Raw genomic sequence first — 72089 nt, 5'->3', positions numbered from 1 at the left:
ATTCATGGACGTCCGTTAAGACCTTAGCTATGGAGCCAGTTGGTCCCCAAGGGTAAAATGACCCATTTTCAAGGTCAAACGAGCCTTAGAGCAGGTAAACCCCCCATTTTGCTCATTTTCATGTGCTATAGTCTATGAATTTTTTGTGATCCGGAATTCCGACGTGATTTTTGCCAATTTTTTTCATGGACGTCCATTAAGACCTTAGCTATGGAGAAATAAAGTAAATTGATTTGTTTAGAAGGGTTCTCCCCTTATTTTTGGTTAATTTAAATTTCAGCCAATTAAAGGTTGTCACGTCATTAATGAAAGGATTAATTATTACTCTTAAAAAAATTAAGTGAAAGGGTAATATAGGTCATATAAGTGGATGGAAGGGTATTTTGGAGCCCAAAGGTGGAAGAAGGGTATTTTTGTTCCATTTCCTATATACTTGAAGGGTATTGTAGGCCCTTCTCCGTTGTTTTTTTTTTACAAAATTGTTGGCTCAAATTATTAAATTATTATAACGTGTACCCAAATAGAGATGTAAATAATAAAACGTGAGATAAATAATATAACTAAACATATGCATATTTTAAGTAAAAATAAATATATTACTCTAATATAAGAATTTTGAAGTCCACATTCATTTATAATATCGAAACATTATATAATGACTAAAAATTTATCCCGTTTTAATTCATGTAAACATAAAAAATTAAATGTGGTAATTTTTTTATCACAACATTATCAATTTTTGGGTGTTGAAGCCACTTCAAACTTTGGCTTGGCCCAAACAACCACAACTATTAAGAAAACAAACACCATAGAATCCTTGCAACCCACAAAATAAAGAACAATCATAATTCTTCTCACAAGAGAACCCTGCCCACACGCTGGATGAAAAATCTGCAGCTAAAATATTTTAAAAAATCAAATTAACTATCATCTGACAAAAATCTATCGCTAATTTTATTTAGCGATGAATAATAATAAAATTATATTAATAATCAATTATTATATAGAGAGAAATAATAATAGAGATAGTTACCCATGACTACTAGCAACAACAACAAATGTTGAAAACTGGATAAGTGCCTTCCCCATATTTTTATTTTATTTTGCTTTGCAATTTCTTTTTAATTGATTTTGATTTGGAGTAAAGTATTATACAACATTATATAGGGGTAAAAGAGAATCTCTTGTAATTAATATATTCTCATGAAGGGGTCTTAAAAGGTGAGTTAATAAATGACTTGTCAATAGTTATTTGGATTAAAATAAATTTAAAAACTGGGTCAATTCAAATCTACTAAAAAGAATAAGAATCATATTTAGGATTTCTCTTACTAATTTTGGTCAAAATAATTAATTCTCTCTCCCTTATTGACCAGTATTTTTATATATATTATATTACTTATCATGGCGAATCAAGAATTTTAAAATCATAGATACTCACTCTTTAATATAAATGCATAATTATTTTAATTAATGTGAAAATAAAAAAAGCTTATTATTACAAATAAGACTTCCAGTCACAAGTTACCGAGCAAAACTATGATTAACTAATATTAATATATATTTTGAGAAAAATATTTTAATTTAGACAAAAAAATTGATAATTTTTTTTTCTAGCAATACGATTTTCAACGACTTCTCATATTTTAAAGATATTGGATAATTGTATCATACTTGCATGCTTACAATTACAAATATTTACATATGATAAGTTTTGAGTTTTCTAAAAGCTTAAAAAAAATTTATCGTGATAAATGAGATATAGAAAATTGAAAAAGTGAAAAAATAAATAAAAGAAAAAGTTAAAATTAAAATGTTACCGAAAAAGAGGGCGAAGATGAAAAGAAAGAAAAAATGTTTAGAACTATAAATGAAGCACTTAAGTAATGTCTTAAATAATGCTGACTTCAGAACCAAAGCACCTATCAAACATTATTGTTTGTGGGTGCTCAACTGTTCTTTATATTGATTTCTAATTATTTTGTGTATAACTTTACACGATACGTGTCGAGATTAATGAATGCTCGAGCATCCGGAACCTATAACGTTGGTCCGTCTTTGACTATGATGAGACCTTCTTGCTTTCGAAGGTCTCCAATTTTTCTTGAGTATTAGTAGTTTATTTATGTTGTTAGTAGAATATTTAAGTAGCCTAGGATCTTGCTCCACAGAGGCTTTATAGACGAGTTAGTTGAATACAATCATAGTTATTTTTATACGCATATACATATTATACAAATTTCAGTCTCACATAATGCCAGACTAAGGGTTCACTGGGCAGCAACGGTTCCAAGTGTCGATCACCTCTAGGGTGTGACATCATATTAATTTAGCTTTTGTTCAAATTCAACCAAGAACATTCATTATAGAGTACAAATTTTATAACTATTTGTTCAGTACGTTGAAGCGTGATTTGATTGCGTTAAACAAATAAATTTAGGTGAGTTTAAGCAATATTGAAAATGTGTTTGGTTGTGATTCTTGATCAAAACATTAACTAATTAATAAGTTATGTGTGTGAATACACTTTTTGACTCATAAAAAATAATTGTTTTTTGACCACATGTTTAATTACTTCCCTTGGCTAAGTACGAACCAAAAATTTCCAAAAACAAGATCGTGTGGGATTATGTTTTTAGGCTAGAAATGTAAGTCACATTTCTAAGCAAATCATTTAGATAAATTAAGTGATTAAGTCAAAAGTGATTTATTATAAATTATTTAAAATGAGTATAAATCAATAAAATTGATCGTACTAAAATCACAAGATTCGAAAGATATTTCACACATTTTCTCCGGTAAATATAATTTCTTATTCTATCTTTATTTTGACAAATCAAATTAAAAGTTCATTTCTTTTATTAAAGATCCATGAGGTGTCTTAAAAAATAAATTAATCCAAAAAAAAAGGTGCAACAATTCTTCATATCTCATAATGTGTCTTGTTTTCCAAACTTTCCAACAAATATTAGAGGAAAGACATTGAATCATAAATAAATATCCTTTATACTTTGCTTTACGCACTTATCAATACATATATAATTTGCCTTTCTCCAGATGTGTATGGTATTTATGAATGCATACACAAATATGAAAAACACAAAGGGGTTTCTGATCACGACAAACTACTTCACAATCATGGGCTGAACCACAGTGGTGTAGAGCAGTCACCTTGATAAATGAATTATTTGCAACTGCATATAAGAAAACAAATTATCATTTATATATAAATAATTAATTATATAGCAAGATAATCATACATATATTTATTTATATATAAAATGATAAGAAAACTCCTCATTTTTAGAATTGAACTTTCGAATCAAAATTTGACAGATCTACAAATGAGAAGTTATTACCAAACCACAGACTAACACATGAATCCATTATGAACCAAATCGCTCAAATTCAATAAGGTTAATAATTTCAAAGAAAAATACATATTTTAGCGACGAATTATTAGATTATCATTGCACATATACAACACAAAATTATCATTAGATCTATTTTTCGGTAAGTTATAAGAAATTAATAATTAAATAATGAGTTAAGAGTAAGAATTGAAAGAGGGACAAACCATTGATGATATATCAACATTTAGCAACATGGAAATTATTTAAAATGATTAAGAATTAATGACAGATAAATTTTATATTAAAATAACAAAATTTTATCATTGATCTATTAAGCGATAACTTATTTAAAAAATTCTGTCAAACAACAAATTATTTGGCAAAAGATTAGAGCTAGAGAGAAATAATTTTTTTTAAAGAAAAAAAGAAGGGACAATTACCCATGATGATTAGCAAGAGAGCTGCAAAAAATGTTGAAAACTTCATAATAGTACACTGCAATTTCTACTAATTATAATTATAATTTTTAATTGATTTTGATTTGGAGCAATGTATTATACAGCATTATATAGGGGTAAAAGAAAATCTCTTGTAATTAATATAATCTCATGAAGGGGTTTTAAAATGTGAGTTAATAATGATTTGCCAATAATTATTTGGATTAAAATAAATTTAAAAAAGGGGTCAAACCAAATCTAGTAAAAAAGAATAAGAATCATATTTAGAATTTCTCTAATTAATGTTGGTCAAAAGAATTTATTCTCTAACTTATTAGCCATTATTTTTATACATATTATTACTCTCTCCATTTTAAAATAAGTGAATTGTTAAATTTTTTTTTCATAATTCAAAATAAGTGAATTGTTCAAAGTTCAAGAGAGTAAATCCCATTTTGCCCCTTATTTGAATTTTCTAGGTGATAATTTCAAGAGAGTTAATTGCTCATATTTAAGATTTTACTTTGAATTATTTATATTTTGAAGAATAGGTTGAAAATATCTAAAAGCGCAAAAGTGGAAAATGGTATTTATTTTATGTCCTAATTTTTTTTTCTTAATAGGTGTGCATTGACTCAACAATTCAATTATTTTGAAATGAAGGGAGTATATTACTTGAGTAATGCTAAATGGCCAGAAATTTAAAAAATCTATAATATCTTTTTTATTTTAAAATAAACTAATATTTTTTACATTTTTTAGTTAAAAGGTATTAAAGTTAAAATGGTAAAAATGTTTAAACAAGTAAAATAACATAGGTAAAATACCATTCTGGCCAAACTTTCTGGCCAAAAAGATTTTTCCTATTTAATAATCATCATTTGCTACAAATGTACAGTTAATGACATTAATTATCATTTAATTGTGAACGAAAGATGATTATTTCTTGTATTTCAAAATAAGTGAATTATTATGACAATGCATATCCATTAAGTAAAAATGTTTAAGACATAAATTGAACACAACTTTTCACTTTTGTCCTTTCAATTATTCTCAAACAATTCTTGAAAATATAAATAATTCAAAGTAAAATCATAAATTTGAATAATTAGCACTTTTGAAATTATCACCTAAAAATGTAAATGAGGGGCACAAGCATAAGAAGCACCAAATAATATATAAAATGACCAAGTTAGCCTCACTCAAAGTGGAATCACATGTAGCATATATGTTGATGGAGAGGAGCTTTAACTCTCACTTAGGGATGACATAATGAGTAATTTGTATGGGTACCAATTCATATTTATCCATTTAAAATGGGTTGGGCACCCGACTTTCGCCGCTCATGGATCTGGCGTCTTTGGGGCACCTGAAATTTTTCTCTAAAAAAATTATATGAGGACCTTCTTAATGAATTGGGGAAGCATTGCATATAGTCCCACCATTTTTTACAAGCATATTCTTGCATTTATAAATCAATGTTTAGAAATTACTCAACTTATACCGTTTTTCGTGTATATTAGCCCATGGATCTGACGCCTTTACGCACAATTTGTGCATAACCCTTAACACAGTGGATAAATTATTTGTCCCAATTTTAACAGAGAATAATTGTTTCAAGTATAAAGCTCTAGCAAGAGCGCACATAACATATCGTATTAATTAAGGCCATAATATTGCGCCTTAGATAAAGAGAATTAATAAAATGGCGAGGTTGTGTTTGCGCGTCTTGATCCAAGTTTCTTTTAAAAATATAAATCTTTAATCCTATAGACAAATAGGCTCAAAATTAAGGTACAATACATAAGCAGAGGTTGTGTTTATACGTCTTGATAGGTGTATGTCGAAATTAAAGTTGTAATTTTATGTCTTAGTTATGACTATTGAAATTTAACAATTTAAGCGAACACTAGGCAAACTATTTATCCAAGATCAATTTAAAGTTATTTTCTTTTAATTAGGAATTCAAAAAAATGACTTAAAACACTATACCTCAATTTTAAATGATAACTCTATAAATAAAATAATTTGTATTCAATATCGCCACTTTAATTGAAAAAACTTTTTCTCTCCTCTTTTTCTAACAATGAAAAAAGGAATGTGACACTATGGGAACAAATCTGACCATCTAACCAAAATTTAAAGATAATAATGATATTATTCAAAACTTTTGTTATACACAATTACATGTTCCTATATAAATATATATGTCTTGTTCAATTCATACAAGTTTGACCAGATTAATGATTTATTCATTTATTAATTCAGTTAATTTTAACCAGCTAAATTAAATTCATCTTTTACACTAAGTATGTAGCTAAAACTGACCAATAAAAAATCTTTAGATACTTTTCTATTTAATATTTATAACCACCCATGAATGTATACGAGTTTGTCTTTCCTTATTTAATCAAAGATTTCATAGTTGAGGCCCCGTGAATGGAATAAATTTTCCTTAAATGGAGTACTCTATACGACACAAATCAAAATTAGTTGAACAACTGAGTTTTAAATATTGATTTATTGTTTTATTTATTTATTTTGACAAAAGAGCAGTAATAAATCTTTTTTGGGTAGCATAAATTTGATGTTGTGAAAAAAAAAATAGTACTAAAGCATCAATTCATTTGCAAATAGCATAATAATGGCAACATGTGCTCCCGTTTTAAATTATTTGTCATGTTTTTTCTTTTACACACCCTTAAAAATATTAAGTAGGAGGAATTTTAACTATTTTACTCTTATCTATTTTTTAAGATATATTCTCACTTTATTGATTATTTACTTTATTTATATATCATCCTAAGATGTTTATAGTCTTCAAGAACAATTATTACTAAAAAAAAACTAAAAAAAAAAAACTGATTTGTTCTTGACTTTTTCAAATGACAAATAATCCGAGAGAACTATAAGAGTCTCGAAGTCCACATTTATTAAGGAAATCAAAACATACACCAACAAGAGTCGATACATAGACAATAAAAACTTATCCTGCACATGATACATATAAATATAAATATCAAGCGCGAATAAATTTTTATCCCGACATCATCAATTCTTGACTACTAAAGCCACTTTAGTCTTCAAACTCTGACTTGGCAATGCAAAGGCATTTATGAAAAATACAAAGAGGAATAGGAAGATTTGGAGACTCAAAACAGTTACAATCTTTTTTGAAATCACAATGGGTAGCATCCACCTTGTTGGATGGAAAATCTGCAACTGAAAATATTTAAACAAATTATTCTGTCATTATTTTAAAAAATAATATTATAATGATAATTAAGCATAAACTAAAATTTAATGATGGAAAATTACCCATGATGATTAGCAATAGGGCAACAACAAATGTTGCAAAGTTCATAAGAGCCTTCCCCATTTTTCACAAAAGATACCAATTAATATAAATTTTACTTGATTTAATTTGAGGCAACGTATTCTACAATATTATATAGGGGTAAAAAAGCAAATCCTATTTCATTAATGTCATCTCATTAATTAATTAAAATGTAAAACCAAGTTGACTATTAATTACCATATAAATTATAAGCCTAATTGAATATTTGGGGCTTTTTTCATTGTTCAAAATAATTGAATTGTTCAAAATTCAAGATGGATGTTTAATTTTTTTTCCATATTTGTCATTTCCTTTAATAATGTTTGTTACTTTTTAGGGTATAACTTGCATTACCTACAAAGTTACATTTATGATTTCACAACGGACGTGGAAAGTATATTTTAAAGTATGTCAATGTGTTTCTTAGTAAATGTAATAAACAAACAGGTTTGAGACCCACAACACAAAAACAATGGAAAATCTGCAACTGAAAATATTTTTAAAAATAAAAATAATCAGCTTTTCATTGTGAAATCGGTTATTAATTATATTTAATGATGAATATTTGACAATAAATTATCAAAAAATTCTAGTAAAAATAAATTATTAGTGCTAGTGAGAATTAGAAATAGGGACAATTACCCAGGATAATTGGCCAGTATTGAACAACAACAAATGTTGCAAACTTCACAGGAGCCTTCCTTATTATTATTTTTTGGCACTGAACTTTATATCCTAGACGAGTAAAGTAAGGATGACAAGTAAAATGAAATGACGATCATATAACTTTTACTTGATTTGATTTGGAGCAAGGTATTTTGAAGCATTATATAGGGTAAAAGCAAATAACATACTGATTAATTTAATCTCAAGATAATACATGATAACAAGTTCATAATTACCACATTAATTATAAACCTAATAGATCAGTATGTCTTGATGATTTGTTACCGTGCACATAAATCGAGATGAGTTTCAAATGACCGAGTTGGGCTGAAAATATTGAACATGTCAAAATAGGCCGAGTAATCAAAAGTTACTTGGATTGTTTCGAATTAGACTGAGTTGAGCTAAGAATCGGATCATAAGCCAACTTGTCCAATTTTTACTAATTTTAAATGGTTTGCCCGTTTTCTTATAACTTATTTCTTGACACGTGCGTTGCATATCGTTATCGAGTCATGTAATTAAGATAATTGAATATCACTTGACGTGTGATAAAACATATTATGGTAGATATAATCAAACGTTTGAGAGTATTTTGACCTTATGCTTTATTTATTGTTATTTTTAATAAATGTGTGGAAAATCACTTTTAGACGAATTTGAAAGTATATACCTCATTTTCAGTTAGAAAAAGTGAATTCTTGATGTATAAATATGTTTGGCAGCATATCAACCCGTTGTAATTTTATATGTATACCATTGTTGATTTATTCCAATTGCATATTTATTATGTTTATAAAAAGAAAATCATGTACATTCAGATGTTTTTATTCCTCTCATGTTGGCTTTGCTTAACTTTGTTTTTAGTTTCTTCTATATGTTTTATATATTGTTTTCTTCTTTATACTTGAATTTGATGCTCTTGAATTGAAGATTTTTTATTACAGTATATATCTATCTTCACGAGATAATGATTCAATTTTTGTAACTCTACCCTTCCAGATTATTATTGTTATAACTTTGTGAGATTAATCAAATATACTCGTACATTATTTTTATTTTAATAAAAAAAAAAGTGATTATTTCACTTCGGTTAGCCAAAAATGGCATATCTACGTCATTTATATAATAAAAATAATGAGGATATAAATAGAAAATACCGACAGTAAAAAATACACAAATGACAACTTTACATAAATGATAAATTTATGCTACAAGATTAATTATATATCCCAGAATTTGTGGAAAGAGACATAAATGGATCTTTTTAACCACCAACCACTCCACAAACACAAAATAATTCAAAATTTTATTTAATCTACGTATAATAATATACACAAACACATAACTAGATCTAAAAGAATAATTAAAATAAAAACAAAAATATTAATAAATAATCATTTATCCGAAAGATTAGTTCAACACGTCCCAGTAGTTATGGAAAAAAATAATCACATTCAAAGCAATATAAATCTAAATCTTCACAACTCTTACAACTAAATTAAATCTACAAAAATAATTATAATTGAAGTTTAAAGACAGAAAATGTGGAGAAGTATTTTCATTTTCATCTTCAATTTGTGTCTTCTAGTTAGTGCAAATCCAAATAATGACAATCAAAGAAAGGTAATTTATTTTTGTAAAATTCTTCTATTAATGTTATTTTTCGGTGTGTTTAGCATGTCTACTTCATTGTTGTATCCTCGATCCACTTTCATACTTGTTTATTATGATTTATTTAAATGGATGTTCTATTGGAAACTACTTTTATCTTCACGAGGTAGGGGTAAGCTATGTACGCACCACCCTCCTTAGATTCAATTTGTGGAATTACATTGAATATATTGTTGGTTATTGTTGATGTTGTTTCATTATATTTTCCATTTTTTAAAGTTTTTTTTTGTTTTAGTTTTTTTTTTAATGATCATGTTATTATAATTAATGTGTAATTTGCAGTCATATATTGTGTATATGGGAGAACTTCCAAAGGACACAAGGTCCTTGTTTAGCAATCACAACAACATCCTCAAACAAGCATTTGGATCAAAGTAAATATATTTCTACCTCTATATATATATATATATATATATGTGTGTGTGTGTGTGTGTGTGTGTGTGTGTGTGAATTTATTATTATTGTTGATTGTTGATATAGTTGTTAATCATCGAAAGTTTGTTGAGTACGATTGATTGCCAGTATACATATTATTTTGATTTTCACCTGGTTTCAGATACTTGTTTTAGGCTGGATTAAGTTGCTACTCAAGACAACCCTAGTAACAAAAATAAGACATTTTGCTTCAATTATTATTTGATTCAAAATGAATGCACTAATGGAGTATTTAATTAGTTATATTTCTTATGAAAAACTATTATTATTATTATTATTATTATTATTATTATTATTATTATTATTATTATTATTATTATTATTATTATTATTATTATTATTATTATTATTATTATTATTATTATTATTATTATTATTATTATTATTATTATTATTATTATTATTATTATTATTATTATTATTATTATTATTATTATTATTATTATTATTATTATTATTATTATTATTATTATTATTATTATTATTATTATTATTATTATATTTCAAAATATAAATACTAGTCAGAGTTATAGTAAATACCATTTGAATAGTGTTTTTTTTGTTCATGTGTTCACTTTGTAAAATGTCAATACCCCTATGAAAAATTATGTGTACGTCAGTAATCTTCTGAAAGAAAATTTTAATTAGTTATTCGAGTCTTAAAATATTTGTTTGTTTTATTTAATTTTTCTCAATGATTTTTTTCGATTTTCAGTTTAGCAGTAGCACAACTACCGAGGGTACTACACAGTTACGAAAAAAGTTTTAACGGGTTCGTGACAAAATTATTGCCAGAAGAAGCAGACCTTCTATCTCGTATGAAATAATATCGAATATCAATTAATTTTAATTTTTTTTAAAACAAAATCGTCATTTTTTAATTTAATTTAGTATGATATTGTTATTTTTTTCAGATAGAGAAGATGTTATTTCAGTGTTTCCAAGCACAATTCGACAACTTCGTACTACAAGATCATGGGATTTTATTGGCATGCCATTGAATGTTGAAAGAAATCAAGTTGAAAGTGATATTATTGTTGGTGTTATTGATACAGGTTAGTATCCATTGTTTAACAAATTACCAAAAATTATTTGATACGGTATTTGTACGGGTGGGAGATAGTAGGTATCTGATGATAGAGATTAGAGGCGGGGCTAGAGTTCTAGCTACATATTCTGGAAAATTGTATTTGTTAAGAAATATCATACTTCAACAAGTTTCTTTCTAGAATCCAAAACTCATATACAAAATTATGAATCCGCTTATGCGAGATAGAATTATTAATGCACATTTGAACTAGCGTTAACACCATCGTCATGATATGTGTATATGCTTTTAGGAATACAGGTCAGCATCCATTATAAACAATTAAGAAAAAAATTTATGTAGTATTTGTATTGGTGGGAGATAGTAATATTTGGTGGTGGCAGAGGCAGAGCTAGAGTTACGGTTACGTATTTAACGAATTCTATTAGTTTTGGCTAAAACCTTATATTTATTATGTTTAGAAATCTATGGATATGTATACATAATTTATTCCGAATACATATCTTTTTTAAAATTTAGAACTTATTAATATAAAATTCTTATTAATCTATCTCATTTCACTAGGTGTGTGCAAACTGACTCACACTATAAAATAATAAAATATAATGGATTTCATTCAATCACTTGATCAACATATTATTGGTACGTCACCAATACTTGCATTTATTTATTTGCAATTTACATATTTTAGGAATATGGATTCAATCAGAAAGTTTCAATGATAAAGGCTTTGGGCCTCCACCTTCAAAATGGAAAGGCAAATGTGGCCAAGGTGCCAACTTCACTAAATGCAACAAGTAAGTCGATATTTTCCTCAATTTAATGAATACAAGTTATTGCTTAATTTTAGTTATGTGATACAAAGTTTTACTTCAATTTGTAACTACTAATATTAAATTGTTTGATTTGACGTAAATATTGAATACGACCAATAATTCATGATTTTTATAGTGATTCTTTTATGTTAGTGTATAGAAGTTAAACTCGTATTAACATTTCTATAAATGAACAGCAAAGTGATCGGAGCACAATTTTTCAATCTCGAAGGCGCGGGAAATGATGGCGAGCTCTCCCCGGCTGATTTCGAAGGCCACGGGACCCACGTGGCGTCCACGGTCGGTGGAGTTCCCGTCCCAGGCGCTAGCTTGTACGGTATAGCAGAAGGCACTGCACGCGGAGGGGTCCCATCCGCACGCATTGCCACCTACAAAGCGTGTTGGTCCATGGGGTGCACGGACAGCGACCTTTTAGCCGCGTTCGACGCTGCCATCTCCGACGGGGTGGACATAATTTCCCTCTCCGTCGGAGGCGGAGGGCGCAATTTTTTCGAGGATTCGATTGCTATTGGAGCATTTCATGCCCTAAAAAAGGGGATTTTGACATGTTGTGCTGCTGGAAATAGTGGGCCTGATTTGGGAACTATTGAAAATGTAGCACCATGGATTTTCACAGTGGCTGCTACTAGCTCTGATAGAAAATTTGAGACTGATGCTATGTTGGGTAATGGAGTGGCTATTTCTGTAAGTTACACAAACTCTTTTATTTCACTTATATATATGCTTGTGTTACATAATCGGCCTCTGTCATTGAAAAATAGTCATTGTTCTATAGTAGTAATAAATTTCACTACCAACATGAGTTGTGGTGTAGGGGCGAGATTGTTTCACCCTTATCCAGAGATCTCGAGTTCGAGTCCTGGATATGGAGAAAATCATGTTGGGAGCATCACCCTCGAGTGAGTCATGCAGTGCGCGATCCAAATTTAGTCGGAGATTGAATATGAGCTTCGAATACTTGATGGAAAACCAAAAAAACTCCACGAAAAATAATTTCATCAAGAACAATGACTAACTCTTTCAAATTTAACTGAATTTGTCGATTTAACACCTCTACACATAATAAGTAAAGAACAATTGTTGTAATTACAAGTTCTATATGATAAATTAATAGATATTTCCTTTTATAGGGAATTTCAGTCAACACATTTGAACCAACGAAAAAATGGTTTCCATTAACCTCTGGAACTCTTGCACAAGCAAAGAATGCATCTTATTATGGAAATTCCAGGTATGTCTCAATTTATGTGACATTATTTTTTTTATGAATTTGTTTCAAGTCAAACGTACATTTTTATATTTAGAGAGTAAAATAGAGAATGTGCTCTCCAACCCCCCTCCATACTACTATCTATCCTCCATTTATAGAGAGGTGAATAGTAGTTCTCCAAATATGGAGAACTACTATTCACCTCTCTATTTCACTTTTTGATTATTTTAATATTATTTCTATTGTATCATTAATTAAGTCTTTATTATTTGTAATTAATTTTCTAATATAATATAACATCTAAAAACATATTATTGACAAGTTACTATTTTTATCCGAATTAATAATTCTCTATTTTATTTGTTAAAAAAATCGTCACTTTTAAATATGTAATTTTCAAAATTATTTTTAATATTATATTATATTAGACTATTAATTAAGTCTTTAATAGTTGAATATTTTCTAAGTAATATAACATCTAAAAAAACATACTATTGATAAGTATACTATTTTCATCCCAAATTAACAATATTTTTAATTTTTTTAAAAAAAATTGTCACTTTAAATATTTAATTTAAAATTATAATTATTTTTCACTATGAAGAATACACAAAATCTACATGATAGTTCAAACAATCTACTTTTATGTTATAGTGATAAATTATTAAACTACACTTTTTAATGAGCATGAAAATACTTTTTACAATAGTTCAAAATGAAATAGGGGAAGTAAATTAGTACACGAAATAATTGGATACAAGATGAAATTGTTAATTTAAATAATTTTTAGCTACACAAAAAAAATACGGACAAAAAATTACTCATTTTGAACTCCGTAATGCATTAATAAAGCATTATGGGAGCAACGTAATAGTCTTGAAAGTCGAATATTTATGTAAAATAATATAATATTGAAGAAAGAGAAAAAGATTTCTTTTTAGAGAGTAAAATAAAGAATTGAGTTAGAGTTAGTTGTCTGATAAAATAGAGAACTCTATATTTGGAGAGTAAAATAGAGGATAGGGTTGGAGATGCCCTTACCAATAATGAAAAGTTTTTATAGTTACATAAATATTTATAATATTGTATAAGTAAAAGCATTGTTCTTATAATTTGCATAAACATTATGACATGTTTATAACCTCAATTTTTTTTTTAAATCATAAATTTCAAAAATATTATAACGACACTAATAATATGACATGTTTAAGAATATCACAACTGCCTGCCTATAATGATAAATGAATCAAAGGTTTTTCATTCAACTTGTTTATTCAAATGAAAATTGAGATTTTTTTTTTTTTACTTATCCTCCAATTTTATTTTGCAAAAAATATATTATTCCTCATTAACCTTATCTCATCATTACTTTTTAAAATGCGGACATGTATCGATCATAACACATATATTAGTCATGAATTATAGTATAACATGTGATTTCATCGAACATAAAGGAAAATACTCGTATACCTATAAAAACATGGTATATTTATGTTTGTATATTGTCAGTTTGTCATCACACCTTTCGTATATTTATAATTTTCATTTCTTTCTTAAACTTCAGTGCATGCGATTATGAGACTTTAGATGAGAGCAAAGTGAAAGGGAAAATAGTATATTGCCTTGGAAGTAATCAACAAGATTATACCCTAAAAGGATTACAAGGAGCTGGTACAATTATATTATCTGATAAAATGACAGACACTCCATTTATTACATATATATCATCAACAAGTATCAACACAACATATGCTTCACAAGTTGAGAAGTACATACATTCTACAAAGTAAGTTTTTTTTGTGATTTTTTTTTCATTCGGTATCTGATATTATTTGTATTGGGAAAACTGACTAAATTTGAATTCGTGTCGTGAAATTGAATATTGGGGTAAAGGTTTTCGTAAGAAAAGATGACTTCATACCTTGGGATCAATCACGACATGTGGTTAAGAATGAAAGAGAAACTTATCACTCTATCACGATTTTTAAGGATTAATTTTCTTCCATATAGTATAGGGTGTTATTCATATATGGAAAATGATTAAGTTCAAATTCGTGCCATAAAATAATATATTTTTGGGCTTCATATTTTGGGCTCGAAACTGAGACATGTGGTTAAACATGAAGGAAAAACTTGTCATTCTAACACAACTTTTATTGATATTATTTAATGAATTAATTAATAAAAGGGAAAAAGGTGTTCTCCATGAAAATTTAGCTGTTACTAATTTTTCACAAAGTATATATGACATCAAAATTATTTTAAATGTTGAATTTTCTTAATTTTTTCATGTGTACTAATATACTTTTTGTATTTTCTTTTTAAAAATTCTGATTTTGGCACTGAATTATATATGTCTATGTTTTTTTCTGATGGTTTTTTTTAATGAATATTCAGATCCCCTCAAGCTGTAATATACAAAACAAGAACTGTGAACATGACTGCACCATTTGTGCCTTCTTTCTCATCTAGAGGACCCCAATCAACCAGTCTCAACATTCTCAAGGTAAAAAAAAAGAAAAGAGAATTAATGGTTTCATCAGACACCGCTTCGTTTTAATTTTTTCGATGTATATATATAAAAACATATTTTATATGAATATGTTTTCAAATGACGAAGACGCTCTTATCCAAGGATGTCATCTGACATTACTTCATAAACATTTTTTTTTTACTTATGTGTACAAAAAGTATTTTTATGTAAAACAAATCAGTATATATCTTTACAATAGACCTAACACCATTCAAAAGTAACACTCAAGACACTATGTTGCTCGAATTCATCAAAAAGATGCTTACCAATATATTAGAATCAACACCCCTTAACGAAAAAATTATTCTATATAGATAAGTAGATAAAATAATCATATCAATATACTATATGTTGAATCTCTTTGATTTCTTCATATATTTATTTATTTTCTTTTAGACTTCACTTAATGAAAATTTATGTATATATGCTATATGTTAAAGGTCAAGGGTTTATCGAAAATAATTTCTTTATCTCCAGATTCCACATGTGATCACATACTGGGTGTTGTTGTATGCTATATGTTAAACTCTCTTTGACTTTTTTGCCATCGTGTGTTTATGTTTTGACTTACATGCACTCTACCCTCTTCAGATGTCACCCGTGGGATAACAATGGGTGTTGTTGTTGTATACTATACATTAAATTTCCTGGACTCTTTTGTTGTCGTGTGTTTACGTTTTGACTATTCTTAGACAACGTACAGTCTACCCTCTTTAGATGTCACCCATGTAATAATAATGGATATGTTGTTGTATACTATATGTTAAATCTCTTTGACTTTTTGTTGCTGTGTGTTTACGTTTTGACTACCCTTACACTACATATACTTTACCCTCTTCAGATGTCACCCATGGACTAACAGTGGGTATGTTGGTGTTGGTTACTATATGTTAAATCTTGTTGATTTTTTTTATCAACATGTGTTTGCCTTTTGACTTTCTTTAGTAAAAATTCTAACTCCACTACTGCTCTGATACGAAGTAATATTATTATTATTATTTGTGACAGCCTGACATTTCTGCCCCTGGATTGAGCATCTTGGCTGCATTTACAGGATTGAATTCTATCAATAGTGATAGAACTAAAGACAAGAGAATGGTGAAGTATAATGTTGATTCAGGCACTTCAATGTCTTGTCCACATGCTGCTGCAGCCACTGCTTATGTTAAATCCTTTCATCCTGATTGGTCTCCTGCAGCTATCAAATCTGCTCTCATGACAACCGGTACATTTTCGACACTTGTCTCAAACTCATACACGTGTAATTCGGGTTATTAATCTGAGTACTTATTATGGATGGTTACATCTAGTTATCTTTTTAGGTGGCTTTAGTGACGATACCACGAATTTCATGCATGGTAAAGAAAAAAAACATGAATTAATGACATACAACTTTTAGCTACGGATTATCAAAAAAATCATGTTAGCTTTCGCTTGACTATATAGAGAATAATTTTGTGGTTAATTCCTATTATTTTCTTGGTATCACTTGTATATTCAGAATTTAATATTTGTGTATAAAATATAATATATGACCTATATATACACAACATTGTATAGTTTTTTTGATGAAGAATGTTCACCTAACCATCCTCCATAGACGGTAGGTGCTCATTATGCGACTTGATAGTGTAAAAATTAATTCAGAATCCCATTGTCACTATTTATGTGTGATACTTTCCTTCTTAGTCTATTTCAAAAAGAATGTTATACTTCCTTACTTAGAAACAATTTAACTTTAAACTTCTCATTTCAAAAGTATTTTTATTTTTTCGTAACTCTTTACTGAATCATAGTGTATCACAAAAAATGAGACAAACTAAATGGCGAAATCAGTAATTTTACTATAAGTATTTATGATTTAACCAACCTTCCTTCGCCAATAGTTAGCTTCATCAATGTTTGACCTGATAGTGTAAAAATTATTTTATATTATTGTTATATAGAAGTTAATGAACTTTTTTTTTTTGTTTATTTTACTATAAGTATTTAAGATTTAACCAACCTTCCTTTGCTAGTCGTTAGCTTCATCAATGTTTGACCTAATAGTATAAAAAATATTTTATATTGTTGTTATATAGAAGTTAATGAACTTTTTTTTTTGTTAATTTTCAGCTACATCTATGAAGATTAGGCCAGTGGGAGCTGAATTAGCCTCAGGAGCAGGACAAATAAATCCAAGAAAGGCAATTAATCCTGGTTTAATATATGATCTTGATATTAACTCATATATAGGCTATTTTTGCAAAGAAGGCTATAACAGTACAAACATAGCTTTACTCACTGGAAGCAAAATGTACAACTGTTCAAGCATTCCAAAAGCATTAGGGGCAGATGGACTAAATTACCCTTCAATACACTTACAACTTCAAAATCCAAATGAAAGTGATATTTCTGCAATTTTCTATAGAACTGTGACATATGTTGGGAATGGCAAAGCTGTGTATAAAGCAAAAGTTAGGGGACCAAAGTGTCTTTCTATAAATGTTGTGCCAAATATTTTGTCATTTAGTAAAGTGAATGAGAAAAAATCATTTAGAGTTGAGTTGAAGGGAAAGTTCACTAGAGATAAATCATGGTACATTTCTAGTTCTTTGGTGTGGGGTGGGAATAAACCTTATGTTAAAAGTCCTATCTTAGTTTATAGGCCATTATTTAATGTTGTGTATTAAAAGCTAAATATTGTTCAATAAGATAACTAAGATTTTGAATCATTTGGTTTTCATCTTTCCCACTTTTTTTACTGTTTCTTGTACTCCCTTCATGAAATTTCTGACTATGCCACTGTTAATTCGCCTGATGAGGGGCTCGCGTCAAATTAGCTAGTTAGTGAGTATTGATGAGGGGCTGACTGAAATTATTTCAAAATTTAGAAAGGGACATTCTATACTGGTGATAATACTTTAACAACTAAAACTTTTGAAATGTTCAAAATGCAGGAGCACATATATTATACATCCTCTTCTAATATTTACTCTTAGCAAAACCAAAATTCTCACAAAACTTGTAATGTTTTGCTGCCGTTACATCATGATCTATCTCTTACTGAAATTAAAAGATGGCTTATATAATACTAAGACAAAAACCGAAAAGGAGTGCACCTTCTACTGTAGTGATTGGCCATCAACAAATCGATATTTTTCGCCAAACTTCATGACTGGGAAGTTTAATGGTGGCATTTCAAATGCAGTAGCTCTTTCCTTCGTTTCCGAGCCTCTGTTGCTGCTGCAATGGCATCTGCTGTCTTTTCGCTAGAGCAGATGATGGATTCTTGAGATGTCTTTTCTGAAGTATCTCCTCCATGTCCCGCGGTACAAGAGACAGCATTGGGATCAGGGGTATCGTCTTGTTGATGTCCAGAGGGACCAGTCATAGGGACCATTTCTCTAGAGCGCTGTTGCCTTCTCTCAGATGCACCCGAGTCTGGTGGAAAACCAAGCATAGGTTCCGTCTCGGTTTCCTGGGTAGTTGTTGCTTGATTGTTCTCCATGTTCATATATGATGAAGTACACTGATGGGCTGAGGAAGTCTCGGCATGTTTTCCAGTGACATTCGAGGCCCAAGGAAGAAATGGATTATTTTGAGGATGAAATGGGATCAAGCAAGGGAAGGGAAGTACATACAGTGGATTTCCTGGATTTGAACTCTGTTGTCTGTTAATAGAATTTAATTCGCCGGCAGTAGGTGAAGGCACCACTGATGCAATTTCAGGAATATTTTGGGTACTACACTGTAATAAGTTGAAAGGTTGAACAATGGATGGCCAAAAGAAAGGTAATATAGGAGGCTGGTTAAAAAGAGAGGTCGGAGCTGGAGTCGGAGTCGGAGTTGGAGTTGGAGTTGGAGCTGGAGCTGGACTTGTAGTGGAGATTTCTACAGGTGTCGACCTAGAAGCACCATCTGTTCCCTCTGCTTCAGCCTTCTCTATTCTAGACATCTGCAGAACACCGAAGTCATTCGTTATAGTTTTTCACATGTGACTGTTCAGGTGGATTATATCTCTCTTTCATAGTCTGAATTTCTAAGTTGAAATTTTCCTCGATAAAACCAGGATTACCTGTCGTCTTAAGGTAGCATTTTCGTTCTTCAAAGAATCATACTCCTTAGCTGCCAGCTCCTTTTTCTAATTGTAACAAACATCATCCAGCAAAAAATGAGTTCGTGGCGATTTGTAGCATACCATAAAAAGAATGTAATAGTAGGACGAGTATCTTAAGATCGCATGGACTAAGTTATACATTACTTTCACAACTAAGCTGTTTGTCAAAACTCGGATAATACAAGTGAAAAGAAATTCTGAATACCTTCTTCAGATTGTTGTTCTCCGATGAAAGATCAGCTGCTTTTCTTGTCAATTCTTCATACATTGCCTAAGAAGAAATAATTACATGAGCACGATATGTTCTCATACAAACACAGGAAATGCACGACTTCACATGAAGTGCTATTGCATTAATTAAGACCTTGCCATGTCATTAAGTACTCTATTAACAAGCAAACAGGATGCAGACATAATTTCTAACATATAGCTTCCGCAGGGAGAGAATAAACAACAACCATACAACTCAAATTAGTTAATTGAGATTTGCTTATAAACTGATGTTACCAAAAGAATCCCTCAGATGAGCATACCTGTCTCCGGCGAATTGTTTGCCTAGCAGACTCTCTATTTGCTAACACACGACAGAGTCTTCGTTCTTCCTTCTCCTCCTGAGATTACCAAAATCAAGCAACAATGCAGGGACACCCTGAAGGATATAAGGATGAGAGATCAATACTGAAACAGTACCTCAGTCAAATTCTGCCTCGATCTTCTGCTGGCAACTGGTGGATAGTTCAGAGCATGTTGAGGACTTGTTTTTGGTTCAGATTCCTGCTCGGACTGTATCGTTATTACTTGTTCCTGTTAAAAGCAAAAGAATTACTCAACTCCTCCAAAAGATCTGGTAATAGTATCAAAAGTCAATATATGTGTCTGCTTAGATAAAGATAACAAGATCCTTTATTTTTTTCTTTTAAGAGTACTGTTTTCCTCTAAATGAGAGTTAAATGCTCATCAAGAAACTGGATTAGATAAAAGTGTTAATATGTCTTCAAGAAAGTTGTTAGAGACGGAAAAATCCCGTCAGCAGCTAAAATTAAGCCCACGTTGCACTAGACAAACTACTCTAACTTGTGCCTTCTCCATAAGAGAGAACGCCAGCAATTACACAACAATGTTAATGATACAACTTCATCTGCTAGATCGAGCAATTAAATTATGGAAATGGTGGTCTAACTTCCACTATGAGCAACCAATAATTCACAACTGTAAGTTCAGATAGGTTGCCTCAAGAAGACACTCATGTCAGTTGTGTAAAGTTTCAAGAGCCAAGCAGCACAAAGATATATGCTTTTTTTGTTATCTAAATTCTGCTCTATTTTCCTACGTCCTACCATAGAGTAAACTCATTTAGCAAGAATTAAATAAAGAAAAAAGTATTAGAATCATTAAAAGTGAACACCTCGCATTCTTGTCCTTTGAAACCCCCTACCTTGTGAAATTCTTAGTGGAGGGAAACTTACAGCTCTTTCTAACAGCTTTCCACTAAACTGGCGACACGTACTATAGCAATGGTGGAGGGAAAGGGAGTGGTTCCAGAGTAGCGAAGGTGTCATTGCAATGACAAATTCTTAATATCAAGCATCCATGATGAAGAAGAGAGTTGGGAAGGGATCTTAACCTCAATCTTCATAGATGAATGACTTCAAGAAATTGAAACTCAAAATGGCATCCCGAAATCCTTATAGCAGTTCCAAATTAGAATATGATATAGCTTTATCTATTTCTCAGTATGGAAATGTCGAAATGCTATACGGTACTGATAAGACATGTCATTTGATACTGCTCATCATGTAAGCCCTTAATAGGCTTATAAGCACACATGACAAGGTAAGTGTTTTTCATGGTTGGTGGCCAGGAAAGCATGCCTCACACATGAAGCTTTACACAGAAGGGGCATACAAATAGCCTCAAGATATGTTTTATGCCAGGAGGCAGAAGAAACCAACAGTCTTAAGTGTCTTAACTCTTTCTACATTGCGAAGTTACAGCACAGGTTTAGGGGTTTATTCCATAGTATGAGCAAGGAGGAATGGAAATGCCATAACATACAGGAGACCTTCTCAGCTGCTGAAACAGAAGTGGAGGCAGTATGAGTCGGTAGAAGTTGTGGTGTATAGAGAGGAACGGGAGGATCTTTGAAGATACTTTTAATTCCGTTTCAGAAGATCAAGTCAAATTGTATTGTATCTCTATGTTTTTGGTGTAGAGAACGTATTATAGATGATGAAGTACAGATAGTTGATTTTCTAGGAGCACTGAAATTACCGGTTTCAAAAAACAGATCATTAATACATACATGAAACTGTAATGTCTGAGTTTGAACTTCATGATTCATCAACACTTTGAAAAGATGTTTCCACCTCCTATAAAGAGACGATAACAATGAGAGAAACCCCTACTTAGGATTTTCTTTTATCCTCCAGCCACATTTTCAATTCTATACTCAGGAACCAACAGTTTTCTGGAGTAAATCCATGCAAACTAAAGAGTAGTATTATCCATTAGATATAGCTGATATTATGAATGGGCATACACCCAACTACAGCAAGAATATGCTAGATAACCATGGTCCGTCTTTTCTTATGAATTGATTCTTGAATTCTGCCCAAGCATGGAATAATGCTAGATAGAAACATACATTGAATATGCCAGTGTGCATGAAATTATAATATAGAGTACTAGTTTTACGATAGGCACTTCGCGCGAGTACCAATATCAATGAGTATATAATTATGAAAAATTAAAAGATATTATTAAATAATGTGCTCGAGCTATAAAAAAATATTAAAGGAAATATGTAAGTTCTCACTACATGCTCTCCATTGATTTATTTGAAACACCAGCAGTCCCACAACCCCACCTACGGACCCACCAGATCCACCACCGCAATTAACCAATGAGAAACCGACTGATAACCTACTATTTACAACGGCTACTAACTCCTCCCTCACTGCTGCACCAGTAACCACCCATACTCAGACTACATCACTAACACTCACCTTCCCGCAAACATAATTCCTCTCGTCATCATGCAGCTGAAAATGAGAGCCATTTCAGAGAGGTCCATAACCATAGCCAAGCTAATGATCCAAAAGGAGCGGTTTTTCCACAAAAACAGAACGGTTTTCTTCAAGTGCAGAAAGACCAATCTTTAGCCCCATCACAGGACAATTCCTCCTCACTTAAAAGTCTCATCCCATTTCAGTCCTCCTTCATGCATTAATCAAAGCTTTAATGGCATACAAAGCTTCCAGCCCTACCCAAAAAGCCACAGAACAAAACATGGGAACTAACAATCCAACCACCATTTCATATACTAACCCAAAAAATCATGTCAGACCAGCTAGCTCTTCTTTCCTTTTATGGATAACCATAGTGTCCGGGCCAACTTTCATGCACCTCGACTAATTCCACTAATTCCACTGAATACCTATCACCTCCCTCCAACAACAGGTACTAGGTAGATCTGTCCACCAAGGTAAGGACATATGGCAAGAAATCATTGTGTCTTTGTCTCTGCTGGAAATTGAACTTGAGACCTCAAGCTTCTCAACCCACCCCATTGACTACTAGGCCACACCCTTGGGTGCCCAGCAAGCTCTTTTTCCAAACCATCTTTTGCATCTACTGTCTCGGCCACCCCTCTCTAACAGTTCTAAGGACAAACCACAAGTAAAGATATAACATGGAACTCATATGGGCAAACCTATTTAGTGAGAATTCATTAAAAGAAAACAGTATTAGAACTTTTAATAGTAAAACACCTTGCATTGTTGTCCTTGAAAACCCCCTACCTGGTGAAATTCTTAGAGGAAACTTACATCTTCTTCTAACAGCTTTCCATTAAAATGACTTGCTGAAAAGATAGTAAACAAGTGGAGTTTAATATAGAACTCTTTGAAATTCACAAGAAGGCTTTACCATTGCAAACTAAATCAAGAAAACTGTTTATTTTTTCCAAGATTAAGTGAAGACACCATACGATCCAAAGGCTGCATCCACCTTTGCACAATGGGTTCAACTTAACCTAGTATTTTCGACAAGAACCAGACATATATATATGTGAAAAATCCCAAAAACTTTGAACAAATATTAAATTTTGAACCCATTATTTGTAAAGTACAATGAGTTTAGCCAAAGAATCTTACAGATTGAAAACATTCAAGTTCAAATCTTGGAACTGCCTCTAATGAGCTCATTGAGCTACTTATGTTTGAAATATGTGCATTATCTTTTCCACTGGTTTATACCGGAGAACTTAGTAGTTATTTAAGTTAAAGAATCCGGTGCAATTTACATCGGCGGATCTAAGATTTGAACTTCACGGATTCAGGATGCAACTATACTCGCTGATCATTTGAATTAACGGGTTCAACATTTAATATTTGTTCAGACTTATTAAATCCGTATAACAATCTGCACCGAAAATAGTACCCGGATATGTAGTTGTAACTACAGCTCATGTGCTCTTCAGAAAAGGACATATACCCAAAACACATAAACACATGTACAGGGTCAGGGGCAGAGTTACTAAACTCAGCTGAACCAGTAGCTTTAATCGTACATCCGCCTTTGCTTGCAAAATTCCCCAAATTGTAGATTTCAAAGTAAAAACAAGGCACCCTATTTTGTCGTTTCAGCAAACATACAACAACAACAACAACATACCCAGTGTATTTCCACAAGTGGTGTCTGGGAGGGTAGAGTGTACTTGGACCTTACCCCTACTTCGTGAAGATAGCGAGGTTGTTCCCGAAAGACCTCGGCTCAACACATGACAAGGCAGTTTGAAAAGGACAATACATAGGTAAAACAAGGCTTACCAACTAAGACATAACAAATAACAGAGGAAGCATACCAAACCATACAGAGCAAAATAATGTGAAAAACGAAGCACAAGAACGATAAACAAAACTATTCACTACTCAAAATTTTCATTAAAACAGAAGCACCCCAAATTGTAACCAAGATTACTAGCAGAGTTTTAGAGGGCTACAATTCCAATCGTGGAAGTCACAGTGTACAATAATCATCGAGTTGATTTCTGGTATAGTAACTTAACTAATAGCTATTATCTTAGAAAGACACTTCCCTTGTTGAAGGAAATTGGAATCGAGAAAGAAAAGTGATTTTTCCGAAATTTGAAGAACAAACCACTTTTTTACTTCAAACTACTAACAAAAATTCTAAAACAACTCTAATTTGTATTCATGCCCAAACACAACTCCAATTTTCAAATATCATTTTTCAAATTTGAAAACAAAAACTACTTTTTCCAAATACTCACAACTTCAAATAGCCAATCGCCAACTATTACCTGAACACGACCATATGAGAAATCAACTCAATAATCATCATACAAATACACAAATTCGCATATGACCAATGTCTGCATACATATACACACATCATCATAAACTTACCCATTTCAACTCATTATTCACTACATAACACTCCAAAATCAAAATTTCAAAACACACACACACAATATACTTACAAAATCACAAACTAGTTGAAATCGACTATAATAACTCCAAATAAACATGAAAAAAAGTTCTTCTATTCAAAAAAAAAAAAATACCTCAGAGCGACCAGATGGTCCTGGAACTGAAAACTCATCACTTCTACTCCCTGGATGAGCTAAACAAGCCAATGCTTGTGCTGCTTCCATCTCAAAATCCACCAGTTCATAATTTCCATCTCCACCAGCAAACTTCCCTTCCTCCGCCTTGCACGGCGGCGTAAATTTGTCCTTCATTTTGAAATGAAAAACAAACTGCAGACCAAAAAAAATAAAATTAAAATTAAAAGTGAAGAGAAAAGAGAAGAAATAAAAAGAAAAAAGAGAGGGTAGTGAATGAGTGACACGTGTCATGTCAAATCAGAAAAAAAATGCACACTCCCACTATTGTACTGTATCACCAAAGACCACGTGTGTGACAATGTCACATATTGAGGCATGGCACATGATGGCAATGTGGCGGGGCGCGGGTTTGGACTTCCAACGCACTCATTCATAAACCGGTTATTGATATAAATAACATAAAAAAAAACATAACTAAAATAGCTAGAATCGACTTGAACGGAGAGTCGATTCATATACTTTATCATGAAATGATTTGGACTCTAAAAGCACGTATTCACAAATTGGTTATTATCGATATAAGCTTAAAGTCGACTTAAAGAAAGAGTTGATTCATGTACTCAATTCGCAAAAATTCAATATGTCCTCTCGCGTTCTCGCATTCTGCTCTACATAAGGTCAAATTGGCTAGATCACTTTGATATCCCTAAGTGTTACGGCTTTTATAAAGGAACTAAGAGCTCTTGATCACTTACAAAATGAACGAAAGAAAATAATAAGAATGAACAATGTGTAAAAAAAACATAAAACAAAAACAAAAAATTGTTAGTGGTGCAAAAAGCAATTCTCCTCGGCAGATATAATAATTAAAAAAAATAATCTAACTTTATGCTATTATTGTATATTACTATGATTGTACCTGATTTAGGAATAGATTTTTTTAGAAAAATACTTTCAAAACTTACGATTGACATAAAATAGACAGAGAATAATATATTTTAAATTAAAAGAGAGAAAAGGTGGAAAAAAGTACTGACACGTGTCCAGTTGGAATACTGACACGTGGAAAATAAAAGGCATTAATTTCGTAAATTCATTGTCTTAAAAAAGCTTCGATTATATCTCTGCGGCGCCTTTTGTTGTGTTACATGGCACCAACGTGGCTAAAACATTTACCACTTACTCATTCCGTCCGATATTAGATAAACACTTTTTATTCTACACGATAATTAAGAAATCATTAATGGATTGATCAATTTATTATTTTGCTTTTTGTTCATAAAGAGAAATTTTAGATCTTTAAAATTTGTTTAAACTTTCAAGTGTCATATTAATTATAGGGATAAACTGGAAAAAATAATTAATTATATCTTGATTTAGTAAGTGATCAAGTAATATGAGACAAAAAAAGTTAATTAATTATACCACTTACTCATTCCGTCCGATATTAGATAAACACTTTTTATTCTACACGATAATTAAGAAATCATTAATGGATTGATCAATTTATTATTTTGCTTTTTGTTCATAAAGAGAAATTTTAGATCTTTAAAATTTGTTTAAACTTTCAAGTGTCATATTAATTATAGGGATAAACTGGAAAAAATAATTAATTATATCTTGATTTAGTAAGTGATCAAGTAATATGAGACAAATATTTTTAGTAAGATGCTCATGTAATATGAGTCGATATAAGAAAGGAAAAAGAGATTGAATTAATCCAAATGAAAATGACCAACAATTAATAACTATACAAAAAAATTAGCCAAAGAAATTAGTGGAGGGAGATATTTTTCTTTTGCTTTTCTTGAGATTTATATATAAAAAACAAATTAAATTAGCTTTCTATTCATAGATTAAATAAAAAAGAGTTTTTTGTGCACGGTCCATGTATAAGATTTTCTACACCATCAAATAATTTTTAAACGGTAAAATATAGTAAAGGAAATTTAAGTCTTCTTTCTTCTCTAACCAAAATCAATTCATAGTTGCCTTCTTAATTAAGAAAGTTTATTTGTTTTTCTACATCTAAATTTTTTTTCTCATCAAAAGTAATTTTCAATGGCACAAATAATTTCTTAATTATCATTGTTTTTTCTTTTGAAATTTTGGCAAAGTCATGATCCGTACACACATTTCATAGTTATCTTCTTCTTGTGTGAACGGATCATGACTTTGCCAAAATTTCAAAAGAAAAAAACAATGATAATTAAGAAATTATTTGTGCCATTGAAAATTACTTTTGATGAAAAAAAATATTTAGATTTAGAAAATCAAATAAACTTGGTTAATTAAGAAGATAACTATGAATTGATTTTGGTTAGAGAAGAAAGAAGACTCAACTTTCCTTTACTATATTTTACCGTGATTATAATTATATTCAATAAAGATATTTTATTTATTACTTAATTAAGTTACCATGTTTATCTTAAAAATTACTTGATGGGATAGAAATCTTATACACCGACACTTGTAAGCTACTTATCAGCTATTTCACCAAGCTACTCCATAAGCCACTTGTCAACTAGTGTTTTAGTAAGATGCTTGTAAAGTTATTTTTAACTCAGTTTTACTTGTCCACTTTAAACTTAAATACGCTTATTAAAAACAATAATTAATATAGATTTTACTTTAATTTATATTAAAATCCAATTCTTATTATGTTTTAATCTAGTTGTTTTAACTTATAATATTGATCATGTTTTGTTTTCATTTATGCCAATTGGAATTTATCATGGTGAACTACGTAGGACATTATGGTGGAGGGATGTGGCCCCTTCTAATGCTGCCACGTGGAAAATAAAAAAAAGGGTAATTCCGTAATTCGACTTAACTTTTAGGTTTTATTCTATCATTGCCGCCTTATTTTTATTTTTATTTTTGTCGTATTTCTTACTATTTACGTAGCAACGACGTGTTTAAATTATTTACCTCTTATTTCTCTGCAAGTTAAAATATAAATTAATACTTCTAAGTTAAAATCAACTATATAAATTCCATAATGAAAAAAAAAAGAGGAAAAAATCTAAATTGAAAAAACAAACTAACCTCATAGTCGAGAGGTGGTTCGGTTCACTTGAATTCAATAATTTTTGTTTATATCCTATCTACGCTATGAAAAAGTTCATAGATTGTATATTAATTTAAAATGGTTATAAAAAGTAATCATAACCTTCAAATTTCAGATCAGCCTCTATGTAGAACCGAAGCTTGTGTTGCTTCTTCCATTTCACAATCCACCGGTTCATCTTTGTCGTCGTCGCTACCTGAAAACCTCTGTTGCTCCGCCGTGCACAGCCGTGTTGTTGAATTTCCGATGGGTTTGGTATTCATAGTGAGGTATAAGAGAGGATAAAAGAAGAAGAAGAATGGAGAAAACGAAATTGGAGGAAAAATTAAAGCGGTGAATGAGTACAACGTGTCATTGCCAGATCATAAATATAGGTACAAAAAAAAGCTCTATGTATCTATAAAGTACACGTGGAGGCCACACGTGCAAAAGCTAATTTTGGCACTTGGTAGTAGTTTCTAGCATAACAAATTACCTTCTTTTTTTTTCCACCCGATATCGATACATGCATTGGAACACGACTATTTTTGCACTTGCACCACGTAGGGTCCATTCAGGGAAGAGCACCCATTTAAAGATCTTAGACTTGATTCTGAAACATAGTTTCATCCACTGCACCATTACTTTTTTTTGTCTTTGATAGTCTTGGTGTTTGTGTCAGATAATTAAGTTCACTAAGGCTAAACAAATGAAATAAATCATTTGTGTGTTTTTATTTCTGGTGAAATAAAAATAGGGATAAAAGATATTATGACTAGTTAGAGCCGTCAATACTGACTTAGTCAGTTAGTCACCCGTAATTTGATAGAATTAGGTTAAAAAAATTGAATTTCATCTAAAAACAAGATTATTTAGCCCAAATTTAAGTAATTCTTGGTTCACAAGATTTGAGCAAAGTTGGATTTGTGTAAATTAAATAAAAAATATTTAACTAGAACTATAGTTGCTTTTGATTTATTTTTTTTTCCTTCCTAGAAGCTCCCACCCTTTTGCTCCCTTGGTGACTCGAACTCGCAACCTTCGGGTTGGAAGTGAAGGGTGCTTACCATCCGAGCAACTCCCTCTCGTCATTGCTTCTGAATTTCATGTACAAGCTACTACGTATTATCATGTTATGGCCAATTGGAAGAAAACAAATTAGATTGGCATGAGAGACCATATATGGAAGGGAATAACTCATACTCAAATGTTAGAAGTACAAATGGCATTTACACTTGCTAGAGTATATTGTAGCAGGAACATGGAATTTAAGAAGGAAAAAAAGACTTGGAGTTCAAGAAGACTTTACAAGTACATTGTTGAAAACTGGGGAAGAACAAGTAGGCGAACAAACAGCGTCTAAAGGTCTAGGAGTAGATGATGGAGAAGGTTTAGGTGAAACATTAGTTAGTTCCAAGGCTTGCCATCTTAGTTCAGCAGGGTAATCGGCAATGCAGCCAATTCTTGGACCGGCGCCTGTTGACCATACTCGAGATAGTTGATGGCCAAGTTGATATGATCTTGATGATTTCTTGGAATTGATCCTTTCTAGTATAGCAGTCTTTGGCACTTCTGTTCTCGGGCTGTGAAGACCGCCTGAGAGCGTTCTCTGGTAGCAGCTAGTTGCAGCTTGTGGTGATCCAATTGATTCTTTCTTCTCTTCTTTCACTGCTTGTGGAGGAGTTGAAAGTTTTGGCGGACGTTTGTCAACAGATTTTACATTTACATTTACATCTCCGGAGGTGTCATAGTCTTCATTTGCCTTTTTTATCTGATACAAAGATGCAGATTATTTAGATTAGAACTTGGTGAATACTCACAAGTCAATTCTGATCTCCCACCCCAAGTCTCCAGCCCCGTGTTGGATCCTCCAAAAACACACTATTTTTGGGGGAATCGTCACGTATTCAATGTCATATTGAAGAGTCCTAACAACATAGCTTACAATAGCCTCTAGGGGTCGGGATAGAGGACTAATTGGGTCTTTGTGCCATTCAAAAGTAGATAATGTGATAAACATCTCTCTCATGTGTTAGATACAGAAGAGAAATATGGATGTAAGACTAGACACATGGATAATCACTCACCTCAACTTCATCCACGTTGACTCCGTGTTCCTTGAGAATCGATAAAAAGGTTTCGAGGCTATCATCTGATGGGCGGTAATGGCCACTGTAAGGTGAAATAGACTGAAGAAAAAGGATGTCAGAGTGTAGCAGAATTCAAGCAAAACATTGTAAACACCAAGGCGAAAGAATCAGTATAACAAGCCTATATGCAAATTATATGGTGTAGAGTACTGGAGTTGCAAGGAAATTGCGAAAGAATTATCACAGACAGCGTTATAAAGATCATATCCGACAAAGGTAAAGATAATCTACCTGATCAATTTGATTTTTAATAGTTCATATAAAGATAACGATACTTATATCAATTTACCTTCACTGTCCCATCCTGTACCACGAGTCTTCCAGCAGCTAAAGCAGCCCCACCAGCCAAAAAACTGGAATGATGAAACATTCCTTTCTTTTTCTGAAAGACATTACAGAACAGTAAGAATAATAAAGTTATATTAATAAAGGAAAAAAAAGAAAGAAATTTATGCAGCAACACTATACCACTCACCTCACCAGCATAGAGTCTTTTTGATGTGCTCATCACAAAGATCCATTTTGCCCCATCGGGGCCTTTAGTTGTGTCAAGAAAACTTCCGGTTAGCTTATGCAGTATTTGCCCGCCAGCAATTATGTACTCATAATGTTGTCTTTCTTGCTGATTACAAAAAGGTAAAGAAGGAACAGTTAGGAGTTGTGTGCTAATATCAGGTAATGGGACATGCATAACAAGGAATCAAGCTAGATCGTGTATGACGGAGCTGTTGGTGCAAGTATTTTAGTGGACATATGTGTGTTGCAGTGCGTGATTGATGCTAAACTACGTGATATGTAGATCATAAGTAACAAAAGATTCAGCGCATACAGGTCCAAGATACTTGATGCATTGTTTCTGAAGCTTAGCTCTTGGACATTCTTTGAGATCAACCTTTCTGCCATCTCCAAGATCCAACCTGCACATACCTAGTCATTCTAAGCTACCCAGACTAAAGCTTATAACGTTTAACTGGTATCACATGCATTGTCTCAAATGTAAATCTTCAAGTCGTCAAAGTCTATGTTGTTCTAACTCTCGAAAATGTTGTTACACCCATGACAGGTACTCCAAAAATGCACTACTTTTGGAGGATATAGACTTTGACAACCTGAAGATTTACATTTGAGACAATGCATGTGATACAAGTTTCAGCATTCTGCCTCCTTACCAAAAGAAGAAGGGCTGGCCAGCATCAGTTTTACACCATTCTTCATAATAGATATGCATGTTATGTCCATATCGATGGCGTGGATCAATCTACAGTTACCACAACACATAGATCAAATATCGTATATATTTCATTAATAATGAAATTGAATAAAGCAAGAGCGGACACCAGATTAAAAAGGACAGACTCACAGCCTCAATCCAGTGTTGAAAAGCTAATATCTGAGCTTCAGCATCTTTGGATAGACCTTTACCAACCTGACCAGAATGTATATATAGTTAATACTTGTTTGGTTTCTTCAAATGCGAAAAGTAATCCCGGTATAAAATTTTGCATTACAACTACAATGTTAATTCTCCGGCATAAATTTTTAGATTACTACAACAACAACATACTCGGTGTAATCCCACCCGTGGGGTTCTCGGATTGTTTTGTTTGTAGCATAAAATAATCAGTGGCGTACGCAGGATTTTTCATAAGCGGTGTCACATTTTAAAATTAAAATAAATAATTAAAAAATTAAGATTTTTTTTTAGCATTTTTATGTGTGTAGTGAAATATATTTAGATTAAAAAATTTAACCAAGAAAGAAAAAGGTGGTATTGAGGTTCAAACACCCAACTTCAAATCAGAAGTGAAGTACCCTGACCAACTGAGCTAAGCTCATATTTGGTTCAAGGAGTGTCACTTTATTGTATTTGTTCTTTATTTTCAGTTTGCTTTCTAGTTATTTATAATTATTTAATAAAAAATTTCAACGAAGCCGTGTCACGTGACACACCTTCACCCAAGGTAAATCCACCCCTGAGAATAATTCCACACAACTATATCTGCAAAACTTTTGGTGGGGACTATGCTAAGTACTACACAAAATAAATAGTGGAATACGAAAGTTCACCTAACATGACAAAAACAGCTTTAAATTATGGGACCTTGAGCTAGTTCTAGTAAATTAAAAGAAAGGCAAATCATATTACTATAAAAAACAATGAATAGTATAATACTTAAGGTCTTTTAATAATTTTCAATTTATATGAACTAGAACTTGTACAACTATACCAATAGTAAAACTAATCCCTGAGCTTGGTATCGAGATCTCTGCATAATTTAGCCTATAGTTTACTATCAATCATCTACAAAGTAAAACATAAATAATACTTCTTCTGTCTTAAATTATCTGTCGTAATTTCTAAAGATAGTTATCTCAAATTATTTTTTATTCTAAAAGTTCAATATCTATCTTGATTTCTAAAAATAATTATCTCAAATTATTTTTCGTTTTAGAAGTTTAAGACAAAATTATCCTATTTAACCCTTAGTAGCAATTATTATTGAAGACAGCCAATGCCTCAATTATGTTGATCTTATGGTTGTTCAATTATGGTGATGGTAATAAAAGAAAATTACGACAGATAATTTGAGACTGAGAGTACCTTAGAAGCATTCAAGCTGACGCGATTCCACCGTGAAACTGCCGTCTCCGGCTTCGAGTAATCGAAGAATGAAATTGTACTGTGATTCAACCGAGCATAATCTATTGCTTGCCACCTTCATACAAATAACAGACTTAATTTAACTAATCTTTGAATTAAACTAAATTGAGTTTATATTTTTTAAAATTCAAAAAAATTACAAAAAAAATTATTACTATAAGATGCAATTTTTTTCACGTTAATATAAAAAAATGAATTATATTTGATTAAAGTAAATTATTAAAACTCGTACCAAAGCTCTTCAGCTACCACAGCAGAGTCAGCTAACATACGCCGTGTACGATAACTCCGATAAACTTTCTGCAATCTCTTCGCGGCATTCGACGGCGTCTTTTCAACGAACTCAGAAAAATCACATTCCCGGCCTCCATTTTCAGATACAGAAGGAGACCCCGGAAACGAAACCATACCGTTTTCACATTCTACACCAGCAGAAACCGGCGAACCAAATCCTTCGAGTTCCGGCATGTCGTCGGAGCTCCGAAAATCGGGAATACGGAGCTCCGTCAGTTTACAAGCCGACATGTCAATGAGTTTTCTATACGGAGGAATAGAACTAACCTGTGAGGAAGAGTTTGTGAGATCAAAATTTGGCACGCCGGTAGTTTCGACTTCCATTGAGAGAGATTCGGTCAATAACTGCTTCTGCTCTACAAAAGGCCTTGAGATTCGGACAACGAACGAAGTCCAGTGAGTTTTAGAGAGAGAGAGTTGTAGAGAGAGAAATAGTCGCCGGAGAATGAAATGAGTGGGACGGAGTTTGTGTGTATATATTATATATATAGACTGCGTTTTTTCGCCGGTAAGTCCACTTGTCAAATTTTTTGGGACGAAACAATTTATGAGATATAAATTCCACGCGCTCGAGTATGAAAATAGAGAGTTATACTCGCCTGTACGGACTTGGAATAAAGAACTATTTTGATTATTCCTCCACTAAACTTTTGGCAATTGACATTAAAAAAAAAAAAAAAAGTTATCACGGTTAAAAACATATTTAATTTTTTTTTTCGAGTTTCATATTTTAATTATTTATTATACTCTTCTTTGTATTGAAACATACAATGATGCTAGTTAGCTAAATATGTGTTTCAGATTGACACTAGGTGCGTGGAGGCCAACTTAATATCGAGGTGTGTTTTAATATAAAAAGAAGTAATAGCTAATATATGTAACACATATTGGGCTAACATATCTAACTTCTTCTTTTTTACGCGAGTTTCATATCTTAATGATTCATTGTATTAATTTATCTAAATTATCATCTTCTTTGTATTAAAACACACAATGATGCTAGTTAATTAAATATGTGTTTCAGATCGACACTAAGCGCATGGAGGCGTGTGTTAATACAAAAGGGAGTAATAACTAATGTATGAAACTCCGAAAGAAGTAGATAGTTATCGGTGTTTTTTGTTATTAACTCCAAAAGTGTGCATTCTAAAGAGTTAGTGTTTTTAAACCTGTTAATCCTTTCAATATAATATATGTGGTACGATTTTATTAGTTATGGAATTTAAAAATAAAAATATTTATAATTTATGATTTAAAAAGAATGTTAGATATTAATATGACTATAACTTATCTTATTATGTGTAAGATCAAAGAATTTTAAGTTTTAACTTATTTTTAACTATAAAAACAAGACATTTGTTTTTGTAACAAAAGAAATCGATATTATAAATTTGAAGGATATATCAATTCAACTTTTAAATGAATTACATTATTGGACGATAAACTAGTTTGAGTTAATAATAAATGATCATTAATTCATACGAATTAAACAAGTCATATTTTTATAGACTAATTTTATCATTCGGAAAAGTGGTGTATCAATAATTGTTGCTCAAACTCAAGTCTCATCCACTTGTCTTGATTGTACGTGGTCTATTTTCCAAGTTTCATAATTTGGACTAGAATAGGTTGTGTAGGTCCATATATCATGAATATAGATATATATCTTTTTAATAATTAGTTGATTCTTTTATCAAATAGAGTGATTTAAGGTTTTGCCAAAACACTTACATTTCTATCAAAAAAATACAATTCATTTGGCAACATCAAAATCCTTAGAATGTATAAATTTAGGATTCAATCTAGATCATAGGTAGTGAATAATTCTTTGTATGTATTTAATATATCATTGATATTACTAGAGTATTGATTAATTAGAATTGTGGTGAGATGAATATAACTTTTTAATTCTTAATTAAAGGTTTTATGTTCGAGTCCTGAGAATGAAAGTGTTTTCACCATCAAAGGATGTGGTGTTGTGAATGAGGCTACTCCTCCCTTGACTAGAGATCTTGAGTTCAAGCTCTGGGTATGACTAAATCATTAGTAAGAAGCGTTCCCCCAAATAGAGCTCTACACGATGCGAATTTGAAATAGTCGGGTTTCAATGTGGTTATCGGACATCGAACAAAAAATAAAAATAAAAAGTAAAATGGCTCTTCTTTAAATGAACCTTACACGATGCGAATCTATATTAATCGAGATCTAAGGAAAGGAAAAAAATTGAAACTAGAATGGTACATCTAAAGAGTAAAGAGCTATTGACTTTGATATTCTCCTACTTTTTGTTGCTTGTATTTTTCTTCTTTTTGTCTCATTTCTTTACTTTCAATCCTAGAGTGTTATTTTTGGTTTTTTTAAAGTACAAGCTTCGATAATACCCTTATGTGCATTTAAAGAAAGCACTCAAAGTCTATTTTGCACTTTTTGTCTAAGATTTTAAATCAATAATTCCACTACTATATATATAATTCATTATTTCTTCTATATAACCCTAATACCCTATGATGTGTATGTACTTAAAAAAATCAAACTAATGTATAATTTGTATCAACAAAAAAAGTAGTAGTAATAGTAGTTAGGTCCAATAACTTTGCACTCAATTTGTGGCCTAACAATCAACAAAGTAAACTGAAAATTATGAAATTTCAGGTACAGATTTTAACAGAGATAAAAGAAAAATAAAAGATTATCTCCTCACATTAGTTCAAGTCTTAATGAACAGAATTATCGAATACACATCCTAATTGAAAGTAGCATATTTTCATACAATTACATTGAAAAGCTTGCAAACTGATCCGAACATCATAATTATAGGTGCATCGTGTGAGTGAACATCATAATTATAGGTGCATCGTGTGAGTTACGTCCTTCTAAGAACTCGTGAAATGGAAGTTGCATTACTCATTTATTTATTATTAATTAATGTATAACTTATCTTCGAACCAAACAATATGTAGTTTATCCAATTATATTGCCAAACTCAGAAGTAGTCTTCACGCCCTTTAGTATGCGCGTCTATTATTAGCTTGAAATTTAAGAGAACAATATAGTAACATTAAAAGATAATATAACAATACAAAAAGCCAAAAAAATTCCAATAATATAATAACAAAATAATTGACCCAACAAGTTCCAAGTCGTTCTTTTCCCCTCTGATATTTTGTACTCGTTTTAAAATTTGACTAATTTAGATTCACGTTATAAAATCTTATTTTAGAAAATAAAACACTTCTTATCAGAGATGACTTTACATCCAGAACTCAAATCTGAAATCTATAATTAAGAATAATCGATTGCGTACTTAGTCCTTACTACTTATTACAATTTTTGATGGTCAAGTCATCTTTTGTTACATATATATAATCACAAAAAATAAGCATCTAAGGGTTTGCTCATGTGATCAATAAAATGGTTGAGAGTCATGAGGTTTATAATTCAAATATATTCTTTAAAATTAATCGAGATACATGAAAATTGATTTGAACAGAGCGATCATCCAAAAAAAATAAAATGACAATGCTACTTTTTCCACTCTATATTGTCTTGGTCAAGCCTGCTGGAAAATGATGTTTTTGATTTCTACGTTGCCTGGGTCAATTTTAAATCTATTGTATGTAATTTCATTTTCATTTTCAATTTTTTTTTGGTTGGTAAATATTTAATACAGTAGCCAGAGTAGACCAATTTTTTCCTTACCTAATTTCAACTTTTGATTATTTTTTTTAATGATTTAATAGGTCATGAATATAATAATTTCAATTCCAATTTGGAGACAAAATTGTGATAACGATATCAAATACTTATTATTATTGTTTTATCAATGAGCAACTCGTGATATATTTATAATGTCAAGCAAAACAAATAAAGAACATTTACATATTATTTTTCTAAGACAAAGTTGTAATATTAGACATTTAAATTTTTCAAGTTTCAACTGCCCATTAAAATAATTTCCATTAACTCATGTTAAATCAATTGATCATTTTTCTTTCCTATTAACTATATAATATATGTAAAACAAGATTAAAAAATGGTTTGTTGACTCTATTGACCTAGCAAACAATAATAGAGAAGCTCACTTCTTTGACTACCATGCTAAACAATTAGATTCATTTGACTAGGTGCAATTTAGAGGGTCATGCTTCTTAGGTTTTTTCATTTTCTATCCGATGTTCAATATCCGTATTGATATTTCTATCAATCTGCACCACGTATGATCCATTAAAGAAGGAGGTGCTTATTATAAAAAAAAATTATATAAGACTTAAACACGAAACTTTTAATTAAGTATAAAAAGAAAATGTCATGCATAATATTGACAAAGCATTCTATTTATATTCTTTTTCAGACATCTAGTTGATTTTAATGAGCATAAACCCAGGGGAAGAATCTAATTACATCTCGTAATATTTAATTCACTATCTGATTAACTAATTTGAATCAAGTAGTAGATTGTCTTAGAGGAGTTATAAACGGTTCCCTTCTAACAAATATACCATTTTTAAGGGCTTGATTTCTAGAACTCTGAGTAAGGTGAAGGGATTTCAATCATTATTATTATATGTAAAACTACTTGTTATCAAAGACAGAATAATGATTTCATTTTTTAAGAATTTCTGCAACGACTTTAAATTAATATATAATACTAACTAAATTTACAAATACATATTTATAATACTTAAAAAAAAATTAATATATTATATATAAAATATCTTGATAAAAACTACTAAATTCACATGAATCTATAAGTAGTATTATAGATCCTTTGATTGATATTGTTGGTTACCTAACTTTAATTAATTTTGTAGACTTGAATTGGATATGCAATTCTTTTTGGGTGTGTTTAATATATAGTAGGCAACATGGTCCCTCAATGGCAACAAATACTCAAGTAGGGACCAAATTAGAGTGCATAAATTTTGAATTGAATTGCATACCGACAATTATAAGGTTTGGTAAGAAAAATGTTTAATTGAAAGAGCTTATAATTTCGAGATACATCATGTGAACCACTTTAGCTATATATATATATAGCACATATACATGGAATACATACGAATCTAAGTGTATTGTCTTTAATATATGATAGAAAATTCATAATTAGTGATAAAATATGTAATATTTTGAAAGTATATATAATAATAACATGTATAGTAGTGAACTATGTCTAATTATGTAGTTTTTCCAAAATAATTTAGATAATTTATTTTCATCAGTAAGTCGCGGCGTGCAAATCATGATATATATGTTGGTATGAGATAGCAGATGCACTGAAATAATCAAGGTTGCGTATAACCTAATGATCAATGAAATAAGAATAAAATCGTAAAATCTTATATTTGAATTTTAATGAAGGTAAAAATAATAAATAATTTCTTTCCATTATTTAAGTCTTATGCAATATTTATGCTCAATGAAATAATTATAAAAAATAAATATGTCTTCAAAGGAGGACTTAGGTGAATCACATGTAAATTTATCCACAAACTACACATATATAAATTATACTAAATACTAATAAATACTGATGTCATAGCAAATATTATCTGTAAAATATGTAGCAACAAAATAGTCCTTCACTGTTTAAGCTGTCACCTTAATTTAATGAATTATTTTTTGTTATGGAATTATTTTAAGTTTGTATATAACCTACTCCTTTCTGTCTTTTTCTTCTGTTTTTTTTAAAGGTTATTTTATGTTTTATCTCAATAATTTCTGTATTAAAAAAATAGGATAACAAATTGAGGAACTAGAAATGCACGTGGAATGGACGCAACCTCGAGCTTAGGAATGCACGATTTTGGCTTTCGTTGGTGAAAAATAATTACGAGTGTTAAATAAATAATCTTTTTTTTCAAATAGTTATAATGGAGAACATAATTTATGATCATGAAAATAGACAAAATAATAGAAATAATTTCTACAAGCACAAATTCCACTTAATACAGATTGTAATGATTTGTTGGAAGATTTGCTATCTTTCCAAATGACAAATTACCTCTTTTTTTTAAATCTTTAATTAGTCTTTAAATAGTCAAGTTGATTTAAATGTTTAAATTAGTGTTTCATTGAGTTTTATACTTCATTATTAATTGTTGGGGATTAGAGTAATTTAAAGGAACAAAAATAACTACCAAATGTGTAGTATTTCAAAAATAGATAACATTATCTTTTTAGCTTTTTTCTTTTTTTTGTTTTACTTATCAAGTATCCGAAATTTATTCACTTCACTAATTCGAGTATATATTGAAAAAACTCATTAAAAAGGATAAAAGCGCTTCATATAAAAAAGTTATCTATTTTTTAATTTTTAATTCAAAACTCTTCATTAAAAATAAAGAAATTTCGATCGATTATTTCAAACTTTTCTTATTAAAAATAAAACAAGAAGAAAGAACTAAAAGGTGGAAATTCAATAGGTTTTACTACTTTAAAGCTGCAATTTTGTCGATTATCATGTAACTTCTTATTTTATGGGCTTACATTATTAGGCCTTTTGCAAATGATTAATGATCATACTTTAAATTTCTTAAAATTATAATCTAGTGATAGAATCAGAATTTTAATCAAAGAGAGTTAAAATATATGTATATAATGTGCCAAAGGGATTAAACATATTAATATATATATAAAATAATTTACTTGTAATTTAGTGATAGTATACTTTTTCAACTTATATATAACTTATGCAAATATTAGTTATACACTCTATTTGATATCAAGATATGTATAACTAATATATAAAAATTCATCATATTAGTAATGCAAAGAGTTTTAATACATGCATTAACACGGTTAAAGATATATTTATCCGTCAAAATTCTTTCCATTCCCTATACTTTGAATTCAAAATACCTCTTCCATTATACTTTGTAACAAATTTACCAATAATTCAACGAAAAATCACATGTCAAGTTTAGAATTAAATAAACATTACCCAATTTCCTTAGAACCTCACCCATTTAATCAACCCGACCCGACCCGACCCGACCCGGCCCATTTTCTTTTCTTCCAAATTGCAATTCACCCAAATAATTTCCCTGTAGATCTTCTTCTCCATATGATGATTTGCTCTCTCAGGTCAGTTTTTTTTATCCTTTTTCTCCTTTTGATGATTTAGTTAATTTGAGATAAAGCTTAGGAGAAGTCTCTTCTTTTGCTAATTTCGGTATTCGGAACTCTCTGTTTACACGAGGTAGAGGTAAGGTCTGTATATACTCTATCCTTCTCAGACCTCACTTGTCGGAATGTGTTGTGTATGTTGTTGTTAATTTTGGTATTGACATTTTACTTATATTGTTTTGTTATTTTTGAATCTAAATGATTATGCTGGAAAATTGGTTAGTGTTTGAAGGCAATGATGCAGAGCGAAAATTCTGTTGAAGATTCGCTTCATATCCGCAAGCTGGAGGTTACTGATAAAGAAAAAGGCTTTATTGAATTGCTGAGACAATTGACTGTATGTGATTCTGTTTCGGACGAGAAATTTAAGGAGAGATTTGAAGAAATCGCGAAATATGGCGATGACCATTGTATTTGTGTGATCGAAGATGTTCGATCAGGGAAGATTGTTGCGACTGGAAGTGTGTTTATTGAGAAGAAGTTTGTGAGGAATTGTGGCAAAGCTGGTCATATTGAGGATGTTGTGGTCGATTCGAGTGCTCGTGGGATGCAATTAGGTAAGAGAATTGTTGAGTATCTTGCTGATCATGCTCATTCAATGGGGTGTTATAAGGTAATCCTTGATTGCACTGAAGAGAATAGACCTTTTTATGAGAAATGTGGTTTTAAGAAGAAAGAGATTCAGATGGTTAAGTATTTTGTTTGATGAATATAATTTTGTAAGATTGTTGTTCCTAGCTTTTCTAAAAATACTGAGTTTATCATAAGGATAAATGGTTTGATAAGTTTGATCGTTATCATTCACGTAATCTTCTGTTTTGTTGTATGCCCTGTGGCTTTGCTTTGAGCATTCGTGGGATCGGGGGGACATAGCACAATTCTTCTTAGAGGAGGGTTGTTTGCCCGAGTGACTGTATATGTGAAGTATTTGTTTTTGACCAGCGTGAACCCTTCTTCATTGATGCCAATTTCTCTGCAATGAGCATGAACATGTTGTTTCTCTGTTTTTTGGATCGGGATATCTTGTCCTGAGATCATGTGTATTTTTGGATTGGATATTTCTTATTTAAATCTGCCTGTTGTTAATTCTCTAATACTGGGCAACAAGATATCAACTGACCTTGGAAGCATATATGGAAAGTTAAAATACCATTCAAGCTGGCTTGCTTTCTTGGTTGGCAACTAAGCAAGAAGCCTGCTTGACTCCGAACTCGGAAGAATCTGAAGAGAAAGGGAATCCATTTGAGCTCTAGATGTTATCTATATTCTGCAGATGCAGTTGATAAGTTACTGTCTTGCTCTAGTACCTTTCTCAACCTTTTGGCTAAGATCAAGCGTAGTAACTATCTAGTTGTGGCAACTATTTCTTTCCATGATTTTTCCCAATAGGAATATGCTGGAGCCTACATGTGATTTTTTGAATTTAAGCTTTATGAACTCAACTTTTAAGGTTCTTAACGTTGACCATATTGTATTTTTGAAGCTATGGGTTAATATCTACTATTTGTTGTAATGTTTGTAGATTTTCAAATATAAATTTATCTTCTTGTTGGAAGTGTTGGGTTCAGATGTAATTTTTTCCTGGTGATAAGTGAGTGCATCTAAAAGAGTTTGGCGTAGTGTATGAAATAGTCATAATGAAAACAAAATAAAATTAAATGATCTGAATGCCACCATTATATTATAACACAATTGTCTCAAATGGGATATATATATGTGTTCTTTTGAAATGCTAGACAGAGGTGAATTCAAGATTTAAGTTTTATGAATGTAACTTTTTAAGGTTTTTAGCGTTGACCATATTGCATTTTTAAAGTTATGAGTAATAGTAGTAAAATCTTTGTGGATTGTGGAACATAAACTAGTGCTCTTGTTAAAAGTATTGGGTTCAAATGAACTCGATTCCGATACTATGCATCAACACTTTGGTGATGGAATAATGTCAGAGACACTGTTAGACAAAAGAAGTGGTGGAAAACAACCCTAGCATGCAAATGGTGGAATGTACAAAAAGAAAGAAATTTGGGGCTAAACGCTAGCTAAATCGAACAGATAGCCAAACCAGATTCTCTCTAACTGCCAACACAAAAAAATTGTCTTCAAAAGCACAAACATTTTTCCTGCCATGCTTTTCAAAGCAAAATATAACTGATAATTTATATCATAATTTCTAAATTTCTCATAAAACAAATCGTTTTCTAATATACATACAATACTCTTTTGTTTTGTTGATAATTAAGGGTAATCTTATTAATATAAATATCCAACATAAACAAGATGCTAGGATTAGTATTAGCCATCTGCCAAAAGGTTAGCAAAAAATACAAATGTGTTTCCTTTTATCCTGAGAAATCCATTTGGAGCCAACCCTCAGGACCAACCGCAACCTTTGAAACTCGGGGATGATGGGTCCGCTCCTCTACACTTCTCCACCTAAACACTAGGTTTAGTTCTCTTGTCGTAGAGCTTAGGTAAAAAATGCAATGTGTTTCAAGGCCATTCTGCTTTTTGCTCTGAAAAATTCAGTTGTTTCTTTCTTTCTGGATAGTCCACCAAATGACGACTGATTTAAAGCTTGCACCGAGCCCAGAGATTTCATAGAAATGGTTCTAATGACCAATATCATCGCGAAGAGCTGCAAATTGTGGACCTAGAAGATGGACTGAATCAACCTGATGTGGAGGATCTGATCAATGAATCGTCAAATGTAACTTACGTAAGATGAAGTGTGTATTGGAGCTGTCGATAGAGCCTTTGATCAATTTTTTGTTCATGGCAACGTATGACATATTGTGGAGACCCTCCATCACGAGGATAAAGAGAAACGGAGAAAGAGGATCTCCGTGTCTCAAGCCTCTCTGTGTAGGAAAGAAGCCATGAAGATAATCATTTATGAGGACGGAGAATCTAACTGTAGAAATGCAAAAAAAATGATTCATACCATATATCGTTTGTCACACAATATTTTGCTTCTGCATATCATTGCTCCTCTTCCTTGGAGCAACAGTAAAGTTGTCTTCGTATGACCTATAGGTCACAAGTTCGAGTCATGGAATCAACCACTGATGCTTGCATCAGCATAGGCTGCATACATATCACCCCCTTTGGTCTTATCAAGCTGATGAAAGATAAATATTAGGTCTATCTCCTCTGCATAACGGAATGGCACCAATTGGCCTCTATTCTCTTCTGCAACATCATATTACCAACAGAAGTCTTACCAGTAATCTCCACATGAGCATGAACCTTTAAAGAAACAATGGAAACGATTATTATCCCGTAAGATAATTTCTCTCTCCGTTATCTTTGAGACAAGCTTGAAGAACGTATGGCAATCACCACAGATACGGAGGTTTTTTATTATTCTGATAACATCACTATGTTTAGTACTTAGTAAGCCAAATGCAAGCGCGAGCTTCTCACTGTGACAGCCCACGAAATGCTCCTTCTCCTCCTCTTCGATGTCAAATAGAACGTATTCTGTTTTTGGAACATAACCTACCTCTCTTAACTCCTTGCTCAGTTCACCGAGTTTAACGTATATGTTATCTGATATTGGATGATATGTATCTCCAACGAGAAATTCATGAACTATTCCATCAATCTCTATCCAACTATATGCAGGAATCTTCTGCATTCTTCTCTCGTTCATAGAAGACCTGATTTTTTCCGAATCGTCCCATTTATTGTTAGATGCATAGATATTTGATAAATGAACATAGTTTCCAGAGTTCCATGGTTCCAATTCAATCAACTGCTTTAGCACATGTTCAGCCAACTTGGTATCACGATGTAACCGGCAGCCACTTAACAGAGCTCCCCAAATGACGGCATTAGCCTTCATTGGCATACTTTCGATCAACGAGTGAGCTTCATCCAGCAAGCCAGCTCGGCCTAGAAGATCAACCATACATCCATAATGTTCAATTGCTGGTTCCAAAGAGTACAAGTGAGTCATGCTCTGAAAATATTTGCGACCATCATCAACAAGGCCAGCATGAGTGCAAGCACAAAGGAGACCGATGAATGTGTTTCCGTTAGGTTTTATACCAAGTTTCTCTACTTGACCAAAACAACAAAAGGCAGATTTCACGTACCCGTGCATAGCAAGACCCGATACAACAGCATTCCAGATTACTCTATCCTTCACCAACATTTGTTTGAATATTTCCCAAGCTGATACCATCCGTCCACATTTAGCATACATATCAATAAGTGCTGTACCTAAAACAGCATTAGACAAAAACTCATTCATGTCCATCAACTTACAAGCCCATTCGCCAACTTCTAACGCTCCTAACCTTGCACACGCAGAAAGTACACCAACCATTGAATAGCAATCCGGCCTAACATTCTCTCGTTGCATCCTGTAAAACACCTCCATAGCCTCTTTAGGAAGCCCATTCACTGCATAACCCTGTATCATAGCACTCCAAGACACAACATCCTTCTCTACCATCTCATCAAAAACCTCACGAGCTTTCGCCATTTCCCCACATTTAGCATACATATCAACCAAACCAGTATTAACAAACACATTCCTCCCCATATCCATCTCCACCGCGTACCTATGTATCCACTCACCAGCACTAACATCCCCTACCCGACTACACGCAGACAACACCCTAACAAGAGTAAAACTATCCGGACTCAAACCCATCTCCAACGACCTCCGAAACAAACCAATAGCCTCCTTAAACTTCCCAAAATCAATATACCCCGTCATTATCGCAGTCCAAGACACAACATTCTTCTCAGGAATATCATCAAACATCTGGTGTGCATCATCAAGAAATCCACACCTAGCATAAAAACAAACCAACCCAGTCTTCACAAACACATCATAATCAAATCCCCCTTTCACAACAAGCCCATGAGCCTTAACACCCAATTCAAAATCCGATAACCTCGTGCAAGATTTCAACAAAAACGGAAAAGTAAAATTGTTAGGCAAGAAACCTTCATTTCTCATCCCATGGAAATATGCAATTGATTGGTGAAAACAATTATTCGAAACCAACCCACGAATCATAGTATTGTAAAGAAAAATGTTGGGTTCTTGAGTTTGATTGAATACAAGCTTAGCATAATTTGGATTGTTGAAATTGTTCAAAGTAAATTTTAATAGTAAGTTTAAAAGATAGTTGTTTTGATCAAAACCTGTACGAATAAGGCGAGCATGAATGTGTTTAAGTTGATTGAAGGATTGGAAGCCATGAAAGAGAGCTGCTTTTAGCTCCATTAGAGCTTTGGGAGCAGCAGCTGAGAATGTTGCATTCATGGCTTAAACAACCATAGGCAACAAATTACCTTAATTTTATCTAGTTTTGAACATTGAGACCCAACTCTAATTATTTATACATATAGTGTATATAGCTTAAATTCACGCTATGTTAGACGATATATAATTTAAATTCATGTTATGGTTGGTTGTGATGAGATATATATAATTTAAATTCATTTTCGATGTCATAAATTTACTACATGTATGACTTGCATGAACTCATGAAGCTATAATATGATTAATATCCCTTTTTCCACCCAATGGAGAATAAATAACCTTTTGATATGAAGTAGTCTTCCCTTAATGTATTTATGTAGAGTAAATTTAAAGTAGTTAAATTAACTATCTATGAAAGTAGTAAATGTGAAAATTGCAATATAATGTATTTACTTACACGATGATTAATTTCCTAATTGAACATTTTTTCTATCTTAATAGGAGTACTAAAAAAGTGAAATATTTTTCTTGATTTAAAACTAACCATTACCGAATTAAAGACGCATCAATTTATCAACTAATTTCTCATTCCCTTTTCATTTTCCTTGTACGCAAGTGGAAATGGAAAATTTTATAGGGATCAAATGATTCTTCTTACCTAAACAAGTTCGTTAACTGAACATGTCAGAGGCGAATTCAAGAATTGAAGTTTATACATTTCTACATCCACCACAAGTTAATAACAAGAATAATAACTAGTGAATTCTTAGGCAAAAGCTATTGGATTTTTGGAAATCCTAAAATTACATTTACATCCGCTTCCGTGTCTGACGGGGCTACAAGTTGTGCATTTTTAGGAAAATTACTATACAAAGATCAGCACTAGGAGATGACAACAACAACTATGCCTTAGTCCCAAACACGAACCAAGAGAACGAAAAGATCAAAACAAATAAATAACTAGATCCAACATCTACCTACATACATAACTAGATCCAACATCTACCTACATTACAACAGGTGTGTACTAGAGGGGTTTGCAAAGAAATGTTCCCTTGAAACTAACTTCGATTTCTTGAAATGGCTACCAATAAGACTACTCAGAATTGCTGGTTCTCCGCTTGGATTTGCTTGAGGAATCTTACGCGAAAATATAACGTTATCCAGGATCATCATGTTTAACAAACTTCTGCAACTCTGAAAGACACAACAAGAATGTTTTAGCAGATGAGAAGATGTAAAAGTGTCTTGTCTATCTCATGCCCATAAAACATTACTACTACAACAACATAACTTAGTGTAATTCCACGGGTGGGGTCTGGTGTGGGTAAAGTGTACACATACGTTACCCCTACCTCGTTGAGGTAGAGACCCATAACACATTACAAGCAAAAGGATTTGAATAATTGTTGAAACTTTAAGATCTCCATTACTACCAAAACTTAGATTTTCTTTGCTATCTACAGACCAAAAAAGTAGAACTATTAGGTGCCAGCAATTCTCTGCCTCAAGAGATACGGAGTCAGGATTTCAACTTTATGGGTTCTGGATTTTAGAACGATGACTTCAAAGTGTTAATAACTAGATTCTAAATTTAATGTGTACATATTTAATAAATTTCTCAACACAACTACATTATTCGAGGAAAAGCTATTGGTTTCGACCCGTAGCTGGGCTTCTAACTCCGCCCCTGTCCTAGGATCACACAATCTCACTAACTAGAAAATATCCCGGTATGTAGAAACTACAAGTATGGTAAAGAGATGAACTTTGTTTATGTTTAGAAGGCACATCAGGGGTTCCAAATGCGCACTCAGAAGCAATAAATCTGGCTAGAGGAAGTCCCAGATTGGTATAATAGAAAACATGAAAATTCTGAGCAGCTCATAATTTATGGAAAGAGGGCCTTGGGAGAAGAGATCATTGAAATTTTTATCATTTTTATCATTTCTTGGGCAAGAACAATGATACCGCTTCATGTTACATTTTATCTGAAAATCAACAGACTGAAGAAACAAGTCTGAGGAAACAGAAATAAATATCATACCTGAGGATTCAGAACATGCATGTGGCAGATAATATCACCCTGAACAATAATTAAGAAGTCAGTTTGAAACTAATAATATAAATTAGAAGTATCTGTGTATATATATATACATATATATTGCTACGAGGATGGATTATACATAAAACAGTCAAGCTGAAAATGGATGTTTAAATTGGTATGCAGTGTTCATCAATGATCAAGATGAGGAAAAAGAATGACTCTATGATTCAATCATCAATGATTGAGTTCCAGTATTCATAAGGAAATGAATCCATATGATATGAAGTATAACAAATCAATATGAAGTGGTGTTCCCAAGAACATAGCACAAAATCTGTGAGAACATTGAAAAAGATAGAGAAGCAAATGAACCTAGCACTAAAGACTAAGAGAAATGAAAAAAAAAAAAAGATACTGTATTAACAACGAGAACTAGACAAAAATTAAGAAGTAATTCACTGATTTATTCTACAACCAACAAGGATCAATTGTCCCTAATAACTTTGAAGCAATTCATTATGCACAAAATTAGAAAGTAATACTTCTAAATTGCACAGATTCACTGGTCATGATCAGGTATCTATGTTTTTATGTAAGTAAAAGGGCGTACCTCTTTTATTCCCGGATTTTGCATCACTATGCCAAGAACACGGCGTACAAGCCCCTTGTAGACACGTTCATTTGTAGTACCATCACCATTTAGCCAAGGCAATATTGGCTTACACAGATGCAAACCAGTAGAGCGGATATCATATGGTTCTTCTGGGTGATTTCTTGTGGGTGAACTAGCTTCAGTAGGCCGACAACCTTTTGCCTCATTGATGGTTTGCTTTTTACTTGAAGGTTCAGCAACCGCTTTAGGAAGATTAAGAATTGTGACTTTGTGTACCTTATCAGAATTCTGCAACTCCACATCTTTATGATTTTCTCCATTATGTGTAGCAGACTCCTCATATGTTTTAGCCTCACAATCTTCATAAGGAGATGATGTAGCATCTTCATGAATAGCAGCCACTGGAATCAAAAAGTACTTGGAACGATATAAAGAATCAACCACCCGAATAGAGTCGTAAGCATTGACCTGCATTTTGTGGGCCACTAGATGATTAGTTGAATAGAAGATGGGCCTTCTACTGCACTCTGTTCCATTCTCTATTAATTACATCACTAGCTATAGTGCCATCTTTCCTTAATCAAACCACATGTAAAACAAACAACTACAACAAGCTTAATACATAATGTCATGGGTTTTATTGAGTTATAGTGGCAACCTCCACACAATATTGATGAAGCTGGTCAGCAGCGAATTAAGCATGTACGTCAATTTTATTCATAGAACACATGGCTCAATGATATATTAATTCACAACACAAGCGACATACTAACACTTAACTGAGAAGAACGCCAACACACCAAACTTAAACTGATGAGCAATCTACAAGTAATACAACAATTTTGAAGTACATGTTCATGACAACTATGCCAATTTGGGTGCCTAGTCACATGATTCATTTTTTAACCTACCAAAATTTTCCATATCACTAAACCAACTCAGGACATCAGGGAACTCATCAAAGCATTTTGGCCTCTCAACTCATATTTTCTTCTCTTTCCATCCCCCGTCTTTATTGTACATCATGCTTTAACAAAAAATCAGGCGATATATGGTAGATCCTTTATATAAACAGCAATTTTCTTAATACTCCCTCTGTCCCATTTTATGTGGCACCTTTGACTTGGCATGGTGTTTAAGAAAAAAAGGAAGACTTTTGAAACTTGTGGTCTAAAACAATCCTTACATATTTGTGTAGCTGAGTTTCATTTCATTAAGGGTAAAAGAGGAATTTAAAAGTTAAAATTGTTTCTAATTATAGTAAGGTGACATTCTTTTTGGGACAGACTAAAAAGGAAAGGGTGCCACATAAAATGGGACAAAGGGAGTATCATTTGACACTTTAAACCGGCATATTCATGTTAAAACATACCAAGATATGCCATTATTCTAAATACAATACAATTTGGGGGCTACGGGGAATTTCAAAGTAATATCCATCTGTTTTCAGGAGCAATCAGCCAGTGTCATATGAAGTAAATTCTCAAGATTCAAGGCTTAAGTGACAAGACAAACACACTACACAGAAAAGTAAAACACACAATGAAGAGACCTAGAGGAGTTTCAGGCAAAACTAGTTTACACTCCACACAAGTGAATCCACATTGAGCATACCATTACAAGTATCCGTTTTAAAAGCAAATGAACCAACAGCTTCTATTTCTTCTACAAGAAAGACTCTTTTTAAAACAATCCATTTACTAATATTTCCTATTCAGTAAATGAGTGAGAAGTCTTATTTCACAAAAATAACATCAGATAAACTATAACTGAGGATTTCATCAGAATTCTTTCATTAGTAACTCTAAGCAGGTGCATGAAACTTCATCAGATGGTGCAAAGAACAAGGGAAGATAGCTAATTGTTAATTCAGACGCACCTTCAAAACTCGTCCAAATGCTTCTAGCACCTCAATGACAGCTTCAGAAAGCTTTTTATCTGTAAAAAATAAATAAATAGAAGCAATGAGTATTTAAATGGCGGGTTTAGAAAACCTTGTAGGTTTGTGGTTACATACCTTGCATCTTTAGAATCCTCGAGATATCTTTCATGCACAAACCTTGGTCACCAGCCATTTGGATAGCTGAATAAACAGATCTAAACATTTCCGGATATACCAGAGAGTTCTGTTCCAGACAAGAACCAAAGGAACAAACACGTTCAGCATAGGTCGTCATGGCTTGCCATTGTGACTCGGTCGGAGAAACTGTGGTATATGGGACCCCGCTATCTTGAAGTTCATTTACTTGGTCATCTGAGTTGAATGAGACACTGCCAATATCAGTGGCTTGATGATCTTTAACAGATTGTGCACAAGTATAGTTATCACTGTCTTTGAGTTAATCCATAATTTTTATTCTTGAAAGTGTAGCATGCCTCAAGCACAACCTAATTCCTGGAAAACCTTTTGCCCGGCGTGAGCAAAGCTCACTATCACTAGCCATTGAAGTTTTCAGCTTTTTATACCTGTCACTGTCAGAAAATTCACTGTCATCATTCTTGCGTTTAGATGTCCGGGAGTCCTCAACCTCTCCAACACCTTCATCGGGTAGGCATGGTGCAATAGATAGTTCTCCTGAAGAAAGCAGAGCAAGAAGGTGGTAAACATCTCCACACTGCAAATCCGTTGTAAGATCCACCCCCTCAGCAATCAATTCCTTCTCTCTTTCACAAAGCCAGCTAGCAAACTTAGCAGCTCTTTTTCCGGTATCACTTGGGAATGGAGAAAATTCTATACAATTCAAGAAGGTCTGAGAAAGGACAAAAGGACAATTGGAATGGCCCCCAATCTGCAAGGAGAAATTTTTAAAGCTTAGGAAATATTTGCAGGAGGAAACAAAAGATGAAGACAAATCTTTTTCTAATTATAGGTCAAGACACAGGATGGGTCTTTGTAGCAACAGTTGCACCTACTGAAGAAAATGATAGTGAATTTCAATTAGTTGACGTTTATAGTTATAGGACATAGGTGAAGACAGATTACTTGTAAAAAAACAAGCTGTAAATTTTTACTCCTGTTTTTCTATATGGCATTTGACTAGCACAAAATTTAAGACATTAATTTGACTTATATTAATATACTATACTAACTGAAGTGGAAGAAAATATTACAGTGATGAATGAAAAGCTAGTCCTACATCACATGAAAGTACAAAATAATTTCAATTGTTTGATGAAATTGAATTTTTGAAAATTGCCGAAACTGTAGACTAATATATATAATGGAATCATATAAAGTATTTTGAACATCTCTAAACAGAAATATCATCACATAAATTTGACATGGAGAGATAATTCAAAAATGTACCAAGGCCAGCATCTAAATACATAGTAGTACAAAACAAGATTTACCAAAACTTTTTTCTCCCTGAGGTAGTTGAAAGCAGCAAAGAGATCATGCTCAGAATAGCGCCTTAAAGTTTCAGCAAGCAAGGTTGGCACAAGTGGAGATTTTGAGCTACAGAGAAAGATGAGCTTAAATAGCTCTGCAGCATTAGCAACTGCTGCTGATTCATATAATCGTTTACTGATGGGGATGCCACCAATCGTGAGATTCACATACTTCTGAGGGATCCTATTTGAGCTTATTGGTGTACCAGAATCTTCAATATTTTCACTAAAATTATCAACATATTGGCCACAAGAAACTGGTAAAACTGATTGAGGACCACAAGAACCCTGAAAGAGAGGGGAACATCAAACAAATTAAATACAAAATTCAAATAACAATCTTGTAAAGAAAAAAATTGAGTTAGTCACAGTTTCTTCAAAAAACAAGATAAGCTACACTTCTGCAAACAACCTACAGCAAGTGCCGTCACCTCAAGTTGCTGATATTTTTGTTGAAATGCTAAATCTAAGTAATTAACGACTAATTTATGCCACAGAAGTTCATGAAATAACTGACAAGAAAGCATGAGTCTCACATCTCTTTCATCAGTATTAACATCTGAGCTGTTATCAAAGAAAGGTTGAACATCTTTCAAGGTCTCCGATTTGGATATTTTTTTGTGACGCAGAGCATCTTCCAGGGCCAATTTTATATTGGCATCATCAAAGTTATCCCATGGATCTTGAGAGAGGAAGTTCGAGGTATTTTTAAGACAATAACACTGTGTTGCTTGATGACCCTCATGGTTCAATTTTTTATCTTTGGATTTCTCAAGGTAATCCACATAACGCTGACTAAGCACATTACACAGTCTCATAATAGATTTTCTGAACTGTCGATTTGTTCTCAATGATGCCATTCTCCTTCTGCAGGCATCAGGCGGTGCTGGAAGATTATGAAGCTTTCCCCAGTCTACACGATTGAATTTTGCTCCAAGAGAAGCTCGGTGTCTTGCATATTCGATCACCAGTTGCCTGTACATAAAGTTTCTCATGTAATCCAAGTAATAAGCTTAAACATACAAATAGATCCAGGCAACAGGATACCATGGGTAGCATTAAGGATGTAGCAGTAAATCAACAATTTAATGACAAGAATTTAAGCTAAAAAATCTTATTATCATCGGGAACTTTTGAAAAAAATCTGTGCATACCAACCAGCCATTTGGTTATTGACCTCATGAGGTAGGAATAATTCATAAGATTTACCTATCTACATCATCTGTCCACCAGAACTTTCCCTTGCGTGTAGGCTTCGCTCTTGACAAGGCAATTTTATCAAGAAAAGCACGTCCTACCCCATCATCTTCAGGTAATTCTGACTCTTCAGCAGCTACCACGTCATCTCGAAGGTGATATCCCTCCAAGCTGCATATCTGTGCACATGAAGTAGACGGGAAAGAGCTTTGTTCCTCGTTGACTATCTGGCTCAATGGCTGGGGCTGTCCAAACTCGGTACCAGCCTCCGCAGGCTTTGAAAATTTCCTTGTTACAGGTCTTTTCCTTTTCTTTGGAGATAATGTAGGTGTACCTTGATGCGGCTGAATTTTGTCCTTTCCAGCATCTGAAGCTCGATCAAAGCTGGTAAGTCGTCGTTGTCGTTTATCATGATAGACACGAAGGACCTGCAAGTGAACAGTAACCTGACTGAAAAATGTAGGACTTGCATACTTTAATGATATAAATGAGACATCAGTATTGGAAAAAGCTTCTTTCTTTTTTTCCAGTGACAGGTAAGAATGAGCCTTCCCCAAGAATGGGACTGTCTAAAAACAAATTTAATTAAATATTTGCTTATACAAACAGAGTTTCCTTCAAAAAATGAGAATCTCTTAAGGTCTAGAAGAATTTCTTCAGCCATTACATAAGAGAGTACCAATCAAGACGATTTCTAATGAAAAACTACTTTAGCTCTTCATGCATGCAAAAATGAACATTAGGTGTTGTTTGATGCATTCACTGATTCATCATTTAAATGTGCTCCCTAATAAAAAGGATAAAGTTTCAAATTCATCAAGTTGAGCAACAAGAAAGTGAGAGTTCACTGTTTACATGCAAATAGAAGCTGATTTCTACCATGCTGCTTGTTTGTGACAGATTTAGTAATAAACTGATGTAGGAAAAATTTGAAGGCAACACAGATCCTTTACTCCTGGCCCCTCGTAAGCAATCTTTTGGTCCTTTAACATGATGATTTTCTATGTATCTTCTTTTATTTGTATGACAATGATGTGGCTTCCCTAAAACATGCACATGTTCGAGTCAGGAGCACAAAACATAATTAAGAGCAGTACTATTGCTCCCTTAACAGAGATATCTACTAGTCAGGAGTGTAGATTATTAAGTACAATATTGACCTTTTATTTTATCAGTGAACACTAACCTTATGTGTCTAACTAGAAGTCCTTTACAAAGTCAACATCAACCGCCACTCATCTCTCTTCTATTTTTGTTTTGCTTTGTTGTTTTTGACTCATCTTTTTCTTCCTTCTCTCTTTTTACAAAATCAGCAGCAACTCATCTATATCCTTTTTCAGATCAACACTGGTAAGATTCCTTCTGTCCCTTAGCCTAGTAGCTTGGGTGTCTCTTCAATATTTTTGTGTTTTCTATTATTTCCCCTTTTTAACCTTCCAATACCAAACTAATTCAGCTTTACTCATCTAGTAGCACGTAAAAATGGCAACTATCTTATTTTATGGCAGAACTGCAATTAAACACTGACATTCGAGCAAGTCATTAATCTGGAAAGTCTGATTTCCAACAATAAATTGTTAACCCAGAATCAGCAAGTTTGCCAGCAGCATATTTCCCAATATATCTGCCTCAGCAACTCTGTTTTATAGGCTTACAAGTGGATCCAGATTTTAACACTACTGGAAGAAGATGGCCAACAAAATAAGTAAACTAAAGAGGAAAGACTATGTTGCGCATGAAGTTTTTTTCAACTTGATAGCAGCATCACAACATAAACACATACAATTCAAAACCAAAAAAATGCAGAGTAAGACTTGACATGATTTTACGTTGAAAACGACCAAAATCGAAGATGTCTACTTTTGTGTAAATGAGTTCTCCAAATGCCAAGAACATAACTACATTTCTGGCATCCCATTAAAAGAAACGAGTTGATGAAAGGAAAACAGTTACTAAATGATCTCATAATATCTAATGATCAGATAAGTTAGATAAACAACCACATTAATACTTTTTAACAGATTCAATTTCCAGATGTCCTGTAAGTTGATTAAATAATTTTCTTATTGCAACTCAGAGAGCGGGCAAAGAGAACACAGAAGAACCTGCTCCAAAGTCAAATTCAGATCTTTAGCAATCTCCTCACATTCCTTGAATGAAAGTTTCCTCTGTGGGCCATCGTTAATAACACGCTTAAGGAGTTCAGCCCGCTGATCAGCTGTCATAACTCTGATTGAAGCCCATGATCGAAAAAGAAATACCTGACCAACATTTTACTTCCCTCTCAGTACAACCAGAAACTGAAATAATCAACAGGGACAGATAGCCTAAATACAATGCTACAGAAGATGAAACAAAAATAACATTTCTCCAAATATAATACTCATTCAGCAGCAAGTTCTTAAGCACGAAGAAGCATCAAACATGCAAAAGAGCAAGAGACTAACCAAGTAAAGCAAACCATCTTATTATATAAACAAATGAAAGTTCTAAAAGACAATCTTTCTTTCGGATAGGCATAGAAGTATCTTGCATGGCAATCCACTTTATTCCTCCAAATTAACAGATCAAAGAAAAAATACTCATCCTTAATTACTTTCTATTTTGGGCGAAAGGCTCAACACCAGTTCCATTCCTATACAAATTTCACAACTTTCAATAATTCAAATCACTACTATTCAATTTTCAAACTTTGACTTGATGGTTTCTCTATCAAGGTAACTCTTCAACCGTTACTTAAATATTTTTCTTCAATTATTAGCAAATATAATATTCAAGTCACAGACTCCCAGTAACATTTTGAACTCCTATTCCAGCTGCCGTGTATAACAGAACAAAGGGAGTAATTTTTCAATAATAAATAACAAATCATAGAGAAATAGAAGTACAACAAGAAATTTCCCCACGTTCTTAACCATTTCAAGGATGCAATCGAACTCTACAGAAATTAGACATGCTATTAAGTGCACAACTTCATCATAAGTTGGTTAATTAAGGCCCTTGGCTTTACGCATTTTGTTGCATGAAGTATTGTCAACTCTTGGCCATTTCCCGAATTGTTATGTCCTTTAAAAGCTGAAGATACCACTTAAGGTAGATCAAATACTCAATTGTAGAAAAGATTATAACAGCCTCTTCTAGAAATGCAAGGTAAGCCTGCCTCAAATATAGACTTACTGTGGTCTGGCCTTTCCCATGGACATCCACTATGCTCAAAGAATGGAAATTCAAAGTAGTCACTGAAAGACAAAGAAAATAGAAAGAATTAAACCTCATTAACTGTGCAGCCAGGGAATGCATGCAAAGCGGCTTTACGATCACTAGCAGAATAGCAATACTCTAAAGTGTTCCAGTATTCCTCAACAGCTTTTTTACTTGAAAGAACAAAATCATGTCTGATTTGAGGGCGAAGATCTGGACAATGAATAGAATGAGATGAACCCACTAAGCAAACAGGTTCCTCAATGTAAGGTTTAAGCTCCAATACGTGAGTCAGAGTAGTATGAGGGAGATTTGCAGTGTTTTCTGGATGTCCACCACATACAAGCCTAATCAACTGCCATAAGAAAAATACACAACCAATTAACTATTGCATCAATAACAACTACCATAAACTCTTACAGACACAAGAGTAGGAAGAAGTTCAATATACTGAATTCCATAAGTCAGTTTTGATTTTCCAATATATGAAGCTTTTTCTCTTTCAGAGAGTGAATTACGATTACCAGTTTTCTATGTTTCTCAGACTCTTCAAAAATGTTGCAGCACCTGTGTCGAATCCTCCAAGAATGCACTACTTTTGGAGAATTCAACACGCACCCGTTGACAGTTTTTAAGAGTCCAAGCAACATAGCCAGCTTTTGCACTAGTTATTGAAACTTTGGGATTCCGTTTACTTATAGGAATGACCAGTAAGAATGTACTTCACAGGGAGAGATATGTTGTCAGGCAGTTAGCACCAATTATAATTTCTGACTCTTTCTCTTGTATTCTTTTCTTTATTGGAGAGAGGGGGTATACCACATAACACCAAACTGAAAGCATCATCAGGAATATTAATCCTGAAACTCAATACCTATAAGACGTCCTACAAGTGTCGCAAACAGCTTTCAACTACAAAAACTGCTATTTCTTTGAGTACTCCGCAGGCTCTAAATATTCTGGAAGCTAACAACTTTTCTTTTTATCGGAAAAGAGTAACTTTATACATTAGAAATACCAGCAAAAAAACATTGCTGGGAAAGTTACAAAGAAAACAATTTTCACTCTCATCAAGGTTCTTCCTTAAATAATTTTTGAATTAGTCAAGAGCTATCGGTGACTGAATTTCATGTATCAGGTTCTCTACAAGCAACCTGAACTACACTATGCTCTCTTTTTCATGAAGGTAACGTTTTGTATATCAATCATCAGCCCAAAGCTGGTAACCAAAAATTTACACCATATCCTACATCCACAGGAGTGTGCCTATCAAACAAAAAGATAAAGAAAAAAAGCAAAACTATCACTACGACCCCCCCCCCCCCTCCATCTTATAAGGATCCTAGGATGTCCACAATAGCCACAGGATCATCCTCTTTTATTGTAAAAGCATCTAGAATACTATCTAGTGGATAATGGAGATTGTAAGTGAACTCCAGTCAAACAGCTGGATAACATTTTAGCTCCTCTAGAAATAAGGCATGTATATAGAACAAAATTCGTCTTTGGGAAAACAATGAACTCCTCTTTCCAGTAGCAACATTCCTATCTTAATAGTTCTAAGCCTTTCCAGTAACCACACGGTTCCAAGCATCAACAATCTAAATTCTCAAAGTAAAATTCATTGTACCTTCAAACGTCGCAAAATGTCAATCAATGATGATAGTCGTCCAGTCGCTCGGATATCCATCAGATGCTTGTACTCCAACAGAGGATGATCAGAAAGGCGAAACCCATTTTTACATTTCTCGATCGTATCCTCAAACTTTTGAGTAGAGCCAACAACTTGTAAGAACAGTTCAAGCGGCATGGCCTTAATAGCTGCATTTAAATCAATTAATTTAGATGTACTATGAGGATTTTTTAGGTCATGACCATCTTTAAAAGATGACAAAACATCTTCACAACCAGGCAAACTGTTCACATATTCCCATAGATAAATGTGAAAAATCTTTGTGCGAACCATCTTGGCCAGTACAAATCCATTTGTACGCATAGCTTCAGCTCGCTCAGCTTGGTTCAATTTTGTGCTTTGATGTGTCCTGGTGAGATCATTCAGTTGAGGAAATGGCTCTCCCTTTTTCAATTGAGAAGAGGCTTGAGTGCGGATGTATGTTTCAAAAGACCTGAATCTCTCATGAATCTGTTCAGCAGATACGCTAGAAACTGAAGGGTGCAAAACAACCTGTATCTTACGACTGTGGTTACAATTTGTTAGAACAGGGACATAAACAACGATAAGTTTACAATGTCCTCCTTGCAAGAGCTTATTCAGACAACGATCTAAGGTCTTTCTGTCTGTCTCTGTCGTCTTCTCCTTCTCAAGATCCTGAAGCCGTCTGTATAGCTCTGATTTGACCAGGAACTTCTCCTCCTGATTAAAGAAAATATATTTGTGATCCTTTATCTGTAGCAATATAATCTGTAGCAATATCCTAACAGACAGAAGAGCTTAAAAAGAATGGGCAAATAAAAACACCTGTAGAAATTTAAGTATCCACTGCTCCCTCTTTGCACTGGTTGCTTCCAATGTGAGACAGGGATACCTCGGATAAGATCGGCGTCTTGGAGGCGTCGGCACAGCAAGAGCCAGTGCATCTTCTGGCGCAACATATGATGCTGCTGCACTCACTATCTGCAACTCTGCATCAGAAGTGGTACTGCTTACCTTGATGGTCGAGTCCAGTGAACTGCTCAGACAAACTGGGACAGATCCATTCTTTTCATCCAGCACCAAGCCATCAGAAACTTCTGGGGAAGTTCCTGTGCTTACATTTTGGCTATTAGCTACACCATTACCTTCAGGAACTGAAGCATCCACATCTTGTCTGGCTAATGCTGAGTTCTCTTGAAATTCTCTATGTGTTCCAAGTGGAGGGCAGCCAGAAATTTCGGAAGGGTCTACTACTGGTTTATTCAGAGTGATAGGTGAAGCTCCAGGATTATGGTTTCCAGGTGTCCAGAGTCGGTAAACCTTGGCTTTGTTCATGAGTTCTGGCTCCATATGTATTCCGAATCTATGAACAATATCAAACAGCCGATTGTAGTGTTGTTTATTGCTTAATCCCAGCCTTTTGCATACCTGAAAAAACATTATAATGGCAAGGAAAGTTTTGATATCACATATGTACATCTGAAGGAACCCTCGCATACGAGACATATTTGAAAAGTCAAATGCACACACAAATACATGAATCCAATCAATAAATGTGTTTCATACCTTATAACTGAAAAGCAATCTTAAAAGAGGCATAAATGTAAAACAAAATAAATATATTGCAACTTACAGAAAGCCTTTTAATGATTGGGAGATCCAGAGAGTAGTAGAATTCTACAGAACTCTGGATATTAACGACACCTTTTGCAATATATTTATTTTGTAGCTAAACTAACTGAACCTCAGATTCCATCCTTAGTTTGACCAAACCTCTGCCACAGTAGCCCTCTGTTGTTGGTTGAGGATGAACCGATGAACACTTCAGGGAAAAGGGTTTTTAAAGGACCTTGTTCCAGCCAACTATCTTCCCAAAATAAGACCTTCACACCATTTCCAATCTTGATTTTGCAGTTCCCTCTAAGTTTTGGCCAGAGATTCCATATGGCTCTCCAAAGGCTGGTTCCACAAGTGTTGGTCACCATGTTAGTTGACCAGTGATCTTTCATTTCATATTTGGCCTGAATCACCTCCTTCCATAATGCTTGTTCATTGGAGGTTAGCCTTCAGAGCCATTTCATTAGTAGACATTGATTTTGAGTCTTCAAGTTTCTCACCCCTAGTCCTCCAGCTTGTTTATTCCCAATCAAGGCTTTCCATTAACCAAGTGAAATTTTTTTTGTCTCACTGTTGCCTTCTCATAGAAAGTTTCTTCTTAGAGCATCCAGTCTATCAGTTACTCCATAAGGAATAGGATAAAGGGACATCATATAAGTAGGTATAGAATCCAAGACACTAATAATAAGTGTTAGTCTTCCCCCTAGGGAAAGATATTGGTTCTTCCTATTCACCAATCTTCTTTCACACTTTTCAATCACCCCATTCCAAATACCTATAGACCTGCTTTTAGCTCCCAGAGGCATCCCCAAAGGCACCTAAGAAGTCTACAAGTTAATCTACTTCCTCTATTCAATTCTCTTTACACCACCAAAATAGAGAGACTATGCAGTCAGAAATTTGTAACTCCTTCCCCAGAACAGAAAAGTTGCTTCTACTTTTGTGTGTCAAAACTCAAATGAGCAGGTTGGGTTAAATTTGGGCGAGTCAAAACGAGTTACTTAATAAACGGATAGCAATCCAACCAGCACAAAATTTATTTGGGTCAAAATGGGTTAGGTCAAGATGGATTGAATTGTGGGTCATAACCCTACCCTCCCAATAATATTCTTATTCAACCAACATTGTGATTTGTATGCAGTATTATCAAAAGCAAAAAGCGCAAAAAATCTCTGAGGTTTGTTGGAGCTTTTAGCGCAAATAAATTGTGGGCTTTAATGAAAAAAGGTGCAAATGGAGCAAAAATACATACATATATATATATATATATATATATATATATTGTCCAATTTAAATTTCTGCAATTCAATTTCGAGATCTCAATTGAGGTCATTACAATATACTAGTCAACTATATAATTATTTCTTTTAGAACTGAGAAATCACCAGGGTTAATGACATAGGGTTCGGAACTTGGCGGATAATGCGCCCACCCTCTACCCTTCTCACTTAAATACCAATCTTTGTGCATCTAACAAACGCACCACGTGTTACTTTCTTACCATTAGACAAAATCCCTTTGTGTGTGTGTATTGGAGGGGCCGAGGGGAGGGGGGGGACTCTGTAAATACACATTTGATGTCTTTTCTTTTGTCATTTTTTTATAGTATACACATAAATGAGTACCAAATCACAAAATCCTGACTCACAAAAGATTCAAAATATGATCCAAGGTTTGAAGAATGATCATGTTGAGAATATAATTAAATAATAAAAGTGTGCTCTCTCTAACAACTTAAGTTTTTAGATGAGATGGCCACACACTTCAACATGGTATCAGAATAGGTAGAGGTCCTGCGATCGAATTTCACTGCCACCCAAAATTAAAAAGAATTTTCACGTGCTTGGCCATGAAAAAGAATCAGGCCCGCACGTGAGGGGGTGTGTTGAGAATATAATTAAATCTTAAGCTTTTAGATGAAATGGTCACACACTTCAACAAATCATAAAGATAAAAATGAGGCTTTCAGTGAAATTGCACCTAAAAGTGATCGTAAAGACATAATCAACGTAAGTTCAAAGTTGACTGCGAAAAGAATCAGAAAATATGATCCAGGACACAAATTACAGCTTGGGTGAAATTACACCAAAATGAAGAAGACAATATACACGTAAAATAGCACTAGTAAAATGATATCAACATTAGTTTTGACATTCATAAAAGAAAACATCCAATACCTGATTGAAGGGCAACCCTCTATCTCCCTCAGCATCAACCATATCGTAAATTTGATGCTCAATAGGAAGCTCTAAAAGCAGGTCTGAAATATGACCTCCCTTGCCCTTTTTCATCATTGTTTCAAAATGTTTTGGTGAAAAACCCTTCAACAGATGTAGACACTTGACCTCCTGCAATGCGGGGCATATGATAAGCAATTAATTAGCCAGTCAAAGTCCTAATTCCTATAAAATATGTAAGAGCTTAAGACTGTTTCTACACTTTTGTTATGGCACATATGTTTTTTTTTAAATCGATTATACAGGAAAAAAAGTGGTACTCTGAAATTTGTTTAGTTAGAAAGAAAATGAAGACAAGAAATGGTGAAACTAAGAATTATTCTTTTACAAAAAAGTTGTGAGATAAGGTGAAGCTAAAAAACTGCACTGGAATCAATTCAATAGTTAGTAAACTAGCTATCATTCAAGTTTTAGGTGTAAGCCTCTCTGACAACATCCCCCTCTCCCTCTCCCAAAGTAAGGGAAAAAATAAAGAAAAGGATCAGCTCAACCCAGTGAATCTTTGCGCTACTCTTTGGACACTAATTTCAAAGAAATCCATACAATGTGTTTGAGAATTTACAGAAAAAAATTTAAAGAGTAACTTAGCAGAAGACAATAGCCGCTTCCAATCTCCAGATACAACTCTTATATCTTATTAAGATCCAATAACCACATGAATCAAAGTATAAAACTAAAAAGAATCCAAGAACCACCAAAAAATAAATACTTCCCTTCCACTAAAGTCCAAGCTTGAGTTTAGGCAAGATTGACCTCTATTTAGCAAGAAATTTGTCATAATCTCTTTAATTTTATGGAAATGCAAACCTTGTGTACGTATGTATTTCAGTCTCAGTTTCCAATGCAGTAAATCACAATTCAAAATTTTGGGCCAATAACAACTTTCAGAAAAGGACAACACGTCATTCAGTTGCATTAACTAGGTTGAATCAGCAAATAGTCTTTGGTAAGAAAAAGAATTACTTCTTCCAACAAGTATACAATTCATCAAAGTATTACGTAAATATTTAAGCGTTTCTCACTTTATCTATTATCAGAACTGCTTTAAGTTGAAAGTCAAGAATATACTTCCCTAAAGTACAAGTTAGACTAAACAGCTGCAAAAGATCTAGTCAAAAACTTTCTTTACTGTAAGATACAAAGTTGATTGAAACACCTATCAAACAAAAAGGAAATCTAGCATAAATAATCAACAAAAATTAAACTGATTTCCGCTAGATTAGATTTGTTCAGAAAGCTGATGCAATTTGACCAATTTTCAGCGGATTCCCAACAAAGATGTTCAATCCATGATTCCAATAGGAGAAAATGTTAGAAAAGAATTATAATTACCCTAGGACTTAAGTCCATAGAGGAAAAGGAGAAACAGTAGAAGAAATGGGAGTATATGCAGTAAAGCCATGGACACTTTCAAGGTGTCTTAGATACTTGTATGGAAAGTCTTAGATACTTCGTTTGATTGCTAACGAAGCAGTAGACTCCAGGACTAAGCAGAAAAAGCCTGGCATTCTTTGCAAGTTAGACATAGAAAAAGCGTACGATCATGTTAATTGGAAGTACCTGATGAAGATCTTAGAAAGGATGGGATTTGGACAAAAGTGGATGAACTGGATTATGTTCTGTATCTCAACAATAAACTTTTCTGTTCTAATCAATGGGCTTCCTGCAGGTTTTTTCAGCTCACAAAGAGGGCTCAGGCAAGGTGACCCACTATCACCTTTCCTGTTCTTAATCACTATGGAGGGTCTGAACAGTATGATTAAGACAGCTAACACAAGAGGATGGTTGAAAGGTTTTGATGTGTCAAGAGATGGTGCTGAAAGTTTGGATGTGACACACCTTCAATATGCTGATGATACACTCATCTTCTGTGGAGCAGAGGAAGAACAACTGAAATATTTAAGGGTGATACTGGTCCTATTTGAAGGGGTATCTGGCCTGCACATTAATTGGCGGAAAAGCTTTATGTATCCCATTAATGAGGTCAATAATATGAATTATATAGCCTCAATTCTTGGGGGTGCAGTTGGCACTTTGCCAACAACCTACTTGGGCATGCCGTTGGGAGCAAAATCCAAGTCTTTTGAAATCTGGAATGGCGTGATAGAGAAGTGCGAGAAAAAATTGGCTAGATGGAAAACTCAATACTTATCAATGGGAGGGAGGTTGACCCTCATCAACTCGGTACTTAATGCTCTACCAACATACATGATGTCATTATTTCCTATTCCAGCAGGGGTCATCAAAAAATTGGATAGGATAAGAAGGAATTTTTTGTGGCAAGGTAACAGCGAGAAGAAGAGATTTCACCTGGTGAAATGGGAATCTGTGGTAACTGGGAAAAAGAATGGCGGATTGGGAATAAAAAATCTGATATTCCAAAGTGAAGCACTCAGAATGAAATGGTTGTGGAGGTACTCGTTTGAAGATCAGTTAATGTGGAAAAGAGTGGTAGGTGCCAAATATGAGGCGGAAGATAGTTGGATGACCAAGGATGTGACTTCACCTTATGGGGTCAGTTTATGGAGATCCATAAGAGAATTATGGGAGGAAGTCAAACTCAACTCCAAGGTGAAAGTGGGGAATGGGAACAAGACCAAATTCTGGAAAGATGAATGGCATGAGTCAGGTAATCTGGAACTCCTCTTTCCAGACATATATAACCTAGTTCTCTCACAACAAAGGACCATTGCAGAGATTTGGACAACACAGGGCTGGAATTTCCAGTTCAGAAGACATCTCAATGACTGGGAAGTGATGAGAGTGGCAGAATTTCTCAACATTGTTGGAAACTTCAATGGACTCCAGGCTGAAGAGGATGCATTATGGTGGAAAGGAAGCAGCAAAGGTATATTTAAAGTAGGTGCAGCTTACAGGTTGATGGAGCAACCAAGTCAACAGATTCCTATCTGGCCATGGAGACAAATTTGGAAAGGCAGAATTCCTTATAAAGTCTCATGTTTTATATGGCTGCTAGCTAAGGAAGCAGCTTTGACACAGGATAATGTTATGAAAAGGGGGATAACCTTATGTTCTAGGTGTTTTCTTTGTGGAGAAACATCAGAAACTGTTAACCATCTTTTTCTACACTGCAAATTTACTCAACAATTATGGAGGGTATTCTTGAGTCTCAAAGGCATATCCTGGGCTATGCCTAGGAGAATTACTGAAGCCCTAAAAAGTTGGGAGGAGGCAGGAGTGCTAGCTAAAGACAGAACGAGATGGAGAATTATCCCTGCTTCAATCTGGTGGGCAACCTGGAAAGAGAGAAATTCTAGGTGTTTTGAGAGCGTAGAGAATAGTATGCAGAAAGTTAAACTCAGCTGCATTTTGTTGTTATGTTTTTGGTGCAATCAAGTATACTCTAATGAAACTGTCTCTATAATTGATGTTTTAGATTCAATTTAGATTTAGAATAGTGGAGTTTTTGGAGTTCATCTGTATATAAGGTTTAGTACTGCCCATGTACTATTGTGTTATAATACAAAGTTACCAAGTTTCAAAAAAAAAAGTCTAAAATGTAACAGATGAAACCCAGAGCAGTTGGTACTTATAAGCCAGTACTTTTCACTGACCTTCCCATCCATAATGACCTCGTCCTCCTTCACCAAGTGAGCCTCCTTCAGCTTCTTGAGAATCTAGGAGTAAAAAATTTGGATTTAAATATGATGCATGAGATGGGTTTATGAGTTGTAACATACTGAAGATACAAAATAATAAAAAGGAAGAACATACATATCTCCATCTCCTATGCCCACGAGTCCCTTGATAACCAAGTTCTGGCTTGATATCAGCCATAGCAAGGACCTTCATAAATTAAAATAAATAAAAGAATCAGCAATAGAGTACATTTAAAAGCCAGATAGATGGAACATTCAACATCAAAACCAACCTTTCCCTCAGCATTTTCAAGCTTATCACAGACGGCTTCTAGTTCTGGTAGAAAATCTTTTACGCACAGATCTACATCAAGAGATTCCTCAGCAACACCAACACTATTTTCATCTTCACCATCAGTGATCTCACTATCCTCCAAGGAATTAACCCCCTTGGTTATCTCAAGCCTTTGTTGACTACCCAAATTCTTTGCATAGCGGGATAAATAGAGCATATTGGTAGAAACTGGACCCATGTCTCTAATCCTAAGGATTGTTGGCTGTCTGACAATCAATCCTCGTTTTTCAAGCTTCCTCACTATGTAGAACATGTCGTTGCCTTTGATCTTAAAGTCTTTGCCAAGCTCATTTTGTGCTACTCCTTTTCCTCTGAAACTCAGTCAAAGTTAAGAGACCTTGGTAAGCAATTAAGCTACTTCAATTACTAGTAAACCTAAAAAAATTTCCCCATAGCATACAACCAACTGACCAAGGGTATGGCCTAAATATGAATAAAGTGGGAAAGAATCTTGGGACCAAGGTTTAAATCCTGGCAAACAAATACCACCAGATGATTTTTCCCACATCTATCTAAGACTTGTAGAAGAGTTACCTGCAACTAGTAGGAGGTAGCAAGTATCCAGTATAGCCCATGTGCACAAAAGTTGATCGGACACAACATTTGGGAAGAACTCCGTGGAATTAGTTATGTGCACAAAAGTTCATGAACATCAAGGTTTAGATGGATGGGAAGAAATCACCTAGGTGTTTTTTTCCACCCCTACTAGGAGGACCAATAGCGTTCTCACTTACCCTCCAGCGTGACTCGAACCCTCAACCTACCGGTTGACGGTGGAGGTGATCAAGTACTTGAAAAATCACCTAGGTGTTGTTTATAACCACAAGTTTCAAAAGATACATATTTTTCTTAAACTTTCCCCTTTTACCCTTGATGAGAAGTTATTATAACCACATAAATGTTACAACATGCTTAAGACTACAAGTTACAAAAGTCTTTTTTTCTCTGTTAAACTTCCAATTTTACCTTTCATGCAAAAGCTTGTATAGCCACACTAATATTATGGCATGTTTAAGACCAGAAAAAAAATAACATTAGTTTCTTATTACTTAGTCCCAAAAAGGTTGACATCTTTCTAAATTTGAAAACGATTTAATTTTAACTTCTCACTTCAGCATTAAGGAGAAGCTTTATGTTACAAAAGTTTTACAGCCCCCAAATGTAATGGCACATTTATTATGACCACGGAATGTTACAAGTCCTACTCCCACAATCCCAGAGTACTTGTCACATCTCGCTTCTGAAGAGTCAATTTTATTAATGTTCAAAACTAAATTGGACTAGATTGATTCAATATTTCAAAATTAAAATTTAGATATTCCAAAACTATGCGCAAAAGTACTACAATTTGCAATTCTTCTGATATAAATATGTTGAAAAATATACATTAAATGTTCCATCAAAGTTTCATGTAGTTTCACACCCCAGAAACTAAACATGACAAGTATTTTGGGACATGGGGAGTAATTTTCTTCATAGTACCAAACTCGAAAAAACAAGATACGTTAGGTGTTTTTTTTTACAATCAACTCTAAATTACAATTCATATATGCTCAGACTATATGGCCTTAAGCAAGCATCTAGACAATGGAATGCCAAGTTGTGTGAAGCACTGGTCAAACTTCGAGTTCAGACAAAGTGAGTATGACCACTCACTGTTTATCAGAAAGACACCAGAAGGGATAACTATTATACTTATCTATGTAGATGACATGCTGATCACAGGAGACAGTCTAAAAATAGTTGAAGAAACCAAAGGAAAACTGAAACAAGCATTTAAAATGAAAGATCTTGGTGAGCTGAGATATTTTCTAGGAATTGAGTTTGCAAGGTCTGAACATGGAATATTGATGCATCAGAGGTATAGTCTCCGGAACTCATCTCAGAAGCTGGACTCAGTGGTGCTAAGCCAGCAATAACACCACTAGATACTAATGCCAAGCTAACAACCAGACAATATGATGACTACAACTAAGGGTTCAACTAGTGAAATCAATGATCCTCTCACTGAAAAAACAGGATACCAAGGATTTGATTGGGAAATTACATCACTTCACCATGACTAGGCCAGATATTGCATTTGGAGTACAGACTCTAACTCAATTGCTACAACAACCAAAAAAATCTCACATGGAAGCAGACTTAAGGATCATAAGGTATGTGAAGAATCAACATGGACAAGGCATGTCTAGGAAATCCAACTCTACAATCACAGCCTTTTGTGATTCAGACTGGGCATCCTGTCCTCATTCAAGAAAGTCTGTAACAGGCTACTTAGTGAAGTTGGGAGACTCCTTGATAACCTGGAAATCTAAGAATCAGTCAACAGTTTCAAAAAGCTCAGCAGAATCAGAATACAGAAGCATGGCTTCCACCGTGGCTGAACTGATATGGTTCTTAGGACTTCTGAAGAATTTGAGATCTAAAGCAAAGGAACCTGTGAGCGTATATACTGATATTAAAGCAGCAATGTAAATTGAAGCTAACCCTGTCTATCGTGAAAGAACTAAATCTCAATACAATGAGATTGATTGCCATTTTATAAGGGGGAAAATAAACCAAGGTTGGTGTCAACTAGCTACATTCCTACAAAAAACATCCTAACCAAAGGACTCAACAAGGTTCAACATCACTACTTGAGTTCCAAGCTAAGAGTGTTTGATATTTTCTCACTACGTAGATTGAGGCGAGTATTGAGAAGAAGGATCAAGTAGTAACAAATGTAGACTAAATGGAAGAACTGTCTAATTCTATCTCTCAGATTGTTAGTAGTTAGTTATTAACCATAATTAAGATAGTTAGTTAGTTATAACTGATCACTCGATTAGTTAGTCTATATAAAAGGCCTGATTTGTACTCATTGAGAGGCTAAAACTTCTAATAAGATTTTACTCTTCTTCTTCCTTCTCACCTCTGTTTCATCTCTTAATAACTACATGAAATAACTGGATGAAGGTGATCTATGTAGAGAAACTCAGATTATAAGCATAAAAGCTATGAAACTCGAAATCCAGCATAGTTTTTATCAATTAACTCTAACAACAATTCATATATGCTCACAAAAAGAAATTAGAAAGAAAAAACAAACACAAACCTAACAGTAGCAAGGTAACGAAGAACACGCCGTTCACGGTCAGAAAGTTTAGCATCGGAGGCCTCAATATCATAAACTCCAATAAAAGCATCACACATATGCTCCGGCGCGATGATTTTCAAATCCAATCGCTCACTTTGCTCGAACGAGCGAATGCAACTATCAGCCGAAGTATAAACAACGCCATTGGAATCGAATTTAAGGCCAGGAATGTCAATGAGGTTAAACCAAAGAACATTTTTGACGTTTGGGCAAAGTTTAAGGCCCTGACTGGAAATTGAAGGTTGTAGCTTCGGCCATAGCTTGGAGAGATGGAGACCGGAATCACCATGGGAGCAAATTTCTTCGAGCGCTGAGTTAACGAGAGTATCCATTAGAGAGAGGAAAATTCATTAGTGGGAAGTTAAATTGAAAAAGGTTTAAATAAAAAAGGAAAATCGAGTTATTTTGGAGAATTGGGGATTATATATATTTTAAATTTTTTTTATTTTTCATCCAGGCGTCCATATGCGAGTTTTTGTCCAAAATCATCCTTAAACTATACCCCAAACTTAAATTACATTCTTCAAGTATTTAAAAGTGAACAATTTTCATCCTTCTATTTGAATTTATTTGATAAATAACTAATCCCACAAAATTCAAGTCATCCATTCGTAATTATTATTCTTAGTTACGCCAAAAATACTATCGTGAACTTTTTCAATAATTGAGTTTAGCGTTATGCAAAATCTTTTAATTTGATAGTTTTTTTTTCATTTATTTTTCATGTAATTTGATATTAAAAATATTATTGGTTGAAATATGTTTCTTCTCAACTGAATATGCTAGAGGCAGCGTTTGTTGGAGACTTCCGCTTCTAATAATGTAGAATGAAACTCAAATGCAAGACATAATCGATATTTTGATCACTTCAATATCAGATTGACCCAAAAATTTATTAATCAAAATACAGTTTGGCTATAAAAAAGGAAAAGATAATTAAGCCTGGCTTCTTTCCGTTACAAAATGAGAAAAAAGAGCAAATTATGTATCCACACACCTTCCAAACATTTTTTATTTCAGTAAGCAATAGTGTCTAAGTTTCTTAATATTTTTTTCAGGAACTTCTCATAGCAGGTAATGAAATTATGCAGGAAAACTTTGTTGATAGTCACGTGAACTGCTCATGTTTTTGTATGATGCCTTAGTTTTTTGACTATATCTAATAGAAGGATAAAAATTGTTCACTTTTAAATATTTGAAGGATATTTTCTACTAAGAATGATATTTTAAGGATGTAGTTTAAGTTTGGGGTATAATTTAAGGATGATTTTGGCCAAAAGCTCTTCATATGCACTTCCTATTTACCTGATAATTTGTGTGTGCTCACGACTCACGAAAAAATTAAATATTTAAAAACTATACAAAGAGTATTATAAATTGCATTTTTTTGGCATGTCAATATAATTAAAAAATACATCATAACATGTTAATCAAAATTCTTATTGTTTGACTCTAAAAAAAAATTATGACAATTAAAAATGAACGGAAGTAATATCTTTTTAACTTTCAAAACAATTGTGACAATTATTTTGTAAGTATTTAAAATCAAGTGTGAACTATTCATCAAAAGAAGTACCAATGAGGTACTTCTGAAGTATCAAAAAAATACATAGGATAATTGTTTTATATATACAAGTATACAACTCCTACAAATCTATGAAATTCAAGAAGTGAAACAGATTTTTGCAACAAAGTTTGTTTGTGGAGATACTATATAAGTGGAGAATTTTTTTTTATTTGAAATTATTCTCCAAACTGATACAACCTACATGAAATATGGATTGGCAATTTTTTTTGGTTTCCACTCGGTGTTCGGAGCCCACATTAGAGTCTCGACTAAATTTGGATCGCACACTGCAGGATTGGGGGTGGCGCTTCCAACATGATTTTCTCCATACCCAGGGATCGAACCCGAAACCTCTTGTTAAGGGTGAAACACTCCCATCAGTGCACCACAATTCAGACTGGTTGGATAGGCAATTTAGGAATGAACATAGTTACAGAGACTGAAAGCACCATAAATAGTTTTATCACAAATTTAAATGTACCCATTATTATATTTTTGGTCAAAAATAAATCGTTTGTTTCTGTTATATTTTTTATTCAAATATATCTCTTTCATTGTTTAGTACAAATTTATCTTTAATTTTGACGGATTATAGGGGCCAATTACAATATCATTTTTACTTGTATAATATTAGATATTACTTTTAATTACAAAAATAGGTCTAAATCATTAGTATTGTAGTGATTATTACGCTTTAGAAAATCGTCAAAATTAAGATAACGTCTTTTAAAATTTAATTATTTAATAATCTTATTAGTTTGAGTTCAAAAGGTTTAAAAGGACATTTTAAATAATTGAACAAAAGATAGACTATGGAATTTGACATTAATTAATTATCAAATGTGAAAGTGAATAATTGTTCTTCCACGAGAAACTGAAATTGGGCTAAGAAAATTATTTTCATTTTTGTCTGCCTATGTCTAGAGTGTCGATCATTCTAGGCTCCATACCTAAGGCCTAGAAAATTGACGAATGAGTAACTTTTTTTTTATTTGGTCTTTGGTACCTAGATTGGAGTTGATTAATTTAAATTTGTATTGGGATTCGTTCGGAAGAAAGTGCTCCTTAGCAAGGAAATTCTATACGTAAGACTCGAATTTGAGATATCTAATAAAGATAGAGCAACCTCATTCACTTTGCACTACTCATTGTTTCTTAGAAAATTGTTGAATGAATAACTTCTAGCTGAGAACCGGATTCTAATTTCATTTTCTTTTGTAGAAAATTGCCCTGGCATTTTAGAATTAAGGTAATGATCAAGTTATATTTTAGTAAGTTTACAAAACCTATAAAACAAAGTCAAAAGGTTGTTTTCTAGATGAGTTAAGGTATATTAGTTTGTCATATTCATGTTGGGTTTTCCAACAATATTAATGCATGTTTGTAGGACCTGAATTCTGACACGATTGAATTGTCGCTTGTTGAAGGATCTGAGCAACATAGATTAGTAGTGGAAGAAATTGAGAAGTACAAAGATCAACTATCTTTTGCTTAATGTTATGTTTCACTTTGTTGCAAAACTAATAAACCAGATTTAGCTCATCATATATACTCCCTCTATCCCAATAGGATGAAAAAAGACTGTCTTTGTTCAATTTCCACAATTCTTCTACAATGGATTGAAAAAAGACCCTTATGAAAATCAATCAAAAGTACTACACGAGGTAAATTGAAATAATACAAAAAAAAATATTAACCATTTATTTATTAAAAACTAGATTATAAGACTAAACTTTTATAGATCATTATATGTTTTC

The 72089-nt window shown here is 33.1% G+C and overlaps 6 protein-coding genes across 7 annotated transcripts; 2 read left to right on the top strand and 4 right to left on the bottom strand.

Annotated features, from left to right (window-relative positions):
* The first annotated feature begins 9764 nt into the window (after positions 1-9764).
* LOC107059488 (subtilisin-like protease SBT4.14) lies at positions 9765-18201 on the top strand. Its single transcript, XM_015306047.1, has 9 exons — positions 9765-9841; positions 10618-10718; positions 10817-10957; positions 11642-11747; positions 11963-12470; positions 12917-13017; positions 15394-15502; positions 16538-16754; positions 17645-18201. Exons 1-9 carry the CDS (start codon positions 9765-9767, stop codon positions 18199-18201), a joined length of 1917 nt encoding a protein of 638 aa, XP_015161533.1.
* Positions 18202-18418: 217 nt separating this feature from the next.
* Positions 18419-28743, bottom strand: LOC102590053 (probable basic-leucine zipper transcription factor F). Of its 2 annotated transcripts, XM_015306001.1 has the most exons (7): positions 28391-28743; positions 25216-25410; positions 20319-20432; positions 20162-20239; positions 19834-19899; positions 19587-19652; positions 18419-19466 (listed from the first exon to the last, which is right to left on the bottom strand). In XM_015306001.1, exons 2-7 carry the CDS (start codon positions 25390-25392, stop codon positions 18696-18698), a joined length of 1272 nt encoding a protein of 423 aa, XP_015161487.1. In that variant the 5' UTR covers positions 25393-25410; positions 28391-28743; the 3' UTR covers positions 18419-18695. The 2 variants fall into 2 exon arrangements, with proteins under 2 accessions (XP_015161487.1, XP_015161488.1); XM_015306002.1 differs by lacking the exons at positions 25216-25410; positions 28391-28743 and adding an exon at positions 21931-23038.
* A 705-nt stretch (positions 28744-29448) lies between these two features.
* On the bottom strand, positions 29449-33848 carry LOC102605016 (IQ domain-containing protein IQM3-like). Its single transcript, XM_006341053.2, has 9 exons — positions 33312-33848; positions 33020-33134; positions 31778-31843; positions 31587-31675; positions 31247-31334; positions 30893-31039; positions 30707-30799; positions 30355-30456; positions 29449-30038 (listed from the first exon to the last, which is right to left on the bottom strand). The coding sequence occupies exons 1-9, from the start codon at positions 33695-33697 to the stop codon at positions 29562-29564; spliced, it is 1563 nt and encodes a 520-aa protein (XP_006341115.1). The 5' UTR covers positions 33698-33848; the 3' UTR covers positions 29449-29561.
* Positions 33849-40373: 6525 nt separating this feature from the next.
* LOC102604672 (glucosamine 6-phosphate N-acetyltransferase) lies at positions 40374-41502 on the top strand. The gene is made up of 2 exons (XM_006341052.2): positions 40374-40456; positions 40722-41502. The coding sequence occupies exon 2, from the start codon at positions 40734-40736 to the stop codon at positions 41202-41204; it is 471 nt and encodes a 156-aa protein (XP_006341114.1). The 5' UTR covers positions 40374-40456; positions 40722-40733; the 3' UTR covers positions 41205-41502.
* A 1206-nt stretch (positions 41503-42708) lies between these two features.
* LOC102604347 (putative pentatricopeptide repeat-containing protein At3g08820) lies at positions 42709-45840 on the bottom strand. Its single transcript, XM_006341051.2, has one exon. The coding sequence runs from the start codon at positions 45777-45779 to the stop codon at positions 43716-43718; it is 2064 nt and encodes a 687-aa protein (XP_006341113.1). The 5' UTR covers positions 45780-45840; the 3' UTR covers positions 42709-43715.
* A 615-nt stretch (positions 45841-46455) lies between these two features.
* On the bottom strand, positions 46456-69152 carry LOC102604011 (uncharacterized). Its single transcript, XM_072911805.1, is given in 17 exon segments — positions 46456-46916; positions 47767-47805; positions 48377-48847; positions 50259-50317; positions 50397-51168; positions 51731-52057; positions 52306-52744; positions 52979-53394; positions 55072-55227; positions 56238-56522; positions 57798-58541; positions 58647-59249; positions 61616-61786; positions 65251-65313; positions 65411-65482; positions 65568-65940; positions 68724-69152. Coding segments are annotated over 17 exon segments (5550 nt in total). The 5' UTR covers positions 69098-69152; the 3' UTR covers positions 46456-46730.
* Between the last annotated feature and the right edge of the window lie 2937 nt (positions 69153-72089).

This window comes from Solanum tuberosum, unplaced genomic scaffold (genome assembly GCF_000226075.1).
Source record: "Solanum tuberosum cultivar DM 1-3 516 R44 unplaced genomic scaffold, SolTub_3.0 scf00021, whole genome shotgun sequence".
Taxonomy (NCBI): domain Eukaryota; kingdom Viridiplantae; phylum Streptophyta; class Magnoliopsida; order Solanales; family Solanaceae; genus Solanum; species Solanum tuberosum.
This window is presented reverse-complemented; position numbering and strand designations above follow the sequence as displayed.

What these genes read in the sequence shown, in the direction of transcription:
- LOC107059488 (XM_015306047.1), top strand. Translation starts at nt 9,765, where the DNA reads ATGGGAGAACTTCCAAAGGACACAAGGTCCTTGTTTAGCAATCACAAC. An exon ending in AAACAAGCATTTGGATCAAA is followed by an intron (nt 9,842 to 10,617) that starts GTAAATATATTT and finishes TTCGATTTTCAG; the next exon opens with TTTAGCAGTAGCACAACTAC. An exon ending in GTAATGGAGTGGCTATTTCT is followed by an intron (nt 12,471 to 12,916) that starts GTAAGTTACACA and finishes TTCCTTTTATAG; the next exon opens with GGAATTTCAGTCAACACATT.
- LOC102590053 (XM_015306001.1), bottom strand. Translation starts at nt 25,392, where the DNA reads ATGAAGGACAAATTTACGCCGCCGTGCAAGGCGGAGGAAGGGAAGTTT. An exon ending in GACCATCTGGTCGCTCTGAG is followed by an intron (nt 20,433 to 25,215) that starts GTATTTTTTTTT and finishes TGCTTTTAACAG; the next exon opens with GAACAAGTAATAACGATACA. An exon ending in AAACAATTCGCCGGAGACAG is followed by an intron (nt 19,900 to 20,161) that starts GTATGCTCATCT and finishes ATTTCTTCTTAG; the next exon opens with GCAATGTATGAAGAATTGAC.
- LOC102605016 (XM_006341053.2), bottom strand. Translation starts at nt 33,697, where the DNA reads ATGGAAGTCGAAACTACCGGCGTGCCAAATTTTGATCTCACAAACTCT. An exon ending in TCAGCTTGAATGCTTCTAAG is followed by an intron (nt 31,844 to 33,019) that starts GTACTCTCAGTC and finishes CATTCTGGTCAG; the next exon opens with GTTGGTAAAGGTCTATCCAA. An exon ending in GCATCAAGTATCTTGGACCT is followed by an intron (nt 31,040 to 31,246) that starts GTATGCGCTGAA and finishes TTTTGTAATCAG; the next exon opens with CAAGAAAGACAACATTATGA.
- LOC102604672 (XM_006341052.2), top strand. Translation starts at nt 40,734, where the DNA reads ATGATGCAGAGCGAAAATTCTGTTGAAGATTCGCTTCATATCCGCAAG.
- LOC102604347 (XM_006341051.2), bottom strand. Translation starts at nt 45,779, where the DNA reads ATGAATGCAACATTCTCAGCTGCTGCTCCCAAAGCTCTAATGGAGCTA.